Source organism: Talpa europaea (genome assembly GCF_964194135.1).
Source record: "Talpa europaea genome assembly, chromosome: 2".
Taxonomy (NCBI): domain Eukaryota; kingdom Metazoa; phylum Chordata; class Mammalia; order Eulipotyphla; family Talpidae; genus Talpa; species Talpa europaea.
The window spans coordinates 111,214,404-111,286,492 of record NC_140068.1 but is presented as its reverse complement, the minus strand read 5'-3'; the positions used below and the strand labels follow the sequence as shown (position 1 = coordinate 111,286,492).

General features: G+C 43.4%; 4 protein-coding genes across 4 annotated transcripts; 3 read left to right on the top strand and 1 right to left on the bottom strand.

Annotated features, from left to right (window-relative positions):
- Window positions 1–4,307: 4,307 nt before the first annotated feature.
- Window positions 4,308–5,246, top strand: LOC311167008 (olfactory receptor 2H1-like; the record flags this gene model as incomplete). The annotated part of the gene is made up of 1 exon (XM_084227753.1): window positions 4,308–5,246. The coding sequence occupies one exon, from the start codon at window positions 4,308–4,310 to the stop codon at window positions 5,244–5,246; it is 939 nt and encodes a 312-aa protein (XP_084083879.1).
- Window positions 5,247–26,193: 20,947 nt separating this feature from the next.
- On the top strand, window positions 26,194–27,226 carry LOC311185940 (olfactory receptor 2H1-like; the record flags this gene model as incomplete). The annotated part of the gene is made up of 1 exon (XM_084256825.1): window positions 26,194–27,226. Exon 1 carries the CDS (start codon window positions 26,288–26,290, stop codon window positions 27,224–27,226), a length of 939 nt encoding a protein of 312 aa, XP_084112951.1. The 5' UTR covers window positions 26,194–26,287.
- A 13,255-nt stretch (window positions 27,227–40,481) lies between these two features.
- LOC311167007 (olfactory receptor 2H2) lies at window positions 40,482–41,509 on the top strand (the record flags this gene model as incomplete). The annotated part of the gene is made up of 1 exon (XM_084227752.1): window positions 40,482–41,509. The coding sequence occupies one exon, from the start codon at window positions 40,482–40,484 to the stop codon at window positions 41,412–41,414; it is 933 nt and encodes a 310-aa protein (XP_084083878.1). The 3' UTR covers window positions 41,415–41,509.
- An 8,071-nt stretch (window positions 41,510–49,580) lies between these two features.
- GABBR1 (gamma-aminobutyric acid type B receptor subunit 1) lies at window positions 49,581–71,129 on the bottom strand (the record flags this gene model as incomplete). Its single annotated transcript, XM_084256813.1, has 18 exons — window positions 49,581–49,933; window positions 50,556–50,699; window positions 50,896–51,024; window positions 51,556–51,683; window positions 52,399–52,492; window positions 52,892–52,999; window positions 53,089–53,205; window positions 54,399–54,531; window positions 55,021–55,171; window positions 56,449–56,526; window positions 57,824–57,887; window positions 58,502–58,744; window positions 64,425–64,616; window positions 65,077–65,142; window positions 65,574–65,675; window positions 66,705–66,875; window positions 67,264–67,398; window positions 70,824–71,129. 18 exons carry the CDS (start codon window positions 71,127–71,129, stop codon window positions 49,760–49,762), a joined length of 2,535 nt encoding a protein of 844 aa, XP_084112939.1. The 3' UTR covers window positions 49,581–49,759.
- Window positions 71,130–72,089: the final 960 nt, after the last annotated feature.

Genomic DNA, 72,089 nt, shown 5'->3' with positions numbered 1-72,089 from the left:
AAAAATCACCATAAGCCCAAATATCCATTATTAGGATTTATAAGTTGGTGAATAAATTAGGATATGTCTATACAATAGAATACTAAAAGTCATTAAAAAAGACAGGACTGTTCATTTATAAAACCACATGGATGAGTCTCAATGTTGCTCAGAATATAGCACATCAAATGTGAAAGAATGAACACTGAATGAGTCATTTCATGTGAAGTCCTAGAACAGGCCAAACAATCTAAAGTGATAGAAATAAGACTAATGGTTCCCTAGACCAGGGAGAGGGGAGAATTATTGTAAATAGGCATGAGTAACTCCTGGAGTAATGAAAATATCTCCACTAAGGTGGTGTTTGCACAGATGAATTCATTTCTCAAAACTCAGATTATTATCTGTGCATTCTACTATGCAAATTGTATCTCTAAAAGGAGGAAGAAACCAAAAAGCAAGGGGTATTGAATAAATTCATCAAATATTTGAGAGAAAAGACTGGAAATATGGTACATTCAGGAGGTGGTGGTAAAAACAAAACAATACCCTCCTACTCCCCAGTGACACTGAGAAGCAGTGAGTAGCCTTGTTATTTAGCAAAGGGAGCACCATTTCTAACATATTTCCTATAGATCGCCCCCTCTCTTCTTAACCATTATTAGTGACAGTGGCTAATTGGGATTTGTAAGGCCCCAGAGTCTTGGCAGAATTAATGAGCTGTTTTCCTCCGTGGGAAGAGAGTCCTGGGATCCCTCCCTCTATCACCTCACCAAGCTTCCCTTTCTGCTTACAGAATAACTAAGTTATTTTAGTTGGTTTCCTAGATTAAAGAGGAGGGGCCAATAGCAGAAAGCTCTGTGTAAGGAGGTACCTCTGGCTTCACACGGTCAGCAAAGTGATGTTGGGAGGTGGTTGGTAGGTGACCTCTTCAGGCAGCCCGCCTGGGTGCAAACCTCAGCACTGGTGCTTACTAGCTACACTTTCCAGAACAAGGGACTTCTCCTCTGTGTGCTTTCATTTCTTTATCTGAAACAGGATAAGATCACTGTAACCACATCTTTAAGTCATTATAGGAGCCATATACTCTAAAATATTTTAAAAATTGGTTGGGGAAGTAAGCAGCAATAATAATCACTCTAAGTATTACTGATATCTAATCTCTAATCAACTTCAAGGGTATATTTCTCCATGTGAAGATCAAACTTCTAGATCCAGACAGTGCAGAAGTTCCATGTCATGAGGACACTCTAGCAGCAAGGCAATGAGGAAATTCTGACTTGATTGTGGGTAAGTTACAAATTATTCACCTACAGCCATCAATTTCCACATATCCACAATAGTGTTTGGAATCAAACAGGGTCTAGAATCCTGGCCCTAGCATTTATTAACTAGATAACCTTGAGCAAATTACTTAACCACTTTTATATGTAAGACCATCTCTTCTGTAAAGAAGGGATAGAATTAACTTTTCCAGGGTCATTGTGAGATCCATATAGTCAGGAAATTTTCTAATGTAGGGCCTAGTATAGGAAGCATTCAACAGATGCTAACTGCTAAAGCAACACATCTGATAACTATATAGCTCCTAGTAAGTGGTTGACTCTTTTGCAATGAACAAAGGAATAAATGTATGCATGAATATGAAATTAATGGGAAGCTGGGAAAGTAGTGTTTGCCTTTTGTTGGTGTCAGAGAAAAGAAGGACCAGGAGAAAGAGCATTAAGGAAAAAACAAATTATGAAAGAGAACAAGAAAGAGCAGAGAGCCAAAGGAAGGAACAAACAGAAGAGATTTAGAAATAATAAATAGAAGATGTAAGAACACACATTGCCATGAGACTAAGAATGTGAATAATTCTACCTTCCTAAGATTGTTCTCAGAAGACCTCCAGTTCCTACCTCTTCTGTGTCCTGGTGCAGTATCCCACAGCAAAGATCCAGGTCACATTCTCCAGAAGGTGTTCCTTGACTCACCCACCCAGATTCCTACTTTCCTATGTAGGCAAAGATCATGATCTTTGCTTTATCTGCCTTCAACAGCAAAGTGGACAATTGCTGAGATATGAAAGATATGATGATTATAAAATTTTAAAGGAATAATCGAATAGCATTTACCTCTTCAAGGGGAAAGAAGGAGGGACACACCGAAAGACTGCTCTTAAATTGGGACTGGGTAGCAAGTACACCACGTGTTTACTTTATTTTTCTGTAAAGCCCATAGATATAGTTTATATGCTCTTTATTTTTCAAATAAACAATTTTTTAAAGTAACAGATCTTATCCTCAAGGGGGAAAGTACTGATGAAGGAAGGGATACAGAAGATGACCAAGAAAAGGAAGTCCTGATTGAAAGGGAAAGAGATGTGGCTTTTATCATAAAATAGAAACCCTGTGGTGAATTGAGCACCATGACACCCATAAACTCCAAGAGCACTTTCTGCCAACTCATTTGACACTTTACCCCCTACATGACCTTCCTAAGATTGTTCTCAGAAGACCTCCAGTTCCCACCTCTTCTGTGTCCTGGTGCAGTATCCCACCGCAAAGATCCAAGTCACATTCTCCAGAAGGTGTTCCTTGACTCACCCACCCAGATTCCTACTTTCCTGTTTAAGCAAAGATCATGATCTTTGCTTTACCTGCCTTCAATTTCCAGGGGTCTGGAGAGTTTTTCAAGCATTCCCCACCATTGACCTTGTCCATGAGGTCACCACTCCCTCCATCCACTCAGCATCTCCTGGGGATCCCTGAGACCATCAACTTGTACTTTAGGGTATGTTGCTTTTGTGGCTAAGGAAAGGCCCTAAAGATACCCAGATCACATGTAAGTGAGTGCCACTGGATCTTCTATGAGAAAAAATGCTATAAAGAACATTATTAGCACAATTGAGTATAGACCATGACCATGGTTAATGATATTTTATCAATGTTGGATTTCCAAATTTAATAACTGTACCATATTGACACAAAAGTATTTCCTTTTGCTTAGAAACTATGTGCTAAAGTAAGGAGGGAAGAGGCCTTATGTAAGGAACTCACTTCTTAATAGCTCAGAATAAATATAATAGTACATATAAACAAAATGATGAAAAGTGAAAAATACTAACAATTTATATATAAAAACTATTTAAATCCAAAATAGTAAATGGAACTAAGGATCATTAAACAAATTCTAACTTCAGCATAAATCTCAACTCAGTGTATTTTTATATTGATGCAATTTTATCAGAAAGAGAAATTTTTTTTAAAGATTTATTTATTTATTCATACAAGAACAGGGGAACAGGCCAGATGCACAGGAGGTAAGAGGATTCACCAGAGACAGAGTGGGGAACAGAACAGGCAGACTGACGAAATATACTGCTGAGGGGAGCAGCGGGCGCGATAGGAGAGGTCTGCCTAGCCATGTGGGACCCTCGCCGGCTGGCCAGGATCAAACCAGCACTGCAGAGGCTGCAGATAGCTTCACAGCACTGCGCTCAACTGCCTGCGCCACCAGAGGAGGCCCAGAAAGGGATTTTTTTTTTTTAAATTGTACTATATGTCTAGCTTCTAAACCCCAATATCTAGAGATTATTGCTATAATAAAGCAAGTCACCTAGGAACATTGTTGGTTTTATTTGGCTACATTGAACATAATGTTAAGATGAGTGTAGGGCTTTTCATTTTTAGAAAATGCTCTTGCACTTGGTTTAATAAATCACAATTTTTAAATGGAAAAAGATCTAGTAATTATCTCTATGGTGAGGTCTCTTCACACACAGAAAAAGCATTCTATATTCCTACATTCTGTCTCTGGTAACTCCTATACAAATATGAATGAAATAGATAAAACATGAATGATTCTGAAAATTTTTGCCCCAGCAGAGAAAATAACCCTGAAAAGATATTTGTGAAGGGGAAATTCAGCCAAAAGAACTTAATGTATAATCCTTCCTGGATAGATAAGAAAACCTTGATAGTTCCCACAGTACTCAGAACAAGAGAGGTGCTCAATAGCTGATTACTGAATTAATGAAAATGAATTAACAAATCCACATTTCACATCAGCTTTTTTTCCCTTCTACTACAACAGTAAGTGTAAAGTACCAGTGTGAGACTTCATCTTCTTTCCAGCACTTTTATGGTTTCCTCATTCCCAAAAGACAAAGTCCAATCAAGAGAAAAAAGAGAAAGAGCTGCTGAAAGGTAATAAGGACTGAGTGAGTGAAGGCAGAAGAGAAACAGCCACCTGGATCCGCTGACAAGCACCCAGGCTGAGTTTTAGAAGACAGGTTGGGCTCCTGCCTCATAGCTCTCTCCCTCTAGGTCCACAAGGAACTGGCCATGGTCAACCAAAGCTCCCCAGTGAGCTTCATCCTTCTGGGCTTCTCTGCACACCCAGGACTTGAAAGGATCCTCTTCGTGGTGGTCTTGATTTCTTACCTCCTGACCCTGGTGGGCAACATATGCATCATCCTGCTGTCTCTGCTGGATCCCAGACTCCACTCCCCAATGTACTTTTTCCTCTCCAACCTCTCCTTCCTGGACCTCTGCTTCACCACAAGCTGTGTTCCCCAGATGCTGATCAATCTCTGGGGCCCCAATAAGACCATCAGCTTCCTTGGTTGCTTTGTCCAGCTCTTCATCTTCATGTCTTTGGGGACCACTGAGTGCTTCCTTCTGACAGTGATGGCCTTTGACCGCTATGTGGCTGTCTGCCAGCCCCTCCACTATGCCACCATCATCCACCCCCGCCTGTGCTGGCAGCTGGCCGCTGTGGCCTGGGTTTCTGGCTTAGTTCAATCACTTGTCCAGACACCACCCACCCTCCGCCTGTCCTTTTGCTCCCACCAGGAGATAGATAACTTTTTATGTGAAGTCCCTTCTCTAATTCGAATTGCCTGTGGAAACACCAGCTACAATGAGATCCAATTAGTTGTGTCCAGTGTGATCATTGTCGTTGTGCCCTTCAGCCTAATCCTTGTTTCTTACGGTGCTATTGCCCGTGCGGTACTGAAGATTAAATCTGCAAAAGGACGAAAGAAGGCTTTTGGGACATGCTCCTCCCATCTCCTTGTGGTCACCCTCTTCTACAGCTCAGTCACTGCTGTGTACCTCCAGCCCCAAAATCCCCACGCCCAAAAGAGGGGCAAGTTCTTTGGTCTCTTCTACGCAGTGGGCACTCCTTCTCTTAACCCCCTCATTTACACCCTGAGGAACAAGGAGATAAAGAGGGCATTCAAGAGGTTGCTGGGGAAGGATGAGAACTCCAGGGAGAGCTGAAGGAGAACTGCTTGTGGCTTTCTAAGTTATGAAAGCTTCTCTGTGATTAGTGAGAATTTTGAGATCCCCAGTATGCAACTTTCTCCACACACACCCCCAAATACTGCAGTGTTTCACTGACCATGTGTTACTTAAGCGAAAATAAAAAGTGGGGAGGAAAGGGCAGGGAAGAAAGAGGGATGTAGGGAAGAAAGAACTGGGTTAAGGTAGGTATCTCTGACTCCTTAATTGTAAATACTGTCATCCAGCTAATTATTAATATTTTTACTCTTCTCCTTCCTGTTTGTACTGTTTGCCCTACTAGAGGTTACATAACTCTGCCATGCCCACCATTCGCTATATTATCTCTCTCCAATTTTTATGGCATATACAGAGACATTTATCATGCACCCTGGAGAACTTATACATGTCCATAAATATCACACAAGCATAGTCTTGAAACACAGCTAATCTGAAACTTGGTAGGATATCTTCTGATCTTTCTGCATCATGAGAGAATGGGAGACTTGTTAAGACCTCTAAAATTATCTTCAACTCTCCCTGTATCTTCTGAGAAACTATCATGAGACAGTTCCTTAATGCCTTCCATGTTATATGACTTCCCTACATCCTTTAGTATATAGCTACAAAATACACTGGAAACAGGAACATGAAAAACATGGTATGCAACATTGTCAAGTAGGATTTGTCCCAGGGATTCAATATTGGTTTAAAATCTGTAAATTAATTAATGTAATTTATCATATCAATAGAATAAAACTCAAAAATTTTATGATTGCTTCAATAGAAAAGAAAGCATTTGTCAAAATTCAATACTCTTTTATGATAAAAAGCACAATTCACGATAAAAAGTTTCTCATTGATTCCTCAACCTACTAAAGATAGAGCTTCCATATGATCCAGCAATTCCACTCCTAGGTATTTACCTAAAGGAGACAGAAACATTAATTCCAAAGAGTACCTGCATCCCTATGTTTATAGCAGCACAATTTACAATAGCTAAGCTTTGGAAACAACCCAAAAGCCCAAAAATAGATGACTGGATCAAGAAGATGTGGTACATATATACCATGGAATATTACTCAGCAGTCAAAAAAAGATAAACACATGCAGTTTGCAGCAACATGGATGGAGCTGGAAGGAATCATGCTCAGCGAAATAAGCCAGAAAGAAAAAGAAAAATATCGGATGGTCTCACTCATAACAGGAATCTAGAAAACCTAAATAAGGGACCAGGAAAAAGAATAACTATAAGAAAGAAAAAAAATCAAAATCAACAAACAACTATGAAGCAGAGACAAACTTTGGCAGGGACAGGGAAGGAGAGATTGGGGTCAAAATCAGGGGGTTGCAATTGTATGGGGAATATAAAAATAAAAAAAAGTGAAAAAAATAAAAAATGAAAATAAATAAATCTTAAAAAAAAAAAAGAGTTTCTCATTGACTGTATAGGGCTATAGATTCAATAAAATCTCTATCAGAAAACTAGAAGACAGGCCTCCCCTGGTGGTGCAGGCAATTGAGTGCAATGCTGTGAAGCTGTCCAGTCTCCACAGCACCGGTTTGATCCTGGCTGGCCGGCAAGGGTCCCACATAGAACCGCAGACCTCTCCTGTCTAGCCTGCTGCTCCCCTCAGCAGTGTATTTCGTCAGTCTGCCTGTTCTGTTCCCCACTCAGTCTCTGGTGAATCCTCTCACCCTCCACACATCTGGCCTGTACCCCTGTTCTTCAATAAATAAATAAATAAATAAATAAATAAATAAATAAATAAATAAGTCTTTTAAAAAAAGAAAAGAACCCCCTCTGGCCTGCAGTCCAAGCCCAGAGGGGAGCAGGAACCCACCGCCGGGGCAGACCAGGCGCACAGGGGAGTGTGTCCCCACATCGGCATTTTAGAACAGGGACCTTTCTCCAGTAAAGGCTGCTTGAAACTGACAGATGACTCCTGGAAGAACCAGAGGGGAACAGAGAAGCCCACCCAAGATGCCGGCAAGTCCCAACAACACAGTGTCCCAACGCATACGGCAAATTAGAAAACAGACAGTAGGGAGGAGAAGAACCACACACAACCTAGCAACTCTCCAGAGAAAAAGCACACCACAAAAAGAAAGCCAGCCCCCAGATTGCAACGACAATAACTTGGAAGAATTTCTGAGCCTTCCAGAAAGAGAATTTAAAATTGCCGTGATTAAAAAACTGACAGAAGTCATAAAGGAAAACAATGATAAGGGAAAAATAATCAACGATCAGAAGAATGCAATTGAGTCCCTAGAGAGGGAAAACAATGGTCAGAAGAAAGAAATTGAGTCCCTAAAGAGGGAAGTAAAAGAAATGCAGGAGATCAAAGAATTAATGGAAGAACTAAAGAATTCTGGGAAAAGCAATGAAAGCAGAATAGATGAAATGGAAGAACGAATAAGTAATCTTGAAGACACAGAAATAAAAAGAACCAAAACAGAGAAGGAAAGAGAAGTACGAAGGAAAAAGAACGAAGAAAGACTTCGGGAACTATCTGACTCCATGAGGAAAGGAAATATAAGAGTTATAGGAATACCAGAAGGAGAGGAGAGAGATGTAGGAACAGAGAAAATATTCAAAGAGATAATTGAAGAGAACTTCCCAAATGTGAAGAAGGAGCTGAAAATTGATATACAAGAAGCAAGAAGAACACCAAACTTCCACGACGAAAGGAAAAATACAGCAAGACACATAATAGTAAAGCTCCCAAGAATCCAGGACAAGGAAAAAATAATGAAGCTGGCAAGAGGGAAGAAACAGATAACATTCAAAGGAAAACCAATCAGGCTGACATCAGACTTCTCCGAAGAAACACTACGGGCAAGGAGAGAGTGGAAGGACATAGTCAACAGACTCCAAGAAAACAGATGCCAACCAAGAATACTCTATCCCGCAAAGCTCTCCTTCCTCTTTGAAGAAAGAATATGGACCTTCCCAGACAAACAGAAACTCCGGAATTTCATTGCAACTAAACCCCCACTCCAAAAAATACTACAAGGAGTCCTAAAGCCAGAACCTCAGAGCGACGAATAACAATGAAAGAAGGCCAAAAAAAAAAAAAAGTTATTAAAAGAATAAATAAATAAAATCAAAGGAAAGACAAACACAATGGCAAATACAGATGTTAACATATCAATATTAACTCTAAATGTAAATGGACTAAACTCTTCAATAAAAAGACACAGAGTTGCAGCCTGGATTAAGAAACAAAACCCAACCTTTTGCTGTCTCCAGGAAACACATTTAGCTACAAAAGATAAAAATAGGCTCAAAGTCAAAGGATGGAAAACAATCCTACAAGCAAATGGGCCAAAAAAGAAAGCAGGAACAGCTATACTTATATCAGATAAAACAGATTTCAAACTCAAAAAGATAAAAAGAGACCCCAATGGTCACTACATTATGATCAAGGGGACAATACTTCAAGAAGAAATAACACTCATTAACATATACTCACCAAACGAAGGAGCACCAAAATATATCAGACAACTGTTGTCCTCTCTGAAAACAGACATCAGAGAAAACACATACGTAGTGGGAGACTTCAACACACCACTATCAACAATGGATAGATCAACAAGACAAAAAATAAGTAAAGAAACCAAAGCTCTAAATAAAGACCTAGAGCAATTGGGCTTAACAGACATCTATAGAACACTAAACCCCAAAAAAACGGAGTACACATTTTTCTCAAGCGCACACGGATCATTCTCCAGGATCGATCACATACTGGGGCACAAGACAAACATCAACAGATACACCAAGATTGAAATCATATCAACCATCTTTTCTGACCATGAAGGCATCAAACTAGAAATAAACCATAAAAAGAAGGCAAGGAACTTTCCTACCTCATGGAGATTAAAAACCACACTACTGGAAGACCATTGGACTAATGAGGAGATCAAAGAAGAAATTAAAAAATTTTTTGAATTGAACGACAAGGAGGACACCAATATCCTAAATGTATGGGATGCAGCAAAAGCAGTAATAAGAGGAAAATATATAGCAATAGAAGCTCACATCAAGAAACAAGAAAGAACGCAAAGAAACAACCTAATCTCGAAGCTCAAAGATCTAGAAAAAGAACAACAAGAAAACCCCAAAATCAGTAGAAGAAAAGAAATAATAAAAACCAAAGCAGAAATAAATGAAATTGAAACTAAAAAAACAATCCAAAAGATCAATGAAACCAAGAGCTGGTTCTTTGAAAAAATCAATAAAATAGACAAACCCCTAGCCAGGCTCACAAAGGAAAAAAGGGAGAAAGCACAAATAAACAGGATCATCAATGAAAGAGGAGAAATCACAACGGACACAGCAGAAATCAAAAGAATAATCAGTAACTACTATGAACAGTTATATGGAAACAAGTTTAACAATCTAGAGGAGATGGACAAATTCCTACAACTCTACAATCACCCAAAGCTAGATAAAGAAGAAATAGAACACCTAAACAGACCAATTACAATTAGCGAAATTGAAATGGTAATCAAAAACCTCCCCAAAAACAAAAGCCCAGGACCTGATGGATTTACAAATGAATTCTACCAAACATTCAGAGACGAATTAGTGCCTATCCTTCACAAACTCTTCCAAAAAATTGAGAAGGAAGGGACAATACCAAACACGTTCTATGAAGCCAACATTACACTAATACCAAAACCGAACAAGGACAACACAAAAAAGGAAAACTACAGGCCAATCTCCCTAATGAACACTGATGCAAAAATCCTCAATAAAATTTTAGCTATCAGAATCCAACAATGTATCCATAAGATAATTCACCACGACCAAGTTGGATTCATTCCAGGGGCACAAGGATGGTTTAACATCCGAAAATCAATCAACGTTATCCAACACATCAACAAAAAGAAATATAAAAACCATATGATAATATCAATAGATGCTGAGAAAGCTTTCGACAAAGTGCAACACCCATTCATGATAAAAGCCCTTGAAGTTCTTGGGATACAAGGAACATACCTCAACATCATAAAGGCCATCTATGACAAGCCAACAGCCAGTATCATTCTCAATGGTGAAAAGCTGAAAGCAATTCCATTAAGATCTGGAACAAGACAAGGATGTCCACTCTCACCATTGCTTTTCAATATAATACTGGAAGTCCTAGCCAGGGCAATAAGACAAGAGAAAGACATCCAAGGAATCCAAATAGGAAAAGAAGAAGTCAAACTATCACTATTTGCAGACGATATGATATTATACATAGAGAACCCCAAAAACTCCACAGAAAAGCTAATTCAACTCATCAATCAGTTCAGTAAAGTGACAGGATACAAAATCAACACGCAAAAGTCAGTAGCCTTCCTATACACAAACAATAAATCTGAAGAAGAAGAAATCAAAAAGACCATCCCTTTTGTTATTGAAACAAAAAAAATCAAATATTTGGGAATAAATCTAACAAAAGAGGTAAAGGACCTATACAAAGAAAACTATAAAACACTGTTAAAAGAAATAGAAGAAGACACAAAGAAATGGAGAGACATCCCCTGCTCATGGATTGGAAGAATAAACATTATTAAAATGGCCATCCTTCCAAAAGCAATATACAGATTCAATGCTATTCCAATCAAAATTTCAATGTCATTCTTCAAAGAAATAGAACAATTATTGATGAAATTCATATGGAATCACAAAAAACCCCGAATAGCCAAAGCTCTCCTGAAAAAAAAAGAAGGGAATGGAGGCATCAGACTCCCAGACTTCAAACTCTACTACAAAGCCATAATCATCAAAACTGCATGGTATTGGAACAAGAACAGACATACAGACCAATGGAATCGAATAGAAAATCCAGAAATAAACCCACAGATTTATGGTCAACTAATCTTTGACAAAGGAGCAAAGACTATGCATTGGAGCAAAGAAAGTTTGCTCAATAAATGGTGCTGGGAAAACTGGGTCGCTACCTGCAAAAGAATGAAGCTTGACCACCACCTCACACCATACACAAAAATCAACTCAAAATGGATTAAAGAACTAGACATAAGACCTGAAACCATAAAATATATAGAAGGAAATATAGGCGAAACACTACGTGATCTGCACATCAAAGACATCTTTACAGACACATCACCCAAAGCAGTGATAGTGAAGGCAAAGATAAACAGCTGGGACTATATCAAATTAAAGAGCTTTTGCACAGCAAAAGAGACAATAACAAAAACAAAGAGAAACCCCACCAACTGGGAGAACATTTTTGCACCCAACACTAATGATAAAGGACTGATCACAAAAATCTGCAAAGAGCTGATGAGACTCAACAACAACAAAGAAAATAATCCAGTCAAAAAATGGGCAGAAGAGCTTAAAAGAAACTTCTCTGAAGAGGAAATGCAAATGGCCAACAGGCATATGAAAAAATGTTCAACATCACTTGTCATCAGGGAAATGCAAATCAAAACTACCATGAGATACCATCTTACACCAGTGAGAATGGCACATATTAAAAAAACTAGCAACAACAAATGTTGGCGAGGGTGTGGAGAAAAAGGAACTCTTCTGCACTGTTGGTGGGAGTGCAAACTGGTCCAACCACTGTGGAAAGCTGTGTGGAGATTTCTGGACCTACTAAACATAGAGCTTCCATATGATCCAGCAATTCCACTCCTAGGTATTTACCCAAAGGACACAGAAACATCAATTCCAAAGAACACCTGCACCCCTATGTTTATAGCAGCACTGTTTACAATAGCTAAGCCTTGGAAACAACCCAAATGCCCAAAAATAGATGACTGGATCAAGAAGATGTGGTACATATATACCATGGAATATTACTCAGCATTCAAAAAAGATAAACACATGCAATTTGCTGCAACATGGATGGCGCTGGAAGGGATCATGCTCAGCGAAATAAGCCAAAAAGAAAAAGAAAAATACCGGATGGTCTCACTCATAGCAGGAATCTAGAAAACTTAAATAAGGGACCAGGAAAATGAATAACTATAAGAAAGTGAAAATCAAAATCAACAAAAAACTATGAACCAGAGACACTTTTAGGGGGGCGGGGGTGGGAGGGGAGGGATTGGGGTCAGAATGGGGGGCTGCAATTGTATGGGGAATATAACAATAAAATTTATAAAAAAAAAAAATAAATGTAAACCTATGAAAAAAAAATAAAAAAATAAATCATGAAAAAAAAAAAAAAAAGAAAAAGGAAAAAAAAAAAAAAAGAAAAAAAGAAAAGAAAAGAAAACTAGCAGACTTCTTTGTACAATTGAAAAGCCAATTCTATATTTCATATAGAATTACAAGAGATCCTCTAGAAGAATGTAAGATTCACACTACCCAATTTCAAAGCTTACCTACAAACCAGCAGTAAGACGTGCAGTGTGGTAGTGGCACAAGGATAAGCATAACTGTTAGTGGAATAAAATTGAGAGTTTGGAAATAAGCACATGTATATAAGGACCAATGATTTTCAACAAAGGTGCAAGACTGTTTGTTGGGGGGAAAAAAGTGTCTTCAATAAATGGTGCTGGGACAACTAAATAGACATACGCAAAAGAATGAAGTTAGACACCAAACACCATATAAAAAATAACTAAAACAGATCGAAGATGTAAATAGAAGAGCAAAAATATAAAATTCTAAGGGAAAAAAATATAAGAATAAATACTAATCACATGAAATTTGCAAATGATTATTAGATATGACACCAAAATCATGTGCAACAAAGAAAAAATCATAAATCATACTTCATCAAATTTAAAAGTTTTACACTAAGAAAGTCATCAAGAAAGTGTACCACCAGGGCCTCCCTGGTGAAATTGTACGCAGCCTCCGCAGCATGAGTTCGATCCCCAGCCGACCAGGGAGCAACCCACATGGGGAAGTCCTCTCCTGTCTCACCCACTGCTCCCCTCAGCAGTGGATTTCGGTCATTCTGCCTGTTCTGTTCCCCACTCTGTCTCTGGTGGTTCCTCTTACATCCCGCATCTCTGGCCTGTGCCCCAGCTCTTATATGCATAAATTAATAAATCTTTACAAAAAAAAAAAGTGTACCACCAAGAAAATGTGCCAAGTCAAACACTGATAAGGTACTTGTATCTAAACCTCATGCCCATGAGAAGGAGCCATACCAAAAATGGAAAAAAAGAAAAGGAAAGAAACAAGTGTTGGTGAGGGTGTGGAGGAAAAGGAGCCCTGGTATGCTATTGGGTGTAATGTAGACTAGTCATAAAAAATAGTATGAGATTTCTCCAAACACTGAAAATACATCTACCATAAGATCCAGCAACTCCACTCCTCAGTATCTATGCCAAAATATAAAAACAGGGCCTCCCTGTTTGCGCAAAGGGTTGAGACGCAACCTATGAAGTTGACCGCAGCAACTGTAGCACGAGTTCCACCCCTGGCCAGGGAGCCACCCACATGGCACAGCAGACCTCTTCTGTCTCGCCCGCTGCTCCCCTCAGCAGTGTATTTCAGTAGATCTGCCTGTTCTGCTTCCCACTCTGTCCCTAGTGAATCCTCTCACCCCCACACACACACACCTCTGACCTGTACCCCAGGTCTAGTCTGCATAAATAAATAAATATTTTAAAACAAAAAACAAAAAATATATAAGCACTAATTTGAATTGATATCTGCACTCCTGTATTCATTCCAGCACTATTTGCAATAGACAAGCTATGAAGACAGCCTCAGTGCCCAAAGATAGATGAGTGGATAAAGAAGATGTGGCATATTTACACAGTGCAACACCATTAAGTTAGTAATACAAAAGATAAGATCTTGCCATTTGTGATAACATGGATGAAACTGGAGGATTATGCTAAGCAAAATAAGTCAGATAAAAGTCAAGCACCAGATGATTTCACTCATATGTGGTATATAAAGAAACAAAGCAAAGGAACAAAATAAGATAAAGCAAAGAAAAACCCTTGAAATCTGACAACAGAACTAATGCTACCAAAGGCAAGATGGGGAAATTGTGAACAAATGGGGAGGGTCTCAGTGAACCATAACAGAGGATTATTGGCTGTTTAGTGGTAGGTATAGTATGATAACACGTTTTTGGAGAGGTATGAACCTATAACCTTAAAATATATGGAGCTATAAATCAATGTTACCTCAATAAACACTTTTTATTAAATAAATTAATAAAAATTAATTAATTAGTTAAAATAAAATATATAGGACCTCCCTGGTGGTGCAATATGAAGCTATCCGCAACTACTGCAGCACAAGTTCAATCCCTTGGCCATTCAGGGAGCTACCCACATGGCACAGCAGACGTCTCCTGACTTGCCCACTGCTCCCCTCAGCAGTGTATTTCAGTAATGCCCCTGTTCTGCTCCCCACTCTGTCTCTGGTGAATCCTCTCACCCCCCGCACCTCTGGCCTCTACCCCAGTTCTTGTATGCATAAATAAATAAATCTTTTTTTAAATAATAAAAATTAAAAAATAATAATAAAATATATAAATCCCTCTTATAACTCAATGATAAAGAGGCAAGCAAAATTTTAAATGGCCAATAAGTATAAGGAATGATACTCAATATGGTTATTCACCAGGGAAGTGCAAATCAAAATCACAGTAAGATGCCAGTCATACCACTAATTTTATTTTATTTTTTTATTTAAATATTTTATTTTATATAATTCTTACATCTTTTTTCATCTTTGCACATTGTATGCATTTTCATTTTGGTTATATTCCCCATACAATTGCACCCCCCACCTTATTTTGACTATAGTCCTTCCTTTCCCCACCCCTCCCTCACCCCCTCACCCCCCGTATTGTGTCTCTGGTTTACAGTTGCTTGTTGATTTTGATTTTTACTTTGTATTGATTAGTCTTTTTCCTGGTCCCTTATTTAAGTTTGCTAGATTCCTGCTATGAGTGAGACCATCCGGTATTTTTCTTTTTCTTTCTGGCTTATTTCGCTGAGCATGCTCCCTTCCAGCTCCATCCATGTTGCTGCAAACTGCATGCGTTTATCTTTTTTGACTGCTGAGTAATATTCCATTGTGTATATGCACCACATCTTCTTGATCCAGTCATCTAGTTTTGGGCAATTGGGTTGCTTCCAGAGCTTAGCTACTTTAAATTGTGCTGCTATAAACATAGGCGTGCAGGTGCCCTTTGGAATTACTGTTTCTGTGTCATTTGGGTAAGTACCTAGGAGTGGAATTCCTGGATCATATGGAAGCTCTATGTTTAGTAGTTCAACAAATCTCCACAGCTCTCCATAGTGCATATCACTAATTTTAAAAAAGAAAGAAGAAAGGAAAGAAAGAAGGAAGGGAGGTAAAAGAAGAGAAAGTGGAAGGGAGGATCAAATATCAAGAGAAAGAAGAAACAACAAAAAGCAGTTGGAAAAAGAAAGTTTTGTCAAGATGTGGGGGACGAGGGCCTCCCCGGTGGCACAGTGGTTGAGCGCTGGGTTGCGGGGCTTTCCACAGCCTCTGCAGCACTGGTTCGATCCCCAGCTGCTGGGAGAGGGTCCCACGTGGCGCACAGACCTCTCCTATAGCGCCCACTGCTCCAGTGTACTTTGTCACTCTGCCTGTTCTCTCCGCTCTGGCTCTGGTGAGTTGTCTCACCCTCCCGCGCATCTGACTGTACCCAGTGCTTGTATAAATAAAATAAATAAATCTAAAAATAAATAAATGAATAAATAAAGCTATGGATTTCTCTTAAAAAAAAAAAAAAAGATGTGGGGGATGAAAAATGGTACACCTTCTTGGAAATAGTTGGGCAGTTCCCCAAAGGTTAAACATAGTGTAACCTTATGACCCAGCAATTCCACTCTCTTGTGTTTATACCCAAGAGAATTAAGAATGTGTGTTGATACAAAAATTTGTGCCTGAATGTTCATAGCACGATTATTCACAATAGCCAAAAATGTGGAAATAACCACAAAGTTCATCAACTGATAAAAGGATAGGAAAGAGAAAATACACGATAATCCTTGATTATAGTGTGATAACATAAAGGAAGGAAATGCTCAAAAAATGGGTGAGCATATCAAAAATGCAGAGAAATCAACTTAAAGGAGCTCTGAATGTCAAATATCATACAATCTGTATAACAAAATAATAAATAAGTAATGGATAGAGAATGAAGTAGTATCAAGTAGTCATTGCTGATATAAAGAAAATCACAGACCAGGGAATCAAATAAAAAACCCAGAAATAGGGCCTCCCTCGTGGCACATGGGGTTAAGACACAACACCATGAAGCTATCCACAGCCATTGCAACAGGAGTTCAATACCCAACCAGGGAGGTGACCCACATAAGGCAGCAGACCTCTCCTGTCTCACCTGCTGCTCCCCTCACTAGTATATTTCAGTACATCTGCCTGCTCTGCTCCCCACTCTATCTCTGGTAAATCATCTCATCCCCCACACCTCTGGCCTGTACCCAGTTCTTGTATGCATAAAGAAATAAATCTTTTTTAAAAACCATAAATAAAGTCACACATACATGGACAATTGATCTATGATAAAGGAGCAAATAATATGCACAGAAACAATGATAGTTTGTTCAATTAATGGTGCTGGTAAAACTGGACCACCACATGCAAAAGAATGAAACCTGATTACTGCCTCATACTATGCAAAAAACCAACTCAAAATGGATTAAAGACTTGAACATAAGACCTGAAACCCTAAAATATAGAGAAGAAAACATAAGCAAAACACTCCATGACATACATCTCAGAAACATCTTTAAAGACTTTTTCCCCTGAAGCAAAGGAAGTAAAGCAATGATAAACAGCTAGGATTACATCAAACTAAAAAGCAAAAGAGACAATAACCAAAGCAAAGAAACATCCTACTGATTGGGAGAAAATATTTGTACTCCACACAACTGATAAGGGACTGATTTCAAAGATCTACAAATAATTCATATAACTCAACCAAAAAAAGCAAACAATCCAGTCAAAAGATGAGCAGAAGAGCTAAAAAGACACTTCTTCCAAGAGGAAATGCAAATGGCCAACAGGTATATGAAAAAATGTTCAACATCACTTATAATCAGGAATATGCAAGTTAAAACCACAATAAGATACTACCTCACACCAGTGAGAATGGCACATATTTAAAAAAAAAAAAAATGCCAGCAACAAATGCTGGTGAGGATGTGGAGGAAAAGGAATTCACCTACACTGCTTGTGGTCCAACCACTATGGAAAGCTGCATGGGGTTTCCTCAAATCACTAAAAATGGAGCTACCATATGACTCAGCAAATTCCCCTCCTAGGACTCTACCCAAAGGACACAAAAACACTAAATCAAAAGGAAACCTGTACTCTGATGTTTATCACAGCACTATTTATAACAGATAAGATATGGAAACAAGATAAATGCCCAAAAATAGATGACTGGATCAAGAAGATGTGGTATATATACACAATGGAATACTATTCAGCAATTAAAAAGATAAACCCATGCCATTCGCAGCAACATGGATGGAGCTGGAAAGAATTATGATCAGTGAAAAAAGCCAGAAAGAAAAAGAAAGATATCAGATGGTTTCACTTATAGGAGGAATACAGAAAACCAAATAAGGGATCATCAAAGTAAAAAAAGAAGACAAAACTAGCACACAACTATAAATTGGAGACAGTCAGCAGGGGAAGGGATGGAGAGAATTTCAAACAGTGGCAGAAAGAGCACAAGAGACTATGGTGATGCCGCACAGGTGACTGCATGGTGGGAATTTTGTGCAGACAACAGCTGACAGGAGAAATCAAACATTGTACAAAAATGAACAATGCTGCAAAACATATAAATATTTTTGAAATATAAATAAATAATTATTGCTTTATATTTTATAATTATTGCTTTATAAATTTGAGGCCTGGAAATGTGATACCACCATATCTCTTTCTTCTTTGTCAAGATTACTTTTGTTATTCCATACGAATTTCTGTAGTGTTTGTGCTAATTCTTTTTAAAATGCCAGTGATCTTAATGTAGTCCCCGTGTTTATCTTCACCTGTTTTCCTTGCATCTACAGATGAATCCCCAAAAATGTTTCTGACGTGTATGTGACGTATTTTGCCTCTATATTTCTTTGTATTTTATGGTCTCAGGATTACATTCAACTATTTTAATCATTTTGAGTTGTTTTATGTGTATGGTATGAGAGTGTAGTCTAGTTTCATTCTTTTGCAATGCCACTCCATTTTTCCCAGTACCAATTATTGAAAAACGTTTCTTATTTCAACGTAAATCCCTTGCTCCTTTGTCATAGATTAGTTGACCATATATATGTGGCTTTATTTCTGGGTTTTCAATTCAGTTCTATTGAATTGTGCGTCTGTTTTTGTTCGAATACCGAGCTGTTTTTATTACTATGGCTTTGTAGTATAATTTGAGTTTTGGGAGTGTGACACCTCCATTCTTCCCCCTTTTAGTCAGAAGAACTTCAGCTATTCAAGGTTTTTGTGATTTCAGAAGAACTAAAAGGTTCTATACAGGAAAAGAGATAGTAACCGGGCCTCCCCGGTGGCACAGCGGTTGAGCGCTGGGTTGTGAAGCTGCCAGCAGCCTCTACAGCGCCGGTTCAATCCCCGGCTGCTCCCCGGCCACCGGAGGAGAGTCCCACATGGCGCGCAGACCTCTCCTGCTGCCCGCTGCTCCCCTCAGCAGTGTACTTCGACCTTTCTGCCTGCTCTGCTACCCGCTCTGGCTCTGGTGAATTCTCTCACCCTCCCGTGCTTCCGACTGTACCCAGTGCTTGTATGAATAAATAAATAAATAAATAAATAGATAGATAGATAGATAGATAAATAAATAAATAAACCTTAAAGAGAGAGAGATAATAAACAAAACAGAGGCATCCTACAGAATGGGAGAAAATATTTGCACACCATAAAACCAATAAGAGGCAAATATCAAAGGTCTATAGAGAGCTTTAGCAACTCAACAAAAACAAAGCAAAAAAACAGAAACAAAAAATGGGCAGAAGAGCTGGAAAGACACTTCTCCAAAGAAGAAATGCAAATGGTCAACAGGCATATGAAAAAATGTTCAACATCACTTATTATCAGGAAAACCACAATGAGTTACTACGTTACACCAGTAAGAATGGGCCATACTTAAAAATTGGAAACAACACATGCTAGCAAAGATGTGGAGAAAAAGGAAACCTTTACACTGCTGGTGAGAATACAAACTGGTCCAGCCACTATGGAAAGCTGTGTGGAGGACCCTCAAAACATTAAAAATGGATCTACCATATAATCCAGAGATTCCACTAGAGGAATCTACCCAAAGGACACAAAAACACTAATTCAAAAGGAAACCTCCACCTTATGTTTATTGCAGCACTGTTTACAATAGTCAAGATAATGGAAACAAGCTAACTGCCCTAAAAATGATGACTGACTCAAGAAGATGTGGTATATATACATGATAGAATACTACTGAGCAATCAAAAAAGATAAACTCATGCCATTTGCAGCAGTGTGGACAGAGTTGGGAAGGATTATGCTAAGCAAAATAACACAAAAGGAAAAAGAGAAATATCAAATGGTTTCACTTATAGGTAGAACATAGCAAAACTGAACAAAGGGTCAAGGAAAAGACAAAACTTGCAAGCTGAGCATAGATATTAGGTAAACAGCAGGGAGGGAGAAGAAGAGAAGTCAAAACGGGGAGGGGAGAGAGCACAAGGCCCTATGGTGACAGATCACAGGTGTATGGTGGTGGGAGAGCTAGAGGGACTAACCTGAAAGAAGAACAATGATGTAAGAAGGTAATTAACTTTTTAGAAATATGTCAATAAAAATGTTTTTTTAACTTTTTCATGAATTTTCAAATCAGTTGTTAATTATAGCCATTATTAAAAACAAGTTAAACTTATAAGTATTATAACCAAACTTAAATAAAGTAGATTAAAAACAGTGGATTTTTTAATGCTGTTTTATGTTTGTTCATCTCTGCTCTTGTTTATGTCTACTGTGTCTGCAGGATAAATATAAACATATAGTGCAGTCATAGACCTATGTATAATGTATGCATAGTAGTATTTCCTATTCGCTTCTTTCCAATTCTGCATTTTCAGAGATGTCACATTGACAGTTTACAATTGGCTGGGGCGGGGATATGTACACTACAGAAATCAGCAAATGCTATAAATCAAGGCTTTTTTGTCTTAAGTTCCAGCATACCACTGTCCACATCCCTTTGGACCATATTATGACATGAGAGTTAGAACATAGTCCCAGGCCAAAGCTGTAACATACACCATGTAAAGGTAAATTGCTTCTGGTTTGCTTCTTGTATTTCAAAAGAACTCATTTCACCAGCAGCCAATAAGCACATAGCATGGACCTGAAGCCATGTTAATCAGGCACAAAAGCTACAACCCGGTTACCCCGTGGTTGAATTTGTGCTCGTCCTTTGTCATCCTCCATGGTTCACCTGGCTTTTGCAGTGACTAGACTGCTGAATTAAATAAGGACCCAACAGTAACAACCACATCTGCAGGCCCATGGATTCATCAGGATCTGGACGAGGGCCAGGATACCATTTAATAACTGACCCCACAGGCCCCCACTCTAAGCAGGGAAAGGCATGATAATGATTCAGCTACATCATGAGCATTGACTTAGTGTCCCACGTCATCTTCCCACCCTAGGTACTATAGTACCACATTAATACAGTGTGGTCCAACTCAAAAAGAACTAAATGCAAAAAAAAGGAAGCTTAGAACTTTTAAAAAATGGAACCTGAACGGATGAATCAAAGTTTGAGGGAAATAGCTGGACGCCTGGGGGATTGCTGGCAATGCTGGAAGGAGAGATCACCCCTTCTTCCCACTGACAAAGAAAGGCTGTGGGTAAACTTTTTGCCTTCCAGGGTGATGCTATTTCTGGCATTATACCTCTAGATAGTCCCCTGCTCCCTCCACAAAAATTAAAGACTGATTAATTGTCTGTAGACTGTGGAACCCCAGGGCCTAAAGAGAGTTAATGAGAACTTCCTCTCCATGGAATGGGAGTCCTGGGAACCCTCCCCACCCCCGCCATGCCATGTCAGCCTTTCCACCTCCAGTGTCAGTAGAGCAGAGGTTAACCTCTCACCAGACCAGGAGCAAAGCCTGTCAACAAAGTCAAAGCGCTCCTTCACCAAGAGGTACATGACCCCCTTGGCCTCACCTTCCCTGATGGACTGATATTTGCACAGTCTCTGCACCAGCCTGTGTGGGCTCAAACATCAGCTGCAGGCCTCCTTAACTAGATAGTAAGCTTGAAGATTTTTAAACTTTCCTTTCCTCAATTTCTTCGTAGTCAAAGAAAGGTCATAGTACATTGTGTTGTGAAGAGCTGAAAGTATGCTGGGAAATTTTATTTTTTTTAATATTTTATTTTATATAATTCTTACATCATTTTTCATTTTTGCACAATGTATGCATTTTCATTTTGGTTATATTCTGCATACAATTGCACCCTCCACTTATTTTGACCCTAATCCTTCCTCTCTCTGCCCCTCCCCCCGGAAGTGTGTCTCTGGTTTATAGTTGCTTGTTGATTATGATTTTTACTTTCTATTAATTAGTCTTTTTCCTGGTCCCTTATTTAGGTTTTCTAAATTCCTGCTATGAGTGAGACCATCCGGTATTTTTCTTTTTCTTTCTGGCTTATTTCGCTGAGCATGATCCCTTCTAGCTCCTCACATGTTGCTGCAAACTGCATGTGTTTATCTTTTTTGAATGCTGAGCAATATTCCATGGTGTATATGTACCACATGTTCTTGATCCAGTCATCTATTTTTGGGCATGTGGGTTGTTTCAATAGCTTACCTATTGTAAATAATGCTGCTATAAACATAGGGATTCAGGTGCCCTTTGGAATTAATGTATCTGTGTCACTTGGGTAAATACCTAGGAGTGGAATTGCTGGATCATATGGAAGCTCTATCTTTAGTAGGTCAAGAAATCTCCACACAGCTCTCCATAGTGGGTTGGGCCAGTTTGCACTCCCACCAGCAGTATAGGAGAGTTCCTTTTGCTCCATATCGTCACCAACATTTGTTGTTGCTAGTTGTTTAAGTATGTGCCATTCTCACTGGTATGAGATGGTATCTCATGGTAGTTTTGATTTGCATTTCCCTGATTACAAGTGATGTTGAACATTTTTTTCATATGCCTGTTGGTCATTTGCATTTCCTCTTTGGAGAAGTTTCTTTTTAGCTCTTCTGCCCATTTTTTGACTGGATTATTTTCTTTGTTTTTGTTGAGTATCATCAGCTCTTTGTAGATTTTTGTGATCAGTCCTTTATCATTAATGTTGGGTGCAAAAATGTTCTCCCAGTTGGTGGGGTTTCTCTTTATTTTGGTTATTGTCTCTTTTGCTGTGCAGAAGCTCTAATTTGATGTAGTCCTAGCTGTTTATCTTTGCCTTCACTATCTCTGCTTTGGGTGATGTGCCTGTAAAGATGTCTTTGAGGTGAATGTCATGTAGTGTTTCGCCTATATTTCCTTTTATGTATTTTATGGTTTCAGGTCTTATGTTTAATTCTTTAATCCATTTTGAGTTGATTTTTGTGCATGGTGTGAGGTAGTAGTCAAGCTTCATTCTTTGGCATGTAGCGACCCAGTTTTTATGCTGGGAAATTTTAAATGAGCAGTGGGGCATCAGAGCTCTATTGGAATGTTCACCAATTTCCATAATATAAATATTCCTGCCATGGCTGATACAGTGGTTTAATATTTATCTGAAAAAAAAATCCTGAAAATGAGATAACCAAGAGCTCGTATGAGCCCACTCCAGCACATCACACGTCCTTGCTCTTAAAAAGGTGCCTCATCTGAAGCATTAGCAACCCTAGTATGATCAAGACCTAACTGACAACTCAAGGATGCTCATTCTTCTTTATTTTGTTAAGTTTTCCTCTTGATATCTAAGTGGAGGATAGGCACCCATTAAGAGTTTTGTCATCACTGACAGAATAGATTTGTATTTGACCAGGAGTGAGTCAAAAGTTCGTTCTCCTATGAGACATTAGTTTCCTCAAAAAGGGAGCACCAGATTAGAATTAAACAGAGTATAGAATCTTGGCTTTTGTACCTTCTGGCTAAATGACTTTGGACAAGTTATTTAACCTTTCTGAGACTGTTTGCTTCTGGGTAAAATTAGGATCATGATGTCTTCTCTCTGCAGGATTGCTGTGAGGATCCCCTGTCCAGGGAGCTGCTTGGCACCGTGCTCCCCACATAGCAAGCACTCAACTAATAGCATCTGCTGACAGCAATAGCAGGTAACAATCACTGTCTGCCTCAGATATTTGTACAGTAATGGCAATTTACGTGCTGAAAACCGAATAAATGCATAAGCTTATGAATGAAGATGTCAGAGACAAAGGGTCTAGGAGTAAAAATGACAAAAAGGAAGCATGGAAAAGACAGTGATCACAAAAGAAGGGAAAGAGTCACTAAGAAATAATCTAGAGAGATTCAGAAATAAGGCAGAGAAAGGGGGTGAACTGCTTTTTCTCTTGGGCATTAGCAAAGTGCCTTACCTTATAAGTGTAAAAAGTTGTTTAGATAAAAATGCATGGATAAAACAATGGTTGGATATTAGTTAGAGTAATAAAGTTTATGTTATACAGAAAACAAATGAGAGAGGGAGTGCTAATGGGTCCGGTCTTCTTTTTTTTTTTTTTTAAAGATTTATTTATTTATTTATTTATACAAGCACTGGGCACAGTCAGAAGCGCGGGAAGGCGAGAGAATTCACCAGAGCCAGAGCGGAGAGAAGAACAGGCAGAAAGTCCGAAGTACACTGCTGAGGGGAGCAGCGGGCGGCAGGAGAGGTCTGCACGCCATGTGGGACCCTCACCGGTGGCCGGGGATTGAACCTGTGCTGCAGAGGCTGCGGGCAGCTTCTCAGCCCAGCGCTCAACCGCTGCGCCACCAGGGGAGGCCCGGGTTGGGTCTTTTTAATGAAATATACCATTGTTGTTTTTCATAAAGTACCGTACTTGTAACATTTTGACAGTATGGGATTTCTCCCCTCAGGTGTATTCATCATCTCTCACTCCATCAAAGCACCCTTAGTCCTCCACTAGGTCCCCCCTCCTCAGCCCTCCCCCTCTCCTGGATGCCTCAGATCTATGGTTGCTTTCCAGGGTTGGTTTTAATGTTTGTCTTTGACCCTTTGTTTGATTTCTCTATAGCCCATGGTATGAGGTTTCTTTTGGGGGTGATGATGTTCAGAAGCTGATAGTATTGGTCACATAACTTGAGAATATACTCAAACTCATTTGAGGGTGAATTTTATAGTATGTGTGCTATATACCAAAAATAGAAAACAGAGAAATGATTAATGAAAAAGTTAATATTTGGACTTTGGAGTGGGAGGGTAATGGGAAACTGGAGCTTCAGAATACTTGAAATAGGTCCAGATGGCTTCACAAATGAATTCCACCAAACATTCAGCAGGCAATTAGTCCTATCCTACACAACCGCTTTCAAAAAATAGAAAAAGAAGGAATACTACAAAAATACTTGAAATATTTGTTCAGTTACATATCCTCATTGGTGGCCATACCAAGGACTCACTTTATGCTTTACTCACACTTCAGTTTAAATATGTAAGAATATAAAAACTGTTTAGATATGTCCTACAAGGGAGAAAAGAAAGAACCAATCAAAAAAGATGAAAAATAGTTATCTCAGGAAACAAGGAGATACAACGAAGCTTAAACATTAAAGATGGAGACCCTCTGACTGGAGGTGTTCATGCCACCTTAAGGCCCCCAGGGCACTTTGGCAACTGTCCCCCACCACTACTGTCAACTGGCCCCCAGTGGCCTCCCTATGTCCACTAAGAAGAGAGGACACTGAGTCCTTTTGTCTCAATTCCCAGTGTCCACAGGCTCTCGCCCCACATCCAAGTTGGCCACCTATGTCCCAACACTTCTCTCTGTTGAAGAAAACAACTCACTTCCCTCCTCCAGGAAGCTTTCCCTTATATGCCCTCCCTTCACTCTGCAGACCCTTTTCTCTCCTCATTCAGTGTGATGGCGTTGCTCACCTCTCAGTCTTTGAGCATGCCCCTATGAACTCCTCCATGACTTTAACATTCTTAAGGGCTCCCTTGCTTTCTGCCCTGAAGCTTCTCAAAGCAGGGACCGAGCATGTGGATCAATTTCACAACCAGTGAACACTGCCCATTCAATGACTGAGAGTAAAAAAGATCTAAGAACGGGGTCTCTAGACATGAAACTCTCTCTCACAGATAAAACAGTCCATCATTGATATACTTTACAAATAAAGAAACATAAATGGAATGTGAATAACTAAAAAATCATCAATGGCTAGAGAAAGAGCAACCGCACAGAGAAAATTTATATTCAGAAAATTCATTCAAAATACTGCACTTTGGGGCTTCCCTGGTGTCACAGGGGTTAAAGACATTGCTATCAAGCTATTGCCAGCCACTACAGCACTAGTTCAATCTCCAGCCAGCCAGGGAACAACCCACATGGTGCAGCAGGCCTCCCCTGTCGTGCCTACTGCTCCCCTCAAAGTATATTTCAGTAGATCTTCCTGGTCTGCTCCCCAATCTGTCTGGTAAATCCTCTCACCTCCCCACACCTCGGGTCTACACCTCACTTCATGTATGCTTAAATAAATTAATCTTTAAAAAAAAAAACTGTACTTTTCCAGTTCTTCCAACAAATATATAAGAGATAATACAACACTTAGACCAGCACTTGCATATAATGTATGTAATAAATGCATGTTGAATTAATTTTAACATAAGCCTCCTTAGCATCTACCTAGTAATCCTGAGATACAAATGTGAGGTTCCCTCTGTTTCCAACACATGGTTTCCTCATTCCCACTGAACCTTGGAGGAACAGGGAGCTGTTAGAAGGTGGTGCGCATGAAAAGGTGCTACCTGAGAACAGCAGAAAGAGGGACTTGTGCCTGGTACCGCCCAACAAGCACTCAAGCTGAGTTTTAGAGACAGTTGGGCCCCTGCCTCACAGCTCTCTCCCTCTAGGTCCACACAGGAACAGGCCATGGTCAACCAAAGCTCCCCAGCAGGCTTCATTCTTCTTGGCTTCTCTGCACACCCAGGACTTGAAAGGATCCTCTTCGTGGTGGTCTTGATTTCTTACCTCCTGACCCTGGTGGGCAACACATGCATCATCCTGCTGTCTCTGCTGGATCCCAGACTCCACTCCCCAATGTACTTTTTCCTCTCCAACCTCTCCTTCTTGGACCTCTGCTTCACCACAAGCTGTGTTCCCCAGATGCTGATCAATCTCTGGGGCCCCAATAAGACCATCAGCTACTTTGGTTGCTTCATCCAGCTCTTCATCTTTATGTCTTTGGGGACTACTGAGTGCATCCTTCTGACGGTGATGGCCTTTGACCGCTATGTGGCTGTCTGCCAGCCCCTCCACTATGCCACCATCATCCACCCCCGCCTGTGCTGGCAGCTGGCCGCTGTGGCCTGGGTTTCTGGCTTAGTTCAATCACTTGTCCAGACACCACCCACCCTCCGCCTGTCCTTTTGCTCCCACCAGGAGATAGATAACTTTTTATGTGAAGTCCCTTCTCTAATTCGAATTGCCTGTGGAAACACCAGCTACAATGAGATCCAATTAGTTGTGTCCAGTGTGATCATTGTCGTTGTGCCCTTCAGCCTAATCCTTGTTTCTTACGGTGCCATTGCCCGTGCGGTACTGAAGATTAAATCTGCAAAAGGACGAAAGAAGGCTTTTGGGACATGCTCCTCCCATCTCCTTGTGGTCACCCTCTTCTACAGCTCAGTCACTGCTGTGTACCTCCAGCCCAAAAACCCCCACGCCCAAGAGAGGGGCAAGTTCTTTGGTCTCTTCTACGCAGTGGGCACTCCTTCTCTTAACCCCCTCATCTACACTCTGAGGAACAAGGAGATAAAGAGGGCATTCAAGAGGTTGCTGGGGAAGGATGAGAACTCCAGGGAGAGCTGAAGGAGAACTGCTTGTGGCTTTCTAAGTTATGAAAGCTTCTCTGTGATTAGTGAGAATTTTGAGATCCCCAGTATGCTACTTTCTCCACACACACCCCCAAATACTGCAGTGTTTCACTGACCATGTGTTACTTAAGCGAAAATAAAAAGTGGGGAGGAAAAGGGAGGGAAGTAGGGAAGAAAGAACTGGGTTAAGGTAGGTATCTCTGACTCCGTAAACGTAAATACTGTCATCCAGCTAATTATTAATATTTTTACTCTTCTCCTTCCTGTTTGTCCTATTTGCCCTACTAGAGGTTACATAACTTTGCCATGCCCACCATTAGCTATATTATCTCCCTCCAATTGTTATGGCAATATGCAGAGATAGCTAACATGCACACCCTGGAGAACTTATACATGTCCATAAATATCACATAAGCATAGTCTTGAAACACAGCTAATCTGAGACTTGGTAAGATATCTTCTGATCTTTCTGGATCATGAAAGAATGGGAGACTTGTTAAGACCTCTAAAATTATCTTCAACTCTTCCTGTATCTTCTGAGAAACTATCATGAGACAGTTCCTTAATGCCTTCCATGTTATATGACTTCCCTACATCCTTTAGTCTATAGCTGCAAAATACACTGGAAACAGGAACATGAAAAACATGTTATACAACATGGTCAAGTAGGATTTATCCCAGGGATGCAATATTGGTTTAAAATCTGTAAATTAATTAATGTAATTTATCATATCAATAGAATAAAACTCAAAAATTTTATGATTGCTTCAATAGAAAAGAAAGCATTTGTCAAAATTCAATACTCTTTTATGATAAAAAGCACAATTTATGATATAATGTTTCTCATTGATTCCTCAACCTACTAAAGATAGAGCTTCCATATGATCCAGCAATTCCACTCCTAGGTATTTACCTAAAGGACACAGAAACATTAATCCCAAAGAACACCTGCACCACTATGTTTATAGCAGCACAATTTACAATAGCTAAGCTTTGGAAACAACCCAAAAGCCCAAAAATAGATGACTGGATCAAGAAGATATAGTACATATACACAGTAGATTATTACTCAGCATTCAAAAAAGATAAACACATGCAATTTGCAGCAACATGGATGGAGCTGGAAGGGATCATGCTCAGCGAAATAAGCCAGAAAGAAAAAGAAAAATACCGGATGGTCTCACTCATAGCAGGAATCTAGAAAACTTAAATAAGGGACCAGAAAAAAGAATAGCTATAAGAAAAAAAAAATCAACAAACAACTATGAAGCAGAGACACACTTGGGGGGGGAGGAGGAATTAGGGTCAAAATCAGGGGGTTGCAATCTATGGGGAATATAAAAATTTAAAAAGTGAAAAATAAATAAATAAATCTTTAAAAAAGTTTCTCATTGACTACATAGGTCTATAGATTCAATAAAATCTCTATCAGAAAACTAGAAGACAGGCCTCCCCTGGTGGTGCACGAGGTTGAGCACAATCTTGTGAAGCTGTCCACAGTCTCTGCAGCACCGGTTCGATCCTGGCCGGCCAGCAGGGTCCCACCTGGCACTGCAGACCTCTCCTGTCTAGCCCGCTGCTCCCCTCAGCAGTGTATTTCGTCAGTCTGCCTGTTCTGTTCCCCACTCTGTCTCTGGTAAATCCTCTCACCCTCCCACACATCTGGCCTGTACCCTTGTTCTTCTATAAATAAATAAATCTTTAAAAAAAGAAAAGAAAACTTGCAGACTTCTTTGTACAATTGAAAAGCCGATTCCAAATTTCATATAGAATTACAAGAGATCCTCTGGAAGAATGTAAGATTCACACTACCCAATTTCAAAGCTTACCTACACACCAGCAGTAAGACGTGCAATGTGGTAGTGGCACAAGGATAAGCATAGTTGTTAGTGGAATAAAATTGAGAGTTTGGAAATAAGCACATATATACAAGGACCAATGATTTTCAACAAAGGTGCAAGACTGTTTGTTGGGGGGAAAAAAGTGTCTTCAACAAATGGTGCTGGGACAACTAAATAGACATACGCAAAAGAATGAAGTTAGACACCAAACACCATATAAAAAATAACTAAAACAGATCGAAGATGTAAATAGAAGAACAAAAATATAAAATTCTAAGGGAAAAAAACATAAGAATAAATACTAATCACATGAAATTTGCAAATGATTATTAGATATGACACCAAAATCATGTGCAACAAAGAAAAAATCATAAATCAGACTTCATCAAATTTAAAAGTTTTACACTAAGAAAGTCATCAAGAAAGTGTACCACCAGGGCCTCCCTGGTGGCACAAGGGCTTAGGCACTGTAAAGAGGTCTGCAGCCTCTGCAGGACGAGTTCGAACCCAGCCGACCAGGGAGCAACCTACATGGGGAAGTCCTCTCCTGTCACGCACTGCTCCCCTCAGCAGTGGATTTCGGTCAGTCTGCCTGTTTTGTTCCCCACTCTGTCTCTGGTGGGTCCTCTCACTCCCTGCATCTCTGGCCTGTGCCCCAACTCTTATATGTATAAATCAATAAATCTTTACAAAAAACAAAAAGTGTACCACCAAGAAAATGTGCCAAGTCAAACACTGATAAGGTACTTGTGTCTAAACCTCATGCCCATGAGAAGGACCATACCAAAAACGGAAAAAAGAAAAGGAAAGAAACAAGTGTTGGTGAGGGTGTGGAGGAAAAGGAGCCCTGGTATGCTGTTGGGTGTAATGTAGACTAGTCATAAAAAATAGTATGAGATTTCTCCAAACACTGAAAATACATCTACCATAAGATCCAGCAACTCCACTCCTCAGTATCTATCCCAAAATATAAAAACAGGACCTCCCTGTTTGCGCAAAGGGTTGAGACAAACCTATGAAGCTGTCCACAGCAACTGCAGCACGAGTTCCATCCCTGGCCAGGGAGCCACCCACATGGCACAGCAGACCTCTTCTGTCTCTCCCGCTGCTCCCCTCAGCAGTGTATTTCAGTAGATGCCTGTTCTGCTCCCCACTCTGTCCCTGGTGAGTCCTCTCACCCCCCACACCTCTGACCTGTACCCCAGTTCTTGTATGCATAAATAAATAAATCTTTTTAAAAAACAATAAATATATATAAACACTAATTTGAATTGATATATGCACTCCTGTATTCATTCCAGCACTGTTTACAATAGACAAGCTATGAAGACAGCCTCAGTGCCCAAAGATAGATGAGTGGATAAAGAAGATGTGGCATATTTACACAGTGCAACACCATTCAGTTAGTAATACAAAAGATAAGATCTTGCCATTTGTGATAACATGGATGAAACTGGAGGATTATGCTAAGCAAAATAAGTCAGATTAAAGTCAAACACCAGATGATTTCACTGATATGTGGTATATAAAGAAACAAAGCAAAGGAACAGATTAAGATAAAGCAAAGAAAACCCTTGAAATCTGACAACAGAACTAATGCTACCAAAGGCAAGATGGGGAAATTGTGAATAAGGGGGGGAGGGTCTCAGTGAACCATAACAGAGGATTATTAGCTGTTTAGTGGTAGACATAGTATAACATGCTTTTAGAGAGGTATGAATCTATAGCCTTAAAATATATGGAGCTATAAACCAATGTTACTTCAATAAACACTTTTTATTAAATAAATTAATAAAAATTAAGTAATTAATTAAAATAAAATATATAGGACCTCCCTGGTGGTGCAAGGGGTTAAGCATCAGCACTATGAAGCTATCCGCAACTACTGCAGCACAAGTGCAATCCCTTGGCCATTCAGGGAGCTGACCCACATGGCACAGCAGACCTCTCCTGACTTGCCCACTGCTCCCCTCAGCAGAGTATTTCAGTAATGCACCTGTTCTGCTCCCCACTGTCTCTGGTGAATCCTCTCACCCCCCGCACCTCTGGCCTCTACTCCAGTTCTTGTATGCATAAATAAATAAATCTTTTTTAAATAATAAAAATTTCAAAAATAAAATATATAAATCCCTCTTATAACTCAATGATAAAAAGGCAAGCAAAATTTTAAATGGCCAATAAGTATAAGAATGATACTCAATATGGTTAGTCACCGGGAAGTGCAAATCAAAATCACAGTAGGATGACAGTTATATCACTATTTTTAAAAAAAAAGAAGAAAGGAAAGAAAGAAGGAAGGGAGGTAAAAGAAGAGAAAGTGGAAGGGAGGATCAAATATCAAGAGAAAGAAGAAACAACAAAAAGTAGTTGGAAAAAGAAAGTTTTGTCAAGATGTGGGGGATGAAAAATGACACAGCTTCTTAGAAAGCAGTTGGGCAGTTCCCTAAAGGTTAAACATAGTGTAACCTTATGACCCAGCAATTCCATCTCTTGTGTTTACACCCAAGGGAATTAAGAATGTGTGTTGATACAAAATTTGTGCCTGAATGTTCATAGCACGATTATTCACAATAGCCAAAAATGTGGAAATAACCACAAAGTTCATCAACTGATAAAAGAATAGGAAAGAGAAAATACATGATAATTCTTGATTATAGTGTGATAACATAAAGGAAGGAAATGCTCAAAAAATGGGGAGCATATCAAAAATCCAGAGAAATCAACTTAAAGGAGCTCTGAATGTCAAATATCATACAATCTGTATAACAAAATAATAAATAAGTAATGGACAGAGAATGAAGTAGTATCAAGTAGTCATTGCTGATATAAAGAAAATCACAGACCAGGGAATCAAATAAAAAACCCAGAAATAGGGCCTCCCTGGTGGCGCATGGGGTTAAGACACAACACCATGAAGCTATCCACAGCCATTGCAACAGGAGTTCAATACCCAACCAGGGAGGTGACACACATAAGGCAGCAGACCTCTCCTGTCTCACCTGCTGCTCCCCTCACTAGTGTATTTCAGTATATCTGCCTGCTCTGTTCCCCACTCTATCTCTGGTAAATCATCTCATCCCCCACACCTCTGACCTGTACCCAGATCTTGTATGCATAAAGAAATAAATCTTTTTTAAAAACCATAAATAAAGTCACACATACATGGACAATTAATCTATGATAAAGGAGCAAATAATATGCACAGAAACAATGATAGTTTGATCAATTAATGGTACTGGTAAAACTGGACCACCATATGCAAAAGAATGAAACCTGATTACTGCCTCATGCTATGCACAAAAACCAACTCAAAATGGATTAAAGACTTAAACATAAGATCTGAAACCCTAAAATATAGAGAAGAAACATAGGCAAAACACTCCATGACATACATCTTAGGAACATCTTTAAAGACTTTTTCCCCTGAAGCAAAGGAAGTGAAGCAATGATAAACAGCTGGGATTACATCAAACTAAAAAGCAAAAGAGACAAAAACCAAAGCAAAGAAACATCCTACTGATTGGGAGAAAATATTTGTACTCCACACAACTGATAAGGGACTGATTTCAAAGATCTACAAAGAATTCATATAATGCAACCAAGTAAAGCAAACAAACCAGTCAAAAGATGAGCAGAAGAGCTAAAAAGACACTTCTTCCAAGAGGAAATGCAAATGGCCAACAGGTATATGAAAAAATGTTCAACATCACTTATAATCAGGAATATGCAAGTTAAAACCACAATAAGATACTACCTCACACCAGTGAGAATGGCACATATTAAAAAAAAAAAAAAATGCCAGCAACAAATGCTGGTGAGGATGTGGAGGAAAAGGAATTCACCTACACTGCTTGTGGTCCAACCACTATGGAAAGCTGCATGGGGTTTCCTCAAATCACTAAAAATGGAGCTATCATATGACTCAGCAAATTCCCCTCCTAGGACTCTACCCAAAGGACACAAAAACACTAAATCAAAAGGAAACCTGTACTCTGATGTTTATCACAGTACTATTTATAACAGATAAGATATGGAAACAAGATAAATGCCCAAAAATAGATGACTGGATCAAGAAGATGTGGTATATATACACAATGGAATACTATTCAGCAATTAAAAGATAAACCCATGCCATTCGCAGCAACATGGATGGAGCTGGAAAGAATTATGATCAGTGAAAAAAGTCAGAAAGAAAAAGAAAGATATCAGATGGTTTCACTTATAGGAGGAATACAGAAAACCAAATAAGGGATCATCAAAGTAAAAAAAGAAGACAAAACTAGCACACAACTATAAATTGGAGACATTCAGCAGGGGAAGGGGTGGAGAGAATTTAAAACAGTGGCAGAAAGAGCACAAGAGACTATGGTGATGCCGCACAGGTGACTGCATGGTGGGAATTTTGTGCAGACAACAGCTGACACGAGAAATCAAACATTGTACAAAAATGAACAATGCTGTAAAACATATATAAATATTTTTGAAATATAAATAAATAATTATTGCTTTATATTTTATAATTATTGCTTTATAAATTTGAGGCCTGGAAATGTGATACCACCATATCTCTTTCTTCTTTGTCAAGATTACTTTTGTTATTCCATATGAATTTCTGTAGTGTTTGTGCTAATTTCTTTTTAAAATGCCAGTGATATTAATGTTGTCCCAGTGTTTATCTTCACCTGTTTTCCTTGCGTCTACAGATGAATCCCCAAAAATGTTTCTGACATGTATGTGACATATTTTGCCTATATATTTCTATGTATTTTATGGTCTCAGGTCTTACATTCAACTATTTTAATCATTTTTGTTGTTTGATGTGTATGGTATGAGAGTGCAGTTTCATTCTTTTGCAATGTCACTCCATTTTTCCCAGTACCAATTATTGAAAAACTTTTCTTATTTCAGTGTAAATTCCTTACTCCTTCATCATAGATTAGTTGACCATATATATGTGGCTTTATTTCTGGGTTTTCAATTCAGTTCTACTGAATTGTACGTCTGCTTTTGTTCGAATACCAAGCTGTTTTTATTACTATGGCTTTGTAGTATAATCTGAGGTTTGGGATTGTGATATCTCCATTCTTTCCCCTTTTAGTCAAGAGAACTTTAGCTATTCAAGGCTTTGTGATTTCAGTTGAACTAAAAAGTTTCTGTACAGCAAAAGAGATAGTAACCAAACCAGAGGCATCCTACAGAATGGGAGAAAATAGTTGACACCATAAAACCAATAAGAGGCAAATATCAAAGGTCTACAGAGAGCTTAAGCAACTCAACAAAAACAAAGCAAAACAAAAAAACAAAAACAAAAAATGGGTAGAAGAGCTGGAAAGACACTTCTCCAAAGAAGAAATGCAAATGGCCAACAGGCATATGAAAAAATGTTCAGCATTACTTATTATGAGGGAAATGCAAATCAAAACCACAATGAATTACCACGTTACACCAGTAAGAATGGGCCATACTTAAAAATTGGAAACAACACATGCTAGCAAAGATGTGGAGAAAATGGAAACCTTTACACTGCTGGTGAGAATACAAACTGGTCCAGCCACTATGGAAAGCTGTGTGGAGGACCCTCAAAACATTAAAAATGGATCTACCATATGATCCAGAAATTCCACTAGAGGAATCTACCCAAAGGAACAAAAACACTAATTCAAAAGGAAACCTCCACCCCTATGTTTATTGCAGCACTGTTTACAATAGTCAAGATAATGGAAACAAGCTAAATGCCCTAAAAATGATGACTGACTCAAGAAGATGTGGTATATATACATGATAGAATACTACTCAGCAATCAAAAAAGATAAACTCATGCCATTTGCAGCAATGTGGACAGAGTTGGGAAGGATTATGCTAAGCAAAATAACACAGAAGGAAAAAGAGAAATATCAAATGGTTTCACTTATAGGTAGAACATAGCAAAACCTAACACAGGGTGAAGGAAAAGACAAAACTTGTAAGCTCAGCAGATTTTAGGTAAGCAGCAAGGGAGGGAGAAGAAGAGAAGTCAAAACGGGGAGGGGGGAGAGCACAAGGGCCTATGGTGACAGATCAGGGGTGTATGGTGTGGGAGAGCTTGAGGGACTAACCTGAAGGAAGATCAATGATGTAAGAAGGTAATTAATTTTTTAGAAATATGTCAATAAAAATGTTTTTTTAATTTTTTCATGAATTTTCAAATCAGTTGTTAATTATAGCCATTATTAAAAACAAGTTAAACTTATAAATAATATAACCAAACTTAAATAAAGTAGATTAAAAACAGTGGGTTTTTTATTCTGTTTTATGTTCATTCAACTCTGTTCTTGTTTATGTCTACTGTGTCTGCAGGATAAATATAAACATATAGTGCATTCATAGACCTATATATAATGTATGCATAGTAGTATTTCTTATTCGCTTCTTTCCAATTCTGCATTTTCAGAGATGTCACATTGACAGGTTACAATTGGCTGGGAGGGGATATGTACACTGCAGATATCAGCAAATGCCATAAATCAAGGCTTTTTTGTCTTAAGTTCCAGCATATCACTGACCACATCCCTTTGGACCATATTATGACACAAGAGTTAGAACATAGTCCCGGTCCAAAGCTGTAACATACACCATGTAACGGTAAACTGCTTCTGGTTTGCTTCTTGTATTTGAAAAGAACACATTTCCCCAGCAGCCAATAAGCACATAGCATGGACCTGAAGCCATGTTAATCAGGCACAATAGCTACAGCCCGGTTACCAAGTGGTTGAATTTGTGCTCGTCCTTTGTCATCCTCCGTGGTTCACCTGGCTTTTGCAGTGACCAGACTGCTGAATTAAATAAGGACCTGACAGTAACTGAATTAAATATGTAACTGAATTAAATAAGGACCCGACCCTGCACCCTAGGTGGCAGTGACCTGTCATTTCCTTTGGACTGTGATATTTTCTTGGCTTATTGCCTTTGTAGAGAAACTGTGCAGATCCAGGGCTTCCACTGGGCCAGCCCCCACTACCTACCTCATTTCAGTCCACAGACCAAAGACCCAAGGTGGAGATTCTGCCAGCTACCAAGCATGTGCCTTCAATTACTTTTGGGAACTACAGAAATGACTACTGGGTAGGCCTATGGATTCCAGGATCTGGATGAGGGCCAGGATGCCATTTAATAACTGACCCCTCGGGCCCCCACTCTAAGCAGGGAGAGGCATGATAACAATTCAGCTACATCATGAGTATTGACTTAGTGTCCCACGTCATCTTCCCACCCCAGGTATTATAATACCACATTAATACAGTGTGGTCCAACTCAAAAAGAACTAAATGCAAAAAAGGAAGTTTAGAACTTTTAACAAATGGAAGCTGAATGGATGAATCAGAAGTTTGAGAGAAATAGCTGGACGCCTGGGGGATTGCTGGCAATGCTGGAAGGAGAGATCACCCCTTCTTCCCACTGACAAAGAAAGGCTGTGGGTAAACTTTTTGCCTTCCAGGGTGATGCTATTTCTGGCATTATTCCTCTAGATAGTCCCCTGCTCCCTCCACAAAAATTAAAGACTGATTAATTGTCTGTAGACTGTGGAACCCCAGGGCCTAAAGAGAGTTAATGAGAACTTCCTCTCCATGGGATGGGAGTCCTGGGAACCCTCCCCACCCCCGCCATGCCATGTCAGCCTTTCCACCTCCAGTGTCACCTGAGCAGAGGTTAACCTCTCACCAGACCAGGAGCAAAGCCTGTCAACAAAGTCAAAGTGCTCCATCACCAAGAGGTACCTGACCCCCCTGGCCTCACCTTCCCTGATGGAATGATATTTGCACAGTCTCTGCACCAGCCTGTGTGGGCTCAAACATAAGCTGCAGGCCTCCTTAACTAGATAGTAAGCTTGAAGATTTTTAAACTTTCCTTGCCTCAATTTCTTCATAGTCAAAGAAAGGTCATAGTACATTGTGTTGTGAAGGCTGAAAGGATGCTGGGAAATTTTAAACGAGCAGTTGTGGAGCATCAGAGCCTTATTGGAATGTTCACCAATTTCCATAGTATAAATATTCCTGCCATGGCTGATACAGTGGTTTAGTATTTATCTGAAAAAAAAATCCTGAAAATGCGATAACCAAGAGCTCATATGAGCCCGCTCCAGCACATCCCACATCCCTGTTCTTAGAAAGGTGCCTCATTAGAGGCATTAGCAACCCTATTATGATCAAGACCTAACAGACAACTCAAGGATGCTCATTCTTCTTTATTTTGTTAAGTTTTCCTCTTGATATATAAGTGAAGCCAGGCACCCATTAAGAGTTTTGTCATCACTGACAGAATAGATTTTTATTTGACCGGGAGTGAGTCGAAAGTTTGTTCCTCTCCTATGAGACATTAGTTTCCTCAATAATGGAACACCAGATTAGAATTAAACAGAGTATAGAATCTTGGCTTTGGTACCTTCTGGCTGAATGACCTTAGACAAATTATTTAACCTTTCTGAGACTGTTCATTTCTGGGTAAAATTAGGATAATGATGTCTTCTCTGCAGGATTGCTGTGAGGATCCCCTGTCCAGGGAGCTGCTTGGCACCGTGCTCCCCACATAGCAAGCACTCAACTAATGGCAGCTGCTGACAGCAATAGCAGGTAACAATCACTGTCTGTCTCAGATATTTGTACAATCATGGTAATTTACGTGCTGAAAACCGAATAAATGCATAAGCTTATGAATGAAGATGTCAGAGAGAAAGGGCCTAGGAGTAAAAATGACAAAAAGGAAGAGTGGAAAAGACAGTGATCACAAAAGAAGGGAGAGAGTTGGGCCTCCCCTGGTGGCTCAGTGGTTGAGCACTGGGCTGAGAAGCTGCCCGAAGCCTAGGCAGCGCCGGTTCGATCCCTGGCCCCTGGTGAGGGTCCCACATGGCATGCAGACCTCTCCTGCCGTGCCCGCTGCTCCCCTCAGCAGTGTATTTAGTCCAGTGTATTTAGTCCAGTGTATTTAGTCAGTCTGCCTGTTCTGTTTCCCGCTCTGACTCTGGTGAATTCTCTCACCCTCCCACACTTCTGACTGTACCCAGTGCTTGTATAAATAAATAGATAAATCTTAAAAAAAAAAAAAGAAGGGAGAGTCACTAAGAAATAATCGAGAGAGATTCAGAAATAAGGCAGAGAAAGGGGGTGAACTGCTTTTTCTCTTGGGCATTAGCAAAGTGCCTTACTTTATAAGTGTAAAAAGTTTAGATAAAAATGCAGTATAAAACAATGGTTGGGATATTATTTAGGGTAACAAAGTATATATTATACAGAAAACAAAGGAGAGAGGGAGTGCTAATGGGTCCAGTCTTTTGAATGAAGTACCATTGTTGTTTTTCATAAAGTACCATACTTGTAACATTTTGACAGTATGGGATTTCTCCCCTCAGGTGTGTTCATCATCTCTCCCTCCACAACAGCACCCTTAGTCCTCCACAATGTGCCCCCTCTTCAGCCCTCCCCCTCTCCTGGATGCCTCAGATCTATGGTTGTTTTCCAGGGTTGGTTTTAATGTTTGTCTTTGACTCTTTGTTTGATTTCTCTATAGCCCATGGTATGAGGTTTCTTTTGGGGGTGATGACGTTCAGAAGCTGATAGTATTGGTCACATAACTTGAGAATATACTCAAACCCATTTGAGGATAAATTTTATACTATGTGTGCTATACGCCAAAAATAGAAAACAGAGAAATGATTAATGAAAAAGTTAATATTTGGACTTTGGAGTGGGGGGGTAATGGGAAACTGGAGCTTCAGAATACTTGAAATAGGTCCAGATGGCTTCACAAATGAATTCTACCAAACATTCAGCAGGCAATTAGTCCTATCCTACACAAACTCTTTCAAAAAATTGAAAAAGAAGGAATACTACAAAAATACTTGAAATATTTGTTCAGTTACTTATCCTCATTGGTGGCCATACCAAGGACTCACTTTATGCTTTACTCACACTTCAGTTTGAGTATGTAAGAATATAAAAACTTTTTAGATATGTCCTATAAGGGAGAAAAGGACAGTGGCAGAAAAGAAAGAACCAATCAAAAAAGATGCAAAAATAGTTATCTCAGGAAACAAGGAGATACAACGAAGCTTAAACATTAAAGATGGAGTCCCTCTGACTGGAGGTGTTCATACCATCTTAAGGCCCCCATCTTAAGGCTGCACTTTGGCAGCTGTCCCCCACCACTACTGTCAACTGGCCCCCAGTGGCCTCCCTATGTCCACTAAGAAGAGAGGACACTGAGTCCTTTTGTCTCAACTCCCAGTGTCCACAGGCTCCCACCCCACATCCAAGTTGGCCGCCTATGTCCCAACAATTCTCTCTTTTGTAGAATACAACTCACTCCCCTCCTCCAGGAAGCTTTCCCTTACATGCCCTCCCTTCTCTCTGCCGACCCTTTTCTCTCCTTCACCCAGTGTGATGGCGTTGCTCACCTTTCAGTCTTTGAGCATGCCCCTATGAACTCCTCCATGACTTTAATTCTTAAGGGCACCCTTGCTTCCTGCCCAGAAGCTTATCAAAGCAGGGACCGAGCATGTGGACCAATTTCACAACCAGTGAACACTGCCCGTTCAGCGACTGAGAGAGTAAAAAAGATCTAAGAATGGGGTCTCTAGACACGAAACTCTCTCTCACAGATAAAACAGTCCATCATTGATATACCTTACAAATAAAGAAACATAAATGGAATGTGTATAACTAAAAAATCATCAATGGCTAGAGAAATGATCAACTGCACAGAGAAAATTTATATTCAGAAAATTCACTCAAAATACTGCACTTTGGGGCCTCCCTGGTGTCACAGGGGTTAAAGACAGTGCTATCAAGCTATCGCCAGCCACTGCAGCACTAGTTCAATCTCCAGCCAGCCAGGGAACAACCTACATGGCGCAGCAGGCCTCCCCTGTCGCACCTACTGCTCCCCTCAACAGTTTATTTCAGTAGATCTGCCTGGTCTGCTCCCCTCTCTGTCTGGTAAATCCTCTCACCTCCCCACACCTCTGGTCTACACCCCAGTTCTTGTATGCAGAAATAAATAAATCTTTAAAAAAAAAATACTGTACTGTGCCAGTTCTTCCAACAAATATATAAGGGACAATACAACACTTAGACCAGCACTGGCATATAATGTATGTAATAAATGCATGTTGAATTAATTAATTTTTACATAAGCCTCCTTAGCATCTACCTAGTAATCCTGAGATACAAATGTGTTTTCAGCACATGGTTTCCTCATTCCCACTGGACCTTAGAGGAACACGGAGCTGCTGGAAGGTAGTGCGCACAGAAAGGTGTTGCCTGAGAACAGCAGAAAAAGAAACTTGCACCTGGTACAAGCACTCAGGCTGAATTTCAGAAGACAGCCTGGGCCCCTGCCTCACGGCTCTCTCCCTCTAGGTCCACACAGGAACAGGCCATGGTCAACCAAAGCTCCCCAGCAGGCTTCATTCTTTTGGGCTTCTCTGAACACCCAGGACTTGAAAGGATCCTCTTCGTGGTGGTCTTGATTTCTTACCTCCTGACCCTGGTGGGCAACACATGCATCATCCTGCTGTCTCTGCTGGATCCCAGACTCCACTCCCCAATGTACTTTTTTCTCTCCAACCTCTCCTTCTTGGACCTCTGCTTCACCACAAGCTGTGTTCCCCAGATGCTGATCAACCTCTGGGGCCCCAATAAGACCATCAGCTTCCTTGGCTGCTTTGTCCAGCTCTTCATCTTCCTGTCTTTGGGGACCACTGAGTGCATCCTTCTGACAGTGATGGCCTTTGACCGCTATGTGGCTGTCTGCCAGCCCCTCCACTATGCCACCATCATCCACCCCCGCCTGTGCTGGCAGCTGGCCGCTGTGGCTTGGGTCATTGGGCTGGTCGAATCAATGGTCCAGACACCATCCACCCTCCGCCTGCCATTCTGCCCCCACCGGCAGGTGGATGATTTTGTGTGTGAAGTCCCGGCTCTCATTCGACTCGCCTGTGGGGACACCACCTACAACGAGATCCAGATGGCTGTTGCCAGTGTCATCATCTTGGTTGTGCCCCTCACCCTCATTCTGATCTCTTATGGTGCCATTGCCCGTGCAGTGCTGAGGATTAAATCTGCAACAGGGAGAAGGAAGGCTTTTGGGACATGCTCCTCCCATCTCCTTGTGGTCACCCTCTTCTACAGCTCAGTCATCACTGTGTACCTCCAGCCCAAAAACCCCTATGCCCAAGAGAGGGGCAAGTTCTTTGGTCTTTTCTACGCAGTGGGCACTCCTTCTCTTAACCCCCTCATCTATACCCTGAGGAACAAGGAGGTAAAGAATGCTTTCAGGAGGTTGCTGGGGAAGGACAAGAACTCCGGGTAGAGCTGAGGGAGAGCTGCTTGATGTGCTTTCTAAGTGAGAGAAGATTCTTTATGCTTTTGTCAGGAAGTGTGTGTTCCCCACCCCTCCATCTTCCTCACACCATTAGGTCACAGCAATGGATCATAGCCACGTGTGTGAGTATGTGAGTGTGTATGTTGTGTGTCTGAATGTGGGTTGTGTGCAGGTGTGAGTGTATCTGGTATGTGTGTGAGAGAGAGAGAATAGAAGTGTGGTGAGGGGAGGTATGCCTCTCTGTATCAAAGATTATAACAATCAAATCTAATACTTTCTCTTTTCTCCATTTTATGTTTACCAGCCCTCACCTATACAGTGATGTGCCTAGTTTTATCATTATCACTTCTAAATGATTTCCTTTGTCATATCATCCTAATTTCTTCACTGTCTACTCCCTACCTACCACATTTTCTTTGCTTCTTCCTCAAGTTTATTTTCCCTTCCTTATGTATCTGATTTGAATTCTTGTTATATTTTATCCAGCAAATGACAGCAGGGAGAGAGGAAGCTGATGATCAGGTAACTTTATAAACTGACCCAGGAACATGCATATTAGTGTAACAGTGTAACTTTCCTGCCCTGTCCTAAGGAAGGGTGGAGCTCGGCAGGGAGAAGGGAGAATAAAGACCGGAAAAGGACAGGAGAGGGAGTAGAGGTGGAAAGAGATGGAAAAAGAGGACTGGAGGAGGCATGTGAAGGAGAAAAACGTGAAGAAGCTGAGCTTGCTTCTCTGCCTTGGATTTGTACCAGGGACTTGGAAGCCATAAGGAGACACCCGAAACAGACATGAGTGAGAGACCCATGGGGAGGCTGACGATGGCAGACTTTATCTTGATTTTGATTTTGCTCTTTTCCTTCCAGACTTGCCTGGCCTCTTCTGCTCCTTTCCTATGGGTCCCCACCCTATGGTTGCCTGAGGCTTATGGCAAGCTATTGGATCTCAGCAGCCCGGCTTAGGGACAGCCTATGAGAGGATGGGTAACTCCGGGTGCTTGATTTGGAAACTTGTTCTTTCTCTTTCTCTTCTCTCTTTTGCACACTAATTATTGCACATTAACTGTATTAAGTTCTTTTCTATTGAAGGTCTTATGCACTACAGTATCTTTGTCTTGATGCGGCATATGATAGAACCCATTTAGAGCAGATAGGTTTGGGGGCCCCGGGGTACTCCTCTCCTTTTGCCCTGTAACATTAGAACTAAAATCCAAGCCCTGTGACTTCTACTCAGACAACCTCTCAAATGCAAGCTGTTTCTTTCATAATGTAATCAGTATCCTTAGACTTGAAGCCAGAAGAGGGCCTTAGAGAGAAAGCTTAACTTTTTCGGATCTAGTATTCTTCTTTTACAGTATCCACAATCCCAGGTAAACCACAGCTCACAAAAGGAAACATCTTTATGTTAATGGTAGGACAATTTTGGCAATGCGGACTTTGGTGCCATCTACTGTTATGATGTGGTATTTCACCTAGCACCCCAGGTTTGACCTAGGACGGTTCTACCATCATAAATCCTATACCCTGCTCAGAAAGATGACAGCTACTGTAATGTCATAATTAAGTATTTGTAGAATGAGCATGATATTCCATTTGTCATTTAATTTATGCACGTTGACTCACTTAATCCCTGTAACAACACTATGAAACAGATAATATCATTCTCCTTTCCCAGTACAAATTAAGGCAACTTAGAAATGTCGAAGATTTAGACCCAGGAGGATTAGCTCAAGTCTCCATTCTATTAGCCCCGCCCCTCTTGATACAAATAATGTCTGACCAGTCCGGGTGAAAAGTCTCAACTTCTCAATGCACTTTGAGGAAATCATCCATGTCTAGAAATACATCTAATTTGATTCCTCCAACTGAAGGATATTTGCTTCCTGGGAGTAGGAGTTGATCAAGTGCTTCAAAGTACTGCATGGGACTAAGAATCAATGCTGCCCTCAAAAGAATCTCCTTACAGCTTATGGTGTGTGTTCCTGACTCAGTGCCCCACTAAACTGCAGACTCCCAGAAGGCAAGAACCAGCTGTTGCAGAAATTAGCCCCTAATTGATTTTATAAATGGACAAATGAATAAATGGGTAAATGAATGATCAAATGAATAAATCTCTCCCAAGAATGGTTAACAGGTTCTATAAATCCCAATCCCACAAATGTTATCTCCCAGCTTTTCCATGTCAATGACAATACCAATTTCTCTTTGAGGACATTCTAGCAAAATAAGAAAGAGAAAATTCTTAGTTTTATTGTAGTACCAAACCAAAGTGACCTAGATTAAACACTTATCTTGGAATCAAGGTAATCAGAATAAAAGGAATCAGATAAAAGAATCAGAATAAAAGGAATAAAAGGATTCTTTTTTCCAGTTGTCACTTATTCAGTAGCTTCTCTGTATTTCTAAAATAATATGTACCTACCTCCTTAAATATTTACCTTCCTAATGTAACTCCTTCCACACCTTTCCATCTTAAAACATGGCATACTTCAATTTCCACATGGTAAACTGATTCAAAGGAATCAGAATAAAAGAATAAAGTACATTAGTGCTTGGGTGGTGTGGACCTCAGAGAATTCCTCCTAGTGGTTTGAACCACAGCAGAAAGAACAAAATTAATATAAAAAGTTGTCACTTTACCACGTGGAAACTGAAGTATGCCATGTTTTAAGATGGAAAGGTGTGAAAGGAGTTATACTAGGAAGGTAAATGTTTAAGGAGGTAGGTATATATTATTTTTGAAATATGGAGAAGCTACTGAATCAGTGACAATTGGAAAAAAGAATCCCTTACCTTATGTATACTTAAAAGCTGTAAGATTTAAGTCTTGTGAGGATGACCTATGCACCTAACACTTGAGTTGGAAGTATTTAAGGGACATTATTCAAGCACCTCACAGTGTGGGTTGCCTACTCAAGTATGGTTGCCATTCACTTCAAAGAGCTCTTTGGGTCATAAATAGGTCCTGATGGACAGGCCCAGGCCTGCTGCATCCCTCCAGCTCCCAAAAACCAGTCCTCCTGGTTTCCCCTAATCACTGACTAGTGTAAAGTTACCAGAATTTGTCATTCCAAAATACACTTCTTTGGCATGTGGACTATTTTGGGCTGAAGGTGACTGAGAACCAGTAGGTGCATGAGCATTCTAAAAACAGTGCACACGTTATACTTTTGCCAAGGAAATTTACATTTGTAAAGGTGTCTCCCTCTCCGGTACCTGGAAGAGGACTCAAACCTCTCTCAACTCTGAGCAACTGGGAAGGTACTAAGTCCTAAATCTGCACAGCAACTAAACAACCCTGGCTCATCTAACACTCTCCCCAATCTGTCCCCATCACCCAGAATCCCAAACCATTTTTCCTTTGTTTAGCCTAAAATGGCATATAAACCCAGTTCTAACCACCCATATGCGGGTCCTCATCACCGAGCAGTCCATGTCTGTGCACAGTGCACATGGCAGAAACTTGTTTTCCTCTCACAATCAGTCTTTGCCAACCTTCGAGACCCCTAGCTAGAGAACCTAAGCTGGAGAGAGAGGAAAGATAATTTTTCCTCCTCTCTCTAATCTCCCTCCCTCTACTGCATTGGAGACCCCCACCCCCACCCCGCGCGGAGCCCACTGGTGCAGGGGCTCATCTTCCCTGAGAGCTCCTAGCGTATCCTTCCTTGCTCTGGGGGACCATGTAAGTGGATGCCATATGGGTTAAGAATTTTAAATATTAACCCTCATTTGGGGGGGAAGATGTCACCTGATATGGAGCCCATCTTCTGACTCCCCTCAGGCTAAAGGACCATAAAGGACAGAGTAAAGAAATCTCTGCTTCTAAAGCCAGAGTGAAAAAACTCTCACCAGAGTAACCAAAGATTACAAGAGAGTGGGAGGAGCGACAACTGGCAAATAGGACTACGTGTGAGATAACAGCTGGCCCAGAATTATGCAGAAGGACCCAAAGGCCTGGTGCCAGGCGGGAAGCCAGCAAACAGACAAGAATGGGTGATCCATATGGGAGGGGAGCAAGGTGTGTGGCAAGGTGAACACTTCCTTTGGAGTAGGCAGACCAGATGCAGTGGCTCATTTTTTTCCGAAAAAGTCTATGAGTCTGCTAATCCGAAACAGCCTATTCGGCCACCATTTTGTTACCTACAGTTCTAAATCCCAAAGCTGGATCACACTGGGAAGGATATGCATCACAAGGCATGACCAAGAACCCCCCCAGGGGGCTGATGACCCATGCATAAAACGTATTCCCCCTGACTTAAAACATCACAAGGTATGACCAACAACCTGGGGGGGTGGGCAGGGAAGCCAACGACCCATGTATAAGCTGATCAGTGGAAAGTCTTGTTGATAAGATTGAAATGTGTGGCTACGTTTCAATCTAGCTCTGGGGAACTAGAGCTTGATCTCAATTACAATACCAAGCCATCAAGCAGATGAGTGCCTGGTCTTCCCCTTTTCCTTTCACCTTCTTCCCCTTTTTTCTCCGTCTTCCCCTTACAATTGATGCTGTATAATTCTTCCATCCATAAAAAGGCCAGGATCTTGCTCTTCAGCAGCATCCTGCATTATGTAGCCTGCTCCACAACTTCCGTTTCTTCATCAGTGTGGTTGCCCAACTGCAACATGTGATAATATACTTATCCCATCTGATGTGGGACTATGCTCATCCCACCAAGACATGAAGCTTGTTTCCTCCCTTGAATTTGGACGTGGCTTTCTGGTCACCAAGACCGATGAGCTAGAACAGAAGTAATGCTATGGGACTTGCAAGTCTGGCAAAATAACAGATGCAGCTTCAACCCAGCCAGCTCCCTCCGATCATCTCCACCTCAGGGCCCTCACCTTTGGAATCTGGTCACCGTGTCATGCGGGATCCCAAGCCACTTGGAAAAGCCTTGTGCAGGGGAGTGCTGCCACTGACAATCATCTCCTGCCACTAGAGCCTTCAGGCCCCAGGCTTCAAATCTCCAGGGGTCTCCCCACGGTCCCTTTTGAGTTCCTGACCCACAGAAACATGAGATGATGATTGGTTTAATTAAGACACTGTTTCAGTGAGAGTTTACTCAACAAAACACACAATGTGAATGGTGGCTCTCCTCATTAACCTGTGAGACTCCGCACAAGCCTTCCTCTCCCCAGACAGCAGTTGTAAGTACACAGCACCTTACTTAAGGCGTCATTTGAGCATAAAAACTAGACTGCAAGATGCCCAGCACTCCCGGTTGCTCTCTTAAGCGATCTTATTTCATCTTTCCACCCTGAGGATGTATATCCAGTGAAAGCCCATCCTGCTCACAGCTCTACCCTCCCTACTCCCCGTGCCTATCACAGCAATTCCCCAATCAGAACTTGACTGAAAAGATAACAAAGTGCTCACAAAATGCTTTTTAGATGACTGGGTCATCTATTGTGTACTAGTAGTACACACTACTACTCAGCAATCAAAAAAGATAAAACTCACACTACTTGCAGCAACATGGATGGAGCTTATGCTCAGTGAAATAAGTCAAAAGAAAAAGAAAAATATCAGTGGTTTCACTTATAGGAGGAATATAGGGACCCTAACACGGGGTCAAGAAAAAAAAAAAAGACAAAACTAGCAGGTTAACAATAGAACTGAGATGAAAAGGGAGAGGGAAGAGCACAAGGGACTATGGTTCCCCGGTGATCTGGTGGTGGGAATTTTATGAGGACTACACCTGAGCAGAAAACAAACATTATACAAAAATGAACCATGTAAAACAAATACTATTTTTTAAAATGCACTTTAATAAGTGACTAAAATAGGGAGGCCACAGGCCGTCAGGGGCAGGCAGGGGCCACAGGCAGGCAGTCCAGATCCCAGTGCTCCAAAGTCGGAGATCTGAAGCTGAGTGCACAGCACCTGGCCAGAGGCAGGGAGGGTTAGAGAAGCCCAGGAGCCAGGCCCGAGATGGCCAAGTGGTGGGGGCACGGACTTGGTTTCTGTGCTCCTACTAGACAAGAATGTCCAGCTCACCCTGGCCACAGTAGAACTTCTGACCCTTTATTCATAATTCACACCCTGTCCATGTGTCAGAAAGTTTGAGGTGGTCATTCTGGGGTTTATGTTCTACCCAAAATCAGAATATGCTCCTGCAACCACCTCTGAAGCCAGCTACTCATTTTGCACACTGCAGGCTTACCTCCTCCAGTCTTCTTCTCCTTAAGACTATTCCACTGTGAGAAGAGGGAACTCAAATGGTTCAAAGTAGATGTTCACAGTAGAATGGTTTTCAAGTACTGGTCTAAGATTTTAGCCGGTCTGTGCTTGCATGGAATTCCAGAAATCGGACTTAAACAAGATGATGAATTGACAGGGCCTACTCAGCCCTTGGGACTCTTTTGCAAAAACGTGAGAATTGCTTAAAAAATCAGTACCAAAGGAAAAGAAAAGCTGAGCTTCAAAAAAAGCACTTCTCCAAGAGGACAAGTAGAACTATAGAAGTCCCAGACACATTTCTTTTTCTGTTAGGCAGTCAATACTTTCATTTAACTAGCAAACTCCTTCCGAGATGTTCAGCATTCTTAGAAAAGGCTTTTAAGGTTGGAAGCCCTCAGGGGCCATCTCCTCCACTATCTCCTAACTGCCAGCATTTTTTTGTTTTTCTGTTCCTAGACAGTCCTTGTATCTGTTCAGTGCCATGCTCTAGGCACCCAGGGCTGGCCATCACTGTCAGACTTGGCACGCGGCACTGACGGTGGCAAGCATGCACCCAACATGCTCTGGACCAAGAGCCAATCTAAGCCTAGTCTTCACTGCATGGAGGAATGTGAGGTGGTGATGATGATGGTGACAAGACGGTATTATTCTCTTCCACAGAGTGCAGGGAAGAGAGAGATTGAGAAACTTTTTCCCATGTGGTGAATTTGACTCCAAAGCCCACATTTTTAACCACTAATGTCATCACTAATCTCAGCCTTGTGTCCTGCGTTGTCTGCTAAGCCCTCAATGGATCAATAAAACACCTCTTCCCACCCCTCTACTTCAATGAATTTTAACATGGAGACCTCCACATCTCCCTTCTCGGACTCAACCCGCTGCGTTCACAGTATGGGACCAGGTGCTGAGTCACACTGTTCACTGATTTATTGAGATTTGAAAAGATCCTTCCCCAAGAGACACTACATTGTGAAAGGGATGCCCCTGGCCCCATAGGTCCGTTTGTCCATCTCAATAGTGAGGAGTGCCTTCGTTCGGCCAGGATTCTCACTGTCTACTAGAAGCAGTTCCCCAAACCTGTCCCCATTTCTTCCTTAATCCCCTCAGAAAAAAAACAAAAAAGCAAAGGAGACAATCTTGGCACAGGGTGACTATGAGTGGACTGAGGGTGGCTCATGAGTGCAAAGGAGAGTGGGGAAAGTTCTAGCAGAAACCAAGTATTCCAAGAGAGGGGGTGACTGGCCCCATGGACATTAAGGGGGGAAAAGTGCTTAACAATGTGCAGGGTGGACACCTACGGCTCTGCTGGACGAGCACAATGAGTTTAAGGTGCAAAAAGAAGGTACAGATGGACCCATGAGAGCACACAGGGGAAATGAATGGGTGAAATATGAATCAAGCAATTGGGAAAGACGAAACTCAGCACGCCAGAAACAGGGCACACACCTGCTCAAGCGTGCCAGGGCACACGCATGACTGGGCGAGAGGGCACCCTCAGCTATGAGTGAAGGGAACACATGTGGCCATAGGGAGGTGCAGAAGGCACATGTGGGAAGCGAGCATGAACTCAAGCAGGTGCCATGAGAACACGCAGAGGAGGGGAGGCCATGGTGTGGGGGGCAGCGTAACACAGAGCAGAGGCAAGGCATGTGTGAACACTGGCAAGAAGAAGGCCCAAAGAAGCAAAATGCAAGGGAGACAAAAGTTGGGGATGTGTTGAGGGGCAAGTGGGATGAAAGGAGAATATGATGGCGAGAGAAATGGAGAAGTACCTGTTGGGACAGAAAGAGCACTTTGGGGAGGCCCCTGCTGGATGAAAGCAGAACACAAAGGCAGAGGGAGCTGGGGGTGCCATGGCAACAGGCAGGCGGTGTTTCACAAGAGAGGACATATGCAGCGAGTCACTGAGATGCTTCAAGCGAGGTACAAACTAAATAGGAAGTAGTGATATAACATTATATGGAGGAGGAAGAGAGAACACAGTCTGTTTCCCAGTGTTCTAGAGGCCCGGATAACCCCAGGACTCACAGAGGGGTCTGTATTTACAAGAGGTGGGTTGGGGTAACATGTTCCTCCCACCGGGACATGGGTCCTCTGCTGGCTCCCCACTCCCTCCCCTTCTCCCTTGACTGGCCTGTCCTCCCTCACAACTCCCTCACTTGTACAGCAAATGGACTCGACTCCCATCACAGCTAAGCCGGTCAGGAGGCTCTGGAGGCCCCCTAGGCAGACTCCCGGAGGGGTCTGGGGGTGTCGGAGGGTGACGCCGCGAACGGAGCTGCTGCCGAGACTGGAGCTGATGGCGCAATTCAGAGACACGCTCTTCTTTCTGGAGGAAGGAAAGCAGAATGTGAGCAAAAGAAGTCATGACGGGGTCGGGAGGAGGTACTGGAGGAACAGCAGAGGAAACCTGGAGGACATATAAGGGTAGCTGGACAGAGAAATTAAAAGAACAAGGAAAGCCAAAGGAACATAGTGGGGACATCAGTTGAAAAAAGAGAACAAAAAAAAAAAAGAGAGAGAGAGAAAAAAGAAAACAGGAAAGAAAGGTCAGAGGATGCAGCTTCCAATAACTCACGCAGAGATCTGTGGCAACCCAGCCTGAATATGCCCCAGGCACAGAGAATACCTCGGGATCTGCCCACGTTCCCCTCACAGGAAAAATTCACTCAACACTCAGCTCCCTGCTGTCCCCCACAGCCCACGGCCACCCCCTTGCTGCCTCCAGGGCTCAAGTCAACAGCACAGGCCACGCTCCAGAGCCCCCTCCCACCCGATGAAGCTCAGTCATTTCCCCTTCCTGTCCTCGCCCTCTCCCTGGCAGTTTTCTCCTGAGACCCTCTCTCAATAGATTACACACCTGAACCACTATCTCAGGCCCTGCCTCAGAAAACCCCACCTGAGCTGTGGGACCCCAGGGACCACCCCCACCTCACCCCATCACCACTCACCTCAGCAATGATCTTCTCCAATTCTCGGTTCTCCTTTTCCAACAGCCGGGACTTCTCCTCCTCGTTGTTGTTGGTTGATGACCCTGTCTTCATAGTGTCCTGTGCCTCAGACTGCCATTCCCCTCGGGTGATCAGCCTGCGCATCTGGGGGCGAACATTTGGGGCATGGGGTGCTGAGCAGGAGCTGTCAGCCATTAGCTGAGTGGGTGGAGGGTTGGAGTCAGAATGAAAATGAGAGGGACCAGCTGGGACCCAAACAAGGGAGAAAGAGGGAGGAGGGACAGGGGAGGGCAGAGAAGCGGGGTGTGAGCTGGAGAGGATGGAAGAACACCAGGCTCACCTTGGGCACGAAGAGCACAACCAGAGTGATGTAGGAGGAGAAAACTATGGCGAGAGAGGCAAAGGCAAAGGCCGCATCCTGCTGGCTGGACAGGATCATGGTGACCGGGGCAGTGATGAGGCACAGGACCTGGGGACACAGCGTGTTTGGGGAGCCTCAGCCTAATCTGCAGGCTCAGACAGCAAGCAGGGTTTTCTTTCCGAGAGTCTGAAGACTGGTCCCCGGTGAACTCCCCACTTGAAAGGACTTAAACTGGGGTTCATCCTCCACTCCAGACTGAGAAGAATCCCAAACGAATTATCCCAAACCAGTTCCTGCTCTAGGTCAAGGTAGGGGTCACCTCCCTCAAGGCAGGAACTCCCTTGATCTCTGGACACATCCAGGCTCTCAAAAGTCCCTGGGCCAGCAGGCGGGAAATTTCGCTTGTGAATCAGACCCTACACAGAAGGGTTACTAATAGGCAATTCATTGGGTGGTTGTGTGAAGATAGTGTCGATATTGTGCTTTATCAGCTATAAAGTGCTTTATAGGTCTGAGGCATTAAAAAACGTTTTAAAACTTTCACCCAACTGATCCCAGGCATGATGCCCGATTCTTCCCAGGTCACCGAATCTGAGCTGCAGTCAGCCCACGGCCAACCCAAGTGTCCAGGGAGCTCACCGCCACGTTGTAGATGGCCATGCCCACAGCCCGGTGGTCATTAATCTTCTCAGTGGACACACTCTTGGTCTCATAAGCAAGAAAGATGCCCAGCAGTAGCAGCAGCCCCTTGTATCCATAGAAAATGCCTAGAACGGCAGGAAAATGTCACCTGGGCAACAAGACCTTCGTGCACTCATCCACTCCCCATCCTCTGTGCCCTGACCTGCTACTGCTCCTCCTTATACCTCCACAATGAAAAGGGGACCCCTTCTCCACCCAGCCCCTCTGACTCACACACCCTTCCTGTTTACACCCCCCCCCCCTTTCAAATCCACCCATCCTACCCAGACCTCACCGCTTCCTCCTGAACTAGAACCAAGTCACACAGGAAGACACTGGTCATGAGCAACTGTCCATAAGGCAAAGGCCTGGGTGACACAGCATCTGACCCCCTGACCTTCCCTAGGTGGGAAGACAGCTTACCAGTTTGAGGGTAGTCTGGCACTGTGGTCATCAATGACAGCGATACATCAATGACAGCGATACATCAATGACAGCCAAGGGGGCCTAAACCCAGGTCCTCCAAGCCCCGGTCTTACTGTAGGGAGCTGACCACAGAGAGTGCCAGGCTAGAGATGAGGTGAGACCGCCCCTCTGCTGAGTGCTAGTGCTGCTCATCCCTGCCTTGGGCTCTGAGCTCCTCACAGCAAAACACTAACTGCCCTCCATTCTTGGAAAAGATCAGAGCAGTAATACAGGAGGAGTTGAAACTGACTGACACAAGCTCTCTGACTCTCTTTCCAAAGACCCTTGTCCCTCAATCTGCTGCAGCCTGCCCCCCGGCCCCCATGTCCCACACACCAAGCCACGTATTCATCTTCTTGGAGCTGCAGTGCTCCAGTTGAGGCAGAATAGACACGTCGATATCTTCCTTTGGTTCCTCCTTGGCAAAAGTCTAAGGGAGAATTAGGGCCACAGGAAAGATGGTTACCACCCCCCGCTACCCTCCCCACCTCTGCTAAGTCCCCAACTCCCAGCTCTGCGCCCGCTTTCCTCTGAGACTCAATAATGAGGCCAAGTCCCACTTTAGCTGGAAGCATTTTCTTTAACACCTGGGAAGTGTTTGTTCCTCTACTTTCCATGATGCCTGGATCTTTCCCAGGTCCCCACCCCTTCCTTTTTCCAGATGTGTCCAGAGGCCTCTGATGGGGATCATTCTAGGAATGATGAGGGAAGCTGCTGACAGTAGAAGGCGAGAAGGCTTTACTTCTCGAGGCCACCACAGCCCTGGAGGCCCTGACCACAGAGAGCCCTGCTGGGCCTCCTGACACCCCTGCATCCTCGCAAGCAGTACCTCAATGGTCCGGTGCAAGGGATCCACAATCTGCCAGATAGCGAGAGTCAGGATATCCATGCCCACCAGCAGGCCCACAGTGGCATACAGCTTCCAGGGCTCCAGGGTCTGGGCAAACACAGGAGCACAGGCATGTCGGGACTCTTCTAACCCCTGAGAGCCAAGGAGCTAGGGGCTGAGGGGTCAGCGCAGCTCACCTTTCTCCACTCCTTTTTTTCCTCCTTCTTTGTGAAGACCGTGTGGACCCACCAGATCTTGGTAAACATGGAGCCGTAGCCCAAACTAAAGCCCAAACCCAGGAGCCAGAGGCGGGCCTAGGAGAGGAGAGAGGGCAGGGCAGGTAGGTGGGTCAGTAGGAGTAGCTGGGGCTGTGTCAAGGGTGGGCGGGGCTGCAGAAGTGAACATATGACTATGCAGATGGACTAGGGCTACACCACAAGACGAGGAGGACAGGACGGGCCAGTAGGCAGGCTCCCCCTTTCCACAGATTTCTCCCATTCATTATCTGCTTTTTCACTAGGGTGATCTTGCTAAAACTTCTGGGTTTGAATGACTAAACACCTATGACCATCCGCCAATGTCTACAGGTTGCAGCCTGACTCCAGATGTGGCACAAGAACCGTCACAACAGGGGCTCACCTCACTACCCCACACTCCAGCCAGGCTGAACTGCTCACTCTCCCTGGTCTAATCTCTTCCATGTCTTTGCTGAACACGCGGTGTAATACTTCAATACTCCAATGCCACATCTTTTTTTTGAAGTATGCCAACTATTCTGAGGGGGAGCTGCTTCCTCTTTGCTCCCACATCACTTTGCACTGAGACTTCTCATATTGCACTACATTTAATTATGTGCTTCTCCCACTGCATTCTGGTCTCACTGGGGACAGATAGTCTCTGATGAAATGTCTGTGCATGTGTGTACAAATATCATTTGCATAGATGCATGATCGGGACAGACCCAGCACCCAAGAAAGAGGAGTAAAGATGGGCAAGAGGAAATGGAGGAAACTCCCACCAGCTGAACACAACAGAGAACCACACAATATCACAATCTGATGCCATCTTTCCCCATAGCTCCAGAACCTTCCATGCACCAAGAGTTCTGCAGTGTTACCATGGTCCTCCCCACAATGTTACCATGGTCCCTCCCCCCAACTCTCCCAGCTGTTAGTTCAGATCTCTGCCTCCAGTCTTCTAAACCCTGACTCAGGCTCCCACGGGAAGTCCACAGTTCTTGTTCTCAGCCCCCACCCACACACAAGCCATTGTTCAGGGCTCTTTGTGCAGACCCCCTTCCTCGGCCTTCAATATCTCCCTCCTCTTCTCTGCAAGGCATGCCATGGCAACCTTGGAACTGAAACAAGTCCAGAGGCACAGAAAAAAGGGATGAGGCAGACAGAGGCCAGAGGGGTGAGAGGAGAGATGAGAAGGAAAAGCAAGGAACCATCCATCACAGAGGGAGCTGCTGAGCCGGCAGGAGGGGACCCGCCCACCCTCTCCTCACCTGACAGACGAAGGGGAACTGGTTTCTCCCGATGTGGTGGCCGTCCAGTCCGAGGGGGAAGACAGCAGCCAGAGCCAGTGAGCAGCCCACAGCAGTCAGGTTGTTCAGGTTGGGCTGCGAGTTCTGGATGTAACTAGGGCAGGGGCAGGCGGAGGGCAGAGGGAGAAGAGCAGAATTACCCTCTCCCCCAGAGAGGTCCAGCTCTCCGAAGGCCACACAACAGCGTGACCCGGCCTCAGGGTCAAGGGAAGACAAGCTTGGAGCAGGCAGCAGCCACGAGAGACAAAGCCAGCTGGGCCACAGGGCTGGAGATAGGGCCACAGCCTGGAGATGGGGCCAGAGGCCTGGAGATGGGCTCGGAGCCGGAGCTGCTGTCCAGAGTTCTGCACTGCTACCCAGTCCCGCAGGCTTTCCACTTTTCAGTTAGCTGCTCTGGAGCAGGGAGGAGAGTTATATCTGGTTCTCCCCCCATCACTCTCAGTGGTCACTGGGAAAACAGGAAGCCAGAGTGAAAACCTCTGACCCCAAGAGTTATGCAGGTTTTATTTTAACACCCTCCAAGGGGCATATAGTTATCTTGGGGAGGCAGCCAGACAAGGAAAATGTCAGAAGAGAAACTTACCGGACATGGGAGTTGTAGATGTTAAAGGACAGACAGACAACAGCTAGGACAATGCCCAGGCTGGAGAGAACCGAGACGGAGATAAAGAGTTTCTGTGACAGGAAACGGAACGTCTTGATGACCATGGTCTGGTCAGCTGGGGGAGACCCTCCTGCATGGCACAGGGGCGGGTGAGGGTAGGAGAGGAAGGAGCACAAAGGAAGGAAGACGGGACAGGAGAAAGGGGCAGAAAGACAGACACTCGTGTCTTTGGCTCTGAGGATGTGAGACCCTAAGTGCCCCATAGGGCGTGTGCAGGTGGAACACACGTTGAGCAGAAATAGGGTGAGGAAATGGAGCTAGAGGACGTTCAGGCTGAGGTTTATCACCAAAGTTTAAAGTCTTTTTGTTTTTTGCAATTGTTTGTCTTTCTGTTTCTCTCCTTTTACAGCAAAGGAAAATGGCAGGGGAAAGAATGGGTAACTGAGAAATAATATTATGAGTTCTCAGAACTCAAATCCAAAGTGCAAAAGACAGCTGTAAAATCATAAAGCTAAAAAGCTTCAAAGTGTCTAGTCTGGCCTCCTAACCCTGAGAAAAAACTAATCTGTGATTTTAACCTGGCAGGATGATAGTCCTAAAGGTATTTTCCAATTATTATTAAGGGTAAGCTCAAATTTCTCAGAGTTGACAAAAAAAAAAAACCCACTAATTCCAATCACTCGATTATATATATAAAAAAAAAAGTGTAATTTAGGCCATGCAGCATTTATAGCAGTACAGAACACCGTCCTAAATTCAAATTATAAAAAAATTTCATAACTCCAGCTGTGTCAGGAATGACTCGACTTTAGTGGAGCAGGGCAGATGGCAGCTCCAGTCATAGCTGTGTCCCTCCATCCTTAAGATACCCAGCCTTTATCAGTTGATCTTCTTTTTGCCCACCTTCCATATTTCTTCATTTCCTATTATTTAGCCCACCAAGTACACAAAGAACAACCACGTACTTTTTCTCTCTTAAAAGTGCATGCTAGCAGACAGTCATATGAGGTTTTACATCCCCTCCTATGGCTATGCTACTGCTTTCCTGACTGAGATGAAGAGGCAAATCTAGGCTAAACACAGCCAGCTCATTACATCGAAGCATGAGCAAAGCTAGAAAACCCAAACAGACTTTCCATTTCCCACCCCTGCCCACCCTGTCTCTAATCCCCAATTACCCCAGAATTGCACTATTTTTAATAGCGATTGCCACCAGCCACTTATTCCCTTTGCAAACACTAATGTCCCCTGTCCATGCCTTGGAGATTTTATTTCCTTTCTCTTAACCAGCCTTTGGTGCATTTCAACCTACTGGCCCCTACCAACCCGCCCTCATTAAACACATGACGACCCTTTTCCTTGACTGCAGAGAGAGGTTGAAGGAAAATAGAAATGAGACCCACTTACCAATCCATTTATCTGTTTTGGACCAGGAAAGATCATCCTTGGTGCTGTCATAGTAGCCAATCTTCTTGTAGCTGCCACCTAAGCAGGTGACAACAGAAGTGACTACAGGTAGGTGAAGAGCCCATCAAACTTCCGGCTTCCCCCGAGTAGTCGTCCAGGGTTCAACCTGATTTTTCCTTCAACCTGAGCCCCTGAAGAATACTTGGAAGGCCCTCAGGGGTCACTTGAATCCATACTCTGACTTAAAAGCAATATAAGGTGGACCCAAGGCAATGAAAATATGAAGAATATTTTATAGGTTTAAAGCCCTTCAGTGAAGAGGCTCCATAGTACGTCCAACACCCATTGCACAGTCTCACACCTCTCTTGGCAAGATGACTCTCACTTTGAATCTGGCTTCTGAAGCTTTAAACACATTTCTACTTATTCTCCCTCTCATGATAGACAGAATCACAGGCTCTCTTTTCCCAGCGGCTTTCATTTTAATTTTAGAAATTTCTCTTCTGTTGGCTTGGGTTCTAATTCCTTAGACAAGTTGCAGCTGCCTCTTCAACAGCCACAAAGTAAAATTCAATCACTCCTAAAGTTTCTGTTCCAAAACTGTCCCAGTTACCATAACTTTTCCTTCAAAAGCCAACTCATGTCCCTTTCACCGTGGCTGAAGTCCATTCCCTCTTGTCCTGGACACAAAGAAGATCTGAACGGATGTGGGAGGTGGGGAGACGGAAAGAAAGAAGCTTTTCACAAGAGGCCAAAAAAATGGCTCTTGGCCATGCTATAAGAGCCTGAGAGTGAAGTAGAATTGAAAAATTAATTCATAGAAATTTTACAAATCCTTAAGTTTGCTAAATTATAAGAAAATACAGTCTAGAAAAGCCAAGCTATACGTATCACCAAAAAATTATCAATGATTGTTTACACAGCAAGGATATGCAATGGAGTCCCTTTAAAAATAGCAGGTTTCCTAGACTCCACTTTCCTTGAGTCCATGAGTCTGCAACTGACAAGTTATACCAAGCCACTAGGGGAAATTTCTGAAATTAAAATGCAAGCCACCAGGCAAAAAGAGTGACTGTTTTCAGTGTGCTTTTCAAGAACACAACCGTTGCAACTTTAAAAACCCACCCAGCAGCTCTCTGCCTGTATCTATGCAGGTGTCTCGTTTTCCCTTTCTCTTTTTCCTAATCAATTGGCCCTTGTAAAATGTTAAAAAGAAAGAAAGAAAACCCGCCCACATGATTATTTAAAAGCTTGATGAATACAGTTTATAGAGAAGGGCATGAGGCGGGAGACACTGAGGCAATCCTGGCTGGCGCTCTTCTCCCAGAAGGTCCCACCCCCCCTCACCCCCATCACCTCACACCCCTGTGCTCACCCTGGAGCTGCTCGATCAGTGTCCACGCCATCCGGGAGCCGCTAGCATCAAACACCACATGGCCCTTAGGGAGAGGAAGATGTGGAGAAAAGCAAAGGAGATAAAAAGCGAGAGTGAAAAGGAACATCAGGGACTCTTTGAATCCTTATGTTTTTGATGTAATTGAGCTTCTGAATGAATTCTATTTATGGCTTTGCTTGCATATAGGACATACCCCAGATGTCCATACCCTAGATTTCAGAAACATTCTTCTGAAAAGCTGCATCACCCATGAGATTTGAATGGGAAAAATTCTCCAGAGAGAGCATCAGGAGACCTGGCTTCTGGCTGCGTGACCTGGGCAAGTCACCAAATCCCTCAAGACACTACTTTTCCCTTCTGAAAGGAATAGGAGTTGATCTTTCATTCTATTTCCTCTTAAAATCCTATGATATTCATCTGACTCAAAAATGTCTACAGTGAAAAGAAAGGACAGGAGAGGGCTGAAAGAAATGAAATATACCATTTTCCCCTTCTGATCTTTTATGGGGCTGTCTGGCTTACAGGTCCCTACTTCCTTGATCTGAGGGCAATTATTAAAGAGGTAACTGAGAGATGGAATGCTTGTTTCCAAAAGAAGAAAGGGTCTCTCTCTCGATGGGAGAGCAGGGGAGTGTGAAGAAAGTTGCTGTAACTCACGGAGACGCCCTCAAAGGACGAGGAGTTCATTGCCCTGTATATCTGGTCAGTGATGGTCTGGTTGTTGTAATTGAAGTCTTCCAGGCGCACGCCTGAATGGCCACCCCCTCCAGATGTCTTGTTCAGAGCCAATGCCAAGGCCCAGATGGCATCATAGGCCAGCGGTGCCTCCTGGAAGCCCCCTGTTTCCTCAGGGTGTCTTTTTAGTCGTTTGGTCAGCTTCTCCACAAACTCCTGTGATGTCTACAGAAGAGAGAAAAGGAGGGAAAGATTGGAGTGGTTGTGCGGAGGGGAGAGGCACACTGAATTCTGACTCCAACACTTCAGCTTGAACAGCTGGTTCATGTTTGTGTTGAGCATACATACGTTCAATATCTTCATTCCCATGTCTTAGATAGAAAACTACTAGACTACAGCAGGGATTAGCTGCATCCACCGGTCTTAATGAGTACAACAGCTAGCTCAGCACTATAAATAGGGAAGTTTAATGAATATTCAGCATAAAAAATGACAATGGATAGAAATTAGAGAGAGCACAAGAATCACAGCTATTTCAATGAAGAATCGCTACACTGATGCCCTCTCATCTTCAGACTTCACCAGAGCTGACGCAAGACCTAACAGCGCCTCCACAGCTGAAAGATCTTGAAAAGGTGCGACATAACCTTCCTCATTCTGCTTGACAACCAGGAAGACTTTTAGTACGTCTTGCCAACCTTGTGTTTTTTCAGTTCACTGTCTCTCAGAGGGCTTTCAGAAGACTGAGGACTGCAGAAATACCCTTCGCACTTTTGAAATCCATTATTCAATCCCTCCACAAACCCTTTCTAACCCTCAGTCTTCTTTTTTCAAAAAAGCTAAAATGTACGACAGTTCCTTTAACTTCATCATGAAATAGGTTCATGATGGTTCATATAGGTTATATAGGTTCATATAGGTTAATTTCTATACCTGGTAATAAATTCATTTGGCTAAATAACTGTGGGTATATTGCTTCAGTTTTGGAAATGTCTCCCATATAATGGAAATGCATAAGGAGTAAATCACATCTGGCCCCCCAGAAACCATCAAACTCAATGACCATCTCTTGGCAAGGCACAAGTAACACACAGGGGCACTGCACATCTGCTTAGATTTGGGATGTATTAATATGCACACACTCTAGTGAAGGAATGAATAAGTGGATAAAGAATAAATGATTATCTTTATTTCCCTCATCCTGCCAGCTTTTCTTTCTATTCAACTTTCTGGAGACAGAGTGGGAGAGTGAAAAATGCAAAGGACATAGGCAGTGTGGTACAGTGGGAACAACCTGGGCATTGAGGCAGACAGGCCTGGGCTCTCTCCAGACCAAGTTCCTCTCTTTATCCTCAGTATCCAGCACTGGGCCCAGCCCATAATGTATAAACCACAAATTTCCATTGGATTAGGGCAGTGAAATACTCTGAAGAATACTATAATGGTGAATGCATGTCATCACACATGTGTTCGAATTCATAGAACGTATAACAAGAGTGAGCCCTCATACTATGGAGTGAGTCCTCAACTATGAGTGAGTCCTCAACTATGGATTGTGGATGATAAGTGTATGTTCATCAATTGTAATCGCTCTGGTGGGGGATGAATGGCACATTTTGTTTCATGCACATTTTGGGGTAGGGTCATATGGACAATCATTATACCTTCCTCTTAAGTTTGCTGTGAACCTAAAACCATTATAACAGATTAAGTTTTTAAAAAGTAATGTCCGGGTCAACGACAGGTGACTAGATTAGGAAGATGTGATACATGTACACAGAATAATATTCAGCTATAAAAAAAAAAGGTAAATTCTTGCCATTTGTGACAGTGAATAGAACTACAAGACTGTGCTAAGTGAAATAAGCCAGCAGGAAAAAGACAAATACTGGATGATTTCACTCAAATGTGGAATGTAACAAAACAAAACAAAAGAAATGACAAACCCTAGAAATACAATGACAGAACTGAGGTTAATAAAGAAGGAGAGTGGGGATGGGCTCAAGGCAGGGAAGGGACCCAATGGCATATGATAAAGGAATATGGGTGCTGGGATAGTGCGTGGGGTATGGGGTAATGCATATCTAAGGAGAGGTGAACCTATTCCTCTGAATCATGCAGAGTACTAAAAACCAAAGTTACCTCAGTAATATTTTTAAAAAACAATATCCATTGGATGTATTAATAGATAAATGGATTCCACCTCTAGTTCATCTACATACTGCTACATAATCTCTAACAAATTAAACCTGATTACTTGGTCACTCAGCTTTAAAATGGAAATAATACTTACTACCTTAGAGTTAGTATGAAGATGAAATAACATATAAAATGCTAGCTACAAAATAAGTTACATTTTCTCTTTGTAAATATGTCTCTCTCTGTAACTGATACTAAAATTTGTAATTGCAGCTCAGCATTTGAAATCCTGTATCTCCAACTATTTCTAAGGCATTTATGACTATACGAAAAACAATCTCAAGTTCAAAATATCTAACATAAAACTCAATCTTTCTTTACTCTCAATACTCCCCAGTACATGGGACTGAAATCTTGGAATCACCTTAGCTTCTCAAATCAAACAGAATTCTTCTTAATTCTATTACTGAAATGTTTGTTAATATCATCCCTTCCTACACAGAATAATGTTAGTAATAATAATATTAACACTTAATAACAAAAATATCTAACATTTATATTGTCCTTACTGTATGTCAGGTACTTTTCTAAGGTACATATGTCAATTAATTTATCCTTAAATAATCCAATAGAGTAGATACTATTATCATGGCATTCTAGAGATAAGGAAATTGAGGCACAGAAAAGTCTAATTTGCCTTTAGTTACATTGCTAATGCATGGAAGATTCAAACCCAGACAAAGTCCGTACTCTTCCCCACTACCCTACACCGCCTCTGTAAACTGGAAAGCCTCTCTCTCTCTAAGAGCACCTGCTATGGAGAGAGCAGCTAGGGTAAGAATTTCTGAGTAGGCTTTCAACCTCAAGTCTATCTGGCCTTCAGTTCAAAGTAAACACTGCTTGGGGCTCCCTGGTGACACAACAGGTTAAGCACAGCACTGTGAAGCCTCTGCAGCATGAGTTCAATCCCCAGCCAGCCAGGGAGTTACACACATGGCACAGCAGACCTCTCCTGTCTTGCCCGCTGCTCCCCTCAGCAGTGTATTTCAGTCAGTCTGTTCTGTTCCCCACTCTGTATCTGGTGAATCCTCTCACCCTCTGCACCTCTGGCCTATACCCCTATCTTATATGCATAAATAAATAAATCTTAAAAAAAAAGTGAATACTGCTTCAGGAAGTCACCCATATGGAAAGGGAGTCACTTGTTCTGCATAACACTGTCCCCTGCCTAGACCCTTAAGCTCTCTGCTGGCTCCAGGTCACTACAATCTTGGCCACTGGAGAAACCACTGCACCCCCAAATCAAGATACAAAAAAACTTCCCCCTGGGTCACCAAAGATATGGTTGTAAATTTTCAAATGCAAATGTTACCAGGCAGTTAAGAAAAACTGGACAAAAATTTCACAACCTATAAAAATTAGTGAAGTAACCAAGTATAAAGTTATGATCCTATTTTTTAACAGCCCTGTCTGGTTGTCTCTATGTGTGGCAAAGACACTCAAACAGTGATCTAAAATGTACATCCAAGGGAACTTTCGGCGTTATACCAGAATTCACTCACATTCTTATCCCCAGGTATGCCACCCCCACCTTCTCCTCTAGTCCAGAGCTGTAACATTTCTCCAAAACTACTCTAACCTACTCTCTCATCTCTAACTCTTAAAGATGCTTTCTATACCAGGGTTTCTCGATCTGGGTACTATTGGCATTGGGAGCAGGATAATTTTTTGTTGCCGTGCATTTGTAGGATGTTTAGAAGCACTCCTGGCCTCTATCCATTAGACATCAGGAGCATCTATCCCTCCTGCTACCCATGGTTGTGACAGCCAAAATTGACCCCAGACATTACAACCTCTATTTGAAAACCTTCAATAACTAATAGTCCTCAAAATGTGGTCCTCAGACCACAGTATCAATATTCCCAGGGAACTTCATAGAAACGTAAATTCTGAGGCCTAGTCCCATTCCTACCAAATCAGGGGAAGAACCCAGTAATCTGTGTACTAATTAACCTTTCCAGTAAGTTCTAATAGAAGCGAAAGTTTCAGAACTGCTGAGTAAATGTAAGGTCATCCATGCAGATTAAAGACAACTCTGATCTCTTCTAAATCTCCACAGCTCTGGGCCCTCAGTCCAACCCCTCATGTCTGACCCACTTCTCTGGCCCTATCTAAATCATCTATAATCTCTTCCCTAGTCAGTTGTGAAAGCTGCTTCTATTCTCTGAAAAACCGTGGCTGCTTCACCTGATGTATTAATCAACCAAGCAGCCTAGTGATAACTCCAGACCTTAAAGGCAGGCATCATCATTCTCTAGAGACCAAGTGTCAAAAAATTCCTCCAACTATCCTGCTCCAAATCTCTGATGACCTTTTATACCTCCAACCAAACCCCTGCCTCTTGTCAGGGGCTCTGTTAGCTTCTGGCTATTGGGCAGAAGTCCCAAGGGCCAGGACCAGGACTCAGCAGCAACAAGCCATTCCAGCCTCATACCAGCTCCTCTATTTCTCCAGGTTCTTGGGAATGTTCACCTTTCAGGTGCTCTACAAGGACATGACCATCCAGAATTTTCCCACCACATTTTTCAACCAAGATACCTTAAACACAGGGTCCCTTAAGATGTCCCAGGACAGAGTCCATGTTCAGAACCTACATGACAACAGACACTTTCATCACAACCTACTAAATCTTCTCTCCTTTGCTCAAAAACTGCCACGGTCTAAAAATAGTGTTAGCCAATAGGTGTACAAACTTTTCAGTCAGACTTCATGGTTGGAGAAGAATGGTTTGGAGTTAGAGTCAGCTATGATTCAGTTCCAGCTTGAATGCAAGGCCTGGGACAAGTCTCCATTTCCTGATTCATAAAGTGAAAATGACAAATCTACTTCAGAGCAATGCTGTGAAGATCACTGAAAGCATACACCTAAGCTGCTAGTTTATGACATAAAAGCAAGCTATCTTTTAAAATAAGATAATCAGGGGTTTTACAACCATTAACTCTCCCTCAGCATGCTCTCCAAAGCAAGTATTTGATACCTGGGGCTACCCTGAGCATAAAAGGCAGACACACAGGCTGCCTTACCAAGTTCACCCAAGATTCTTGTACTCCTCAAAAGATACTGCTGAGCAAAAAAAGGAGCCCCCCACCAAGCTCCATGCCCTACTCATTCATACCCCTTACCTGCAGGGCTACCCCAGTCTCCCCAAATCAGAGAAGGTGTCTTTCAGCTTAGGTCTGTCACTAACTAGCTCTCCAGTGCTAACCAATTTCAAAAGTCCATTTTACATCTAAAAGTCTAAAAGAGAATCATTTTAAAAATCATCAGCAGACAAGCTAATTGAAGATCACTCAGGAGTGAATATTAAGCAACTCTAAAGTACTCTGAAGTCACCAAGAAAACAAAATGCATCTCTGCCCACGAACAGCGTTTCTGTAAAGGTGTGCTTGCACACGCAGCATCTGTCTGATCATTAAAGCCTCTCCCTCATTTGACTCCTTGCCAGCTGCTCCTTGTTTCCATGGCAACAGCCTTTCCACTCATCAGGAACTGACTAAAGATACCACTTTCATTTCTTTCTCTTTCCTGCCCAAGGAAGTCACAGCAGAGGTGGAATTCACAGGAAACAATGCAAGCAAGCGCAAGGTGGGCAGAAACCCCTTCTCTTCCTGGACCTCCAAACTCCACGCCTGCTCCCCTCCCCGTGAGGCCCACTTCATCCTCTGCACCTGCCCGGACACCAGCCTCTACGTGTCCACACTCTCACCATGTTGGAAATGCTGCGTGTGTTGGCAGGGTTCAGCATGACAATCTCAGTGGTGATGTGGCCCTCCACCGCCTCAGTCATCTCGTCCACCGTGCAGTTGATGGACGGGTCATAGATCTTGAACCAGTTGTCAGCATACCACCCAATGAGGAACCAGACGTACTTCTTCCCGAAGAGACGCTCCTTGTACACCTGCGTGCAAAGGAAAACAGCTGGGTCTTTGTCTTCTTTTTTTGTCTTATCTGGCCTGACACTATACAGCCTCATGGGAATCAGGTAAGAGCAGAGAATTACAAAAAAAATTCTACAAATCTTAGGGGTAATAGGAGAGGCTCAACTACTTCTCCTTCTAAGTCCCTCCCTTTCTAAGTGTCTATTTCTGAGTGGACATTTCCGGTCAGCAAAGAAAGATGGAATTCATGAGGGCTCCTCGGGAAATATAAACTGGCAGGAAAATGAGGTCTGGATAAAGTGTCACGTGTGCAAGCAGCAAGAGATGGAGCGAGAGCCGGCAGGCAGGGTCAAAATATTAACCATCCCCCAGATCACTTGCTCTCTACTTGAGCAGGGATTGGGGAGGAGCTCCCTCGAGACTCCCAAGGGAAAGAGCCCCCCCCCCCCAGTCCCCTCCCTCTTCAGACTCCAACTCCACCTCACAAAAAACTTTCCGGGCTTCCGTCTCATAGAAAAGTCCCACGATGATTCGGGCATCCTGGCGCTACAGAATGGAGAGAAAGAGAGGTCCTGAGGGACACCTGGAAACACCGAAGGAGCTAAGCAAAGCACTTTCATGGCTTTGATTTCCTGTCCCAAAGTGCTTAGTGCGGGGTTCTGTTCACTGGGTTGTGGATAAATGGCAACTGCAAAAGGAAGCTAAACTTCCCCAGGAGATGCTACTGCCTCAGACTCGATGTGATGTGACATGATAGAGGTGTTAGCTAATGTTGTTGTGCTACCACACTATGATATATAAATGTATCACATCAACACATATGACTAGACTTGCACCATGTTCTAGGTCAATTATACTTCAATACAAACAAAAAAACAAAAACCCAGCCTGCCCACACCTGGTCCTTCTCTCCGACCCACCACTGGCCCCAGCCCGGCCCCTCTATAGGCTGAGCCCATGACTCCCGGCCATCCCACCTTAAGGTTTTTGACAGGCACAGCTGGATCTGAGAAGAAACTCTGCCGGAAAGTAATCTCAATCCCGGCCTCCTTCACTCGCTCCTCCAGGTCATCCAGAGTCTTGGGTAGGGATGAGAAACAGAAAAAACATGGGGCAAAGACAAAGCTGTTACCTGTTGGTTGCATACTCAGAGCAAAAGGAGCAACAGTTCTGAACCTTCCTTCACAGCTTCCGTGCCCAGGGAGGGCAGAGCTCAAAGGAAAGCATGTGGACTCTTGTGATGTGCTTCTAAGTGGGAAGTGCATGGTGAGTCCCTCTTGAGGATCTGTGTCAAGGGAAGTCACCTCGTTCACCCCACTCCTACCAGAGAGCAGAAGTGGGGGAAAGAAAAACAGAGGAGAAAAGGAGGCAGGGTTGGAAAAGACAGGATGATGTCAACCTCAAGAGGCAAGTGAGAGACAAAAGGGCCAGGGTGGGGGGGGCCTGAAGCACCGAGAGAGTGGGGGGAAGACGAAGAAGCACACTGCAGAGAGAGGATGCAAACAGAGTAAGAGAGAGAACAGTGTCTTCAGGAGCAGGGTGCTCATGTCCTCCCTGCCTCCTTCCATCTCCCTCTTCCCATCTCCCTTTTCCCTTCCACTTCTTGCTGGTTGCATTTCTGAGTCAACCACCAGATCATCCTTGCACCAAGTGTCTGTCTGTCTCTCCTCTCCCCTTCTTACTCCTTTCCCCCTTTCTCTCCCCCTCTCTGTCCCTGTAGCCAGCTCTATTGCTCCATTCCCTCTGTTCCCATTTGCACATACACACACCAACCCCTTGAGTGCCTCTGGGAGATGCTACCTTCCTGCTTTCCTATCCCATAATCTCTCCAAATTTCATTTCAACTTTGGAATGAACCTACTTTAATATATCTGGGTCATCTGGGGCATATCTGACTGGGAAACAGAGCATCAAAGACGGAAAAATAATTCGAAACCCAAAAGTTGGAGAGAATTCGGAAAAGTCAACTCATTCATTTCTCTGACTACAAAAAGGGCATGCCCTTAACTCATGTTCTCTTTAAACAAAGAATCAAGATCTTCCCCTCGAAATGACCTGGGTCACTGGGATTTGGGGACATCCCCTTTAACCCTTCACCCGATCCTCACCGAAGTGAAGACCTCAGTGGTCTGCTGGATGGTGGCGATCTTCTTCCAACCCCACTTTTCAAAGAGCTTCACACGGGTAGGATTGTGCAGTGTGGCTGATGGATGAGTTCGAAAGAATGTAGGAAAACGTTGCCGGTTTGACAGAGCGGGCGAGCTGGAGCCATAGGAAAGCTACGAGGGACAGGGAGGAGGCACAGCGCATGTTCATCACAGACATAAACCACTGAGAGCTTCTCTGACCCTTCTCCCCTCTGGGTTCAGTCTCCCACTCTCTCCCAGCCCTACTTCTGCTCTAGGAAAGGAAAAGAGGCTCTCAAAGGCCCACACAGGCCCTCACAATAGGAGGGCTCTGCACTGATCTAGCTCCAGCTACTTGTGAAGGTCGGCTGCAGCGCTCAGGCCGCTGTTGCTAGGAGGCCCAGGTTTGCAAAGGACCTGGCATCCTGGCAGCCAGTCCTCCGCAATCCTCACAAACCAAACCCGCGATACACCCCCTCTTTAGCACAGCCCCACCTTCTTTGGTACAGTCCTTTAGTACAGACCCCCATGGGCTGCTTACCACGATGAGGTTCCACATTCTGGCGGCCTCGGCCACAAGCGTGGAGACAGAGCTGCAGCCGGGCATGAGGATGATCTTGATGGGGTCATTGTAGAGCAGCTCGTACAGGTACTTGGTGGCTTGGCCAGGGTCACACTAAATAGGGGGATAGGGAGGTGACAGCAGGGTCTCCTATACTCCTCTCCCTGCAACTCTCTTTTTTTCCTCCAATGACCCATCTCTCTACTGAAGCCCTTTTGTCTTGATTTCCTCTGTCTCCTCCTTCCTGACATCTCTTCTTGCCAAGTCTCCTGTTTCTCCTGGTCCCTTAAACACCCTTCTGTGCCTTCCACCTGGAGACTTACCCACGCACTCTCCTGCACACCCCTCCCTCAGTATGAATGCCTGTAAGCTCTCCCACCTCTCAGTTCGTCCTCAGACATCCCCTAGCCCAACTTCCCTCTATCACCCCTGACTCTTACCCCAGGTTTCTATGCTCCAAATAGCTGTGAGTAGAAAAAAAGGCAGGAATATGAATAAACCCTTCCCAAGATCCCAGACAGCCTCCCCAAAGATACGAAAATTTCTCCCTCGCCTCTGCAAACTCCCTCTCCACACCTTGCAATTTTTTCTCCCTCTTCTCTTTTTAGGGCTAGTGATAAATAAACAAGAGGGAGCAGAAACAAGACCACTGGGGGGCGGCTGGCACTGTGCAAGCTCCTGCTGGGTCCTTAGATCTGAAGGGTCCATTAGGGAAAAAGACACTCAGGAGTGGAAGGGGGAAGAGATGAGATGCAGAAAGAATTAGGGAGAATAAACAGAATGCGATTCTCAAAAGCCAAAAGCTTTTAGGGGTGCTTGAAAGAGAGGCACAGAGTCCTGGAAAGTAAACAACACAGAAAGCTACAGAGAAAAGGATTGAAGGGAGGAGGGGAAGTGGGGGAGGAAGAGCCAGCCGGGTCTCCCACTGCCTGTTCCCCTCCTGCTGAAATATGACATTTCAGAAGCTGCTGGAGCCTAAAGGAAGTAGAGAAGAAATGGAAGCCAGTGGGGAGCCAGGGCAGAGGCGACACAGACCAGGGCAGAGGCAGACTGAAGGGGGTGAAATGGGGAGGGCAAGTGGCCAGCAAATAAAGAAGCCTCCCCTAGAGCGTGCTCTAGTGCTCGCTTCCCACTGAGGCCTGACATTTGGGACACTGTGGGAAGTTGGAGAAGGGGGAGCCGGGGAGGCTGCCTGAGTCTGATGAACACGCACCCAGAACTCTCTGGTGCCCACCCACCCCCACCCCCTGCTAAGGGCAGCACTGAAATTCTGTTTGGTGCTGTTTTTTTGAAGGTTCTTCATGCTTCCACCTGGGCATCTCTGTTTATCTCTACCATTCTCAAGCCCCACCTCCCTGGCCTGGCCCAGCATCTATTACACCAGGTCTACCCCCAGCTTCTCCCAAGACCCCTCAGTGCCCCCCTTCTTGTGTGAAGAAAAGCTTGATAGGAGCAATGAGGACATACGAGATTCTATAAGACATATACATCTAGGCAAGCCATGCTCTCCAAAGTCTCTTTTGTTTCCTCACTCCCCCTCTACCCTTCCTTCCATCCCAGCCCCCTTCCACACCCCAGACATCACTGCAGATTCCCCCCCATGGGATTTTCACCCCCTTCCCAATAGAGTCCTCTTTTCTCCTCCCTCTCCTCTGCTCTGAAAGGATCTGGATTTGCAGGCAGGAAACAACACATTCCAGTTGACACATTCCAATTTGTCTGCCTTTCCATCTCCCCCTTGCTGCCTTTGCTATTTTCTCTCCATCTCTTTTCTCTCAGGTCCCCCCATCTGCTCCATGACACCTCTAGGGAATCACCTGTCATGGTGGATAATTTTGAGCTCACACACAGGGCTCTGCTGGCTCCCTCTGATCCCAATCAAAACACCTGCACCTATCCCTCCCTGTCTCTCTCCCCATTACTTCCACACGCCATAACCTGTTACCCCTCTTACTCTCCTGAGCTTGACTGCTCGATCAGATCTGACCCTCTATTTCTTCCTATTTCTCCCACCTGAATTCTTCATTCTTTTCCTGTATCCTGCTGCTCTTCCCATGGGCATCAGCTACACGGGCATCCACCCGGGCACGGTTTTTATTGGTAAAATCCAGATACGTGGGACTCATCCCTGACCAAGGAGTTAGAATCTGTCTTAACAAACTCCTCTGGTAATTCTTGAATACACTGAAGTTTAAGAATTTCTGTAGAAGTGTCAGAAGGGACTTGAAGTTCCTCTCCAAGTTCCTAGCAGTCCTTGTGCTCTATTCTCCCCAAGCACCCTTCTTTCAATTCAACTTCTGCCCCCAACTCCCTCACATTCCTATTTCTAGGTGTCGACTGTTATTCTAAAGAATAAATATAAATCCTCACTCTAGATGTAAGATCACCAAGCCCTCACCTCTGTACTCTCTTTCACTCGCCCCTAATCCCTTAAGTCTCAGTCAGAGACTTCCACTTGTCAGAGAAGATAAATTTGAGGCCCCAAATCTCCTTCCTTCCCTGTCCCACATCTTTCCTCGTGTTCCCAATTATTCAAATAGGGGAGAAGAATCTTATTCTACTCTACCACCTCTACTACCATCCTCTACTACCCCTGGGCCCAAATTTTCTTACCTTCTCCTTCTCCCTCTTCCTACCTCCCTAACCCTATACCCATTTCCCCTCCCCCATGTGAGAGGCACAATGCTTCAGAGGACCCATTTCCACATGTTACCCAAGGATCTCTCATCATGCACACAAATCTGGGGTCCCCTTCCCACCGCCATTCATTCCAGTTTCCTTTCTCATCCTTATATCCTGACTCCTCTCCCTCCCCCTGCTCTTGTGGGGGAGGGGGAGGGGATGCTCCAGTGTGAGCCTCTAATCCAGTTCATTTTCCCAGTGCCTCTGCCCATGCCTTGGCCACTAACCCTCCCAACCACAACATAACATGTACCGTGCATCCCACAGTCCACGAATTCTCAACAGGGCTGGGGATGGAGAAATGAAGGGTCAGGTAGGACTCACAGTTACCTAGTTATTTGTTGTGATAAACTAGACCACTTAAGTCCCTCAAAATTTTCTTCATTCTGTCCCTATTCCTTCCAGCTTCAACCTGCTGCCAAGATTTGCCTTGTTACATGGTAAATGTAAACCCCTGATCCAGTCCCCACCTCTGACATTCCCTCCATCCCCCAACTCTTCCCAGGGTTAGTTTACTCCTTGGAGGATCAGGATCAGCGGGTACCCTAAACCCACCACCAGTGTCCCAACCCCCACCCCACCTCCACTTCCATGGGTCTCAGGAGCACTAGGATCTGCCTTAAAGACCGACCAACCATCTGGAACCCCAGAGACCCTCACGTTGAACAAGGGAGACCCTCATCTTGAACCTCCAGCCCCAGCAAAGCTCCCCAGGCTCCTACACCCCAGTCCATCCCCTGCTAGTCACACATGGGAGGGGTCCAACTAGCAATCTTAGAAGCAACTCTGAGGCGCAAGCAGCTGGCCCCCTGCCCCCCAAGTCCCCACCTCCCACCCACTCCCAAGTCCCGGGCTACCTTGCTGTCGTGGTGGATGAGCTTGAGCTCGTAGTCGGGCAGGATGTCCCTGCGGCTATTCACGTCCTCCAGCGCCATCTCCACCGCGGGCTGGCAGGCCTGGCCCCCTGGCCAGCCCCCGCTCATTGGAAACAGCGCCCCGATGTACACTGCGCGCCGTTCTGAGGAGGGGTGCGGGGGGACCCGCGGGTGAGGCCGCGGGAGATGAGGGGAGTGGGAGGCCCACACCGAGGCCACCCCCGCCGCCATCACCACCAGGAGCGGCAGCGGCCACCCCACCGGGGCCGAGGGGGCCGCCGGACCCATGGCAGGGGGCGGGGGTAGCTGCTTGGGGAGGAGCAGTAGCTCAGGGGGGACACTTTTCCTGGGGAGGGCTGCTGAGGGGGTGTCGGGGAGACGCCTCCATCCCTGGTTTTGTGGAGAGGGGGAGGCTAGGGCCGGGGAGGCAGGCAAGGCTGGGGTTGGCTTCCTACGGCCCCCTAGGCTCCGGCTCCGGCCACCGCGGACTCTCCTCGCGGACTGACCGACCGACCGAGGGGAGGAGGGAGAGGAGGCTGGGGGGGGGCTCTGACGTCACGGGCGGCAACGGGAGGGGCGGCAGGAGTTGGGGAGGGAGAAGGGGGCGGGATGGCGGCGAGCGGCGCTGTGGGAACCGGAGGGGAGAGGAAGAGAGGCAAAGAGGAGGGAGAGGCGCGGAGGGAGGGGGCGGGGTGGGGGAGGAGAGGAACGCACCACCCAGGGAGGGGTCCCCAGTCTGAGGACAGCAGGGGGGGAGGGAGGGGCGTGCCCGAGGGCGGGGTGGGCGGAGGGAGCCGCGAGGCCGGAACCCCGCAACGAGGAGCAAGAAGGGGTGGAGGAGAGCGGGGCGCGCGAGAAGGGGCTGGCCAGGGAGGGTCTCCCGCGGGGACGGGGGTGGACGGGCCGGAGGGCGGCGAGGCGAGAGCGATGGAAACAATTTTGGAGACAGAAAGTTGGGCGAGAAAAGGGGGAGACTGTTCTAAAGGGGAGTGATAGGGGCAGAGGAAAGGAGCTGGGGCTGGGCAGGCAGAAGCCTGAGAAGGGGTGTCAGGAGAAAGGGGTGTCAGAAAAAGGGGTGTCAGGAGAAGGGGTGTCAGGAGAGGGAACTGCTATTACAGAAGGAAAAGGAAGCAGCTGGGAGGGCTGAGGAGAGAGGGTAGCGCAGCCCGGGGCAGAGGCGGGCGGGCTGAGCCGAGGGAACGGTCAGGTGAAATCCCTGGAAGGGGGCAGGCAGGGAAAGGAAGGTCG